Source organism: Anastrepha ludens, chromosome 2 (assembly GCF_028408465.1).
Source record: "Anastrepha ludens isolate Willacy chromosome 2, idAnaLude1.1, whole genome shotgun sequence".
Lineage (NCBI taxonomy): Eukaryota > Metazoa > Arthropoda > Insecta > Diptera > Tephritidae > Anastrepha > Anastrepha ludens.
The window spans coordinates 107,013,641-107,085,729 of NC_071498.1; positions in this window are offsets into that span (position 1 = coordinate 107,013,641).

The window sequence follows — 72,089 nt, forward strand, 5'->3', positions numbered from 1 at the left end:
CCACATGCCCCACCAAACCCACTCACCTAAGACCCTGTCCCTCTGGACCCAACCTTTCGAAACAGCAAGTTTCCTGAGCCTACCTTTAGATGAGTTAGATGAAGACGACCGGTGATTTACACTACACTGACGGAGTTTAGTATTGCTGCTACAACTACAACAACAGTGCTTTTGCTGCAGCGTGAATACCAAGTCGTCCGATACCAAGTAGGCAAACACCGCGGCGTTTAATCGTTCACCTTCAAGAGTATGGAATAAGAAGAAACGATGCCAGATATGACCTCCTCAGCCATTCTGCTGAGAATATCGCAGCTGTGACTGAAGACGTCGCAGAGGATCGCGAGGTGTCGACCAGGCAAAGTGCTACCTTTTTTTTGTTTTTTTTTATTCGTTGATAAATTATACATTTAGACGATATTCTCAATTGAAACTAAGACCTATTTAAGAAAGACATCAAAATACATATCATATCGCTCCTAGTCGGGACAAGTGCCACGGTAATGGGCATAAATCGGCGGTCCTTACAGACAATTTTGATGAAAGACTTGTGGATGTTTCTTTACAAAAACCAGACAGCGCAACCGCTCCTAGTTTTTGATCGCCGAACGAGGGAAACCTACGCTCAAGTCACAGTGAATCTTGACGACTTTTCAACGAAAATTATTATGAGCGACGGGACGCATTTCATCTCCGTGAATATGTGAATAAATAAAATTCTCGATTCTAGGGTAACGCAAATCCGCATATGATCAACGAAAAGCGATTGCACCCGCTCAAGACGAACGCTGAAGGTGTCACCGGGTGGCCTTGTAATTCACACTTATTTCAAGATCGGCCCACGCCTATTGGAAATCCCTTTGTATACGAGCGCATGCATATAATTTTTTAGTTGAAATATTTTTAATAAAGCTCTTTTCAACCAATTTAAGAAATCGTCTCAGTGCAATGAACTACACACGAATTGGTGTGAGAAATAGCAACAAAATCCATAATGGAATGATTGCGGAAACCTAACAAAAATGCCACACTTGTCGTTACTATGCATAAACTGCAGTGTCAAGAAGAATGCGAGATGTGTGTGCTAAGAAAAGCAAAATGGGAACAATGGAAAATGGCAAAAAAAAGGAAAAAAAACTCGAGTTCCAACAGATAACTGATGACGTCCCCCAAAGAAAAAGTGCCAAAAAGATTGCTGAAGCACACCTTAATGGCTATGTCGAATGTACTTACAGAGTATCTACTATCTATTAGTTGCGCTGTATCAGAAAAAAAGAACCGAATAACGTGCTGGAAAAAGTAGTCGATGCGAAATTACTATTCTCCAGGGTGTCTTACGTGCCACAGCTAACAATGCAAGAAATTTTGGAGGGATATATATGTCTATATATCTATTTATATAACGCGAAGAGAGGTGTAGATGAGTGAAGCAGCTGTGCAGCACAAGAGTGGGGTGGCAAAGCAAGGTGCAAAAGATAAAGTAAACGTAAGTAGCCAAAGTTGAGCAGAGAAGAAGGAAGAAGACATGAAAAATGACGATGCGGCGAAATATGGGAGTATACGCTAAGTTTGTGTATGTATGTGGGTACTTGTACATATTTGTGTGGAAAACACGTGAACAGCTTTAAGGGATGTTTTTGCTTAGCTAGCTTGAAACTGTTGCATTTTCACGGCGGCTGAAAAGAAGCGATTTAAATGTGTACGCCAGTATGTATGTGGCTGTACGAAGATGGTTGAAAAAAAAAAACGAACAGATGAGTGAATCATTTCAGCAACATTTTAATTTGAGTAGCTGAAATTTCATAGCATACGCGCCAAAGAAAGTTGTATGTATGTATGTGTGTGTGTATGAGCATACATATGCAAGGCAAAATAATATTGTAAATAGACGCCGGCGTATGAAAATGAAATGAAATTCTAAATTATCTGGACACTACCCAACATCGATGCTTGCCACGCCACTCCCCCTCCCCCCCGGGAATTTAGCACAGGCATTGCTTTGTTAGCGGCTTTGTTGCTCAAGTAGAAGCTACTTCAATTCACATGTATGTATGTATGTATGTGTGTTCGTATCTGGTAAAAATACAAAAGTAATCTAGCTACTGTTGCACTGTCTGCGAATTTTAGTAGTCTCAGCGGTAAAGCAACTGCGTGGGGACGTTTCATTCAAAGCCGAACAAATAAAGTGTGACAGCTAATTAGATTAAGTTAATGCCGCATTTATTGGCAATAATCAAATGCATAGGCATAGGAAAATACAGTGAAAGCATAACGGTGCGTCGAATTTCAGGAATTTTAGGAATTCCATAGCCACAACGAAATATAATATTAGGCGCACAAAAGCAAAGATAAATGCGTGCGTGTGCGGGGTAAGGTATTTATGAATGCCAACGATGATTTATTGTGCCAACCTGCGGCAAGCGGACAGTTGGATTTGTGTGAAATTGCGAAGTTGTTGCGGGATTTACTTTTGATGGTGGTGAACTAAAAGCAGCCGAGCGTCCTGACTACAAAGCAAACAAACTCAATGGCTGCGACGATGCGTTAATTAGGCAGCGCGCATACTCTAGTAATCTAGTAATATAGAAATACTACAACTGATTACGTGCATACAGCCATATATATGTATTAACATGGTGCGACATAGCTGAGGGCGTTTATGCGTTCTTCGTGTTTTTTCTCCCCGTATTTCACATCAAAAGTGAATTGTGCAACGCAGTTCTACTTTCTCATGCATTTACATGCATATGCACGCGCGTATTTATTATGGCCAAAAATGCATTCAAAGTATTTTTGGTAACTTTCTTGGTCACAAAGCATTAGCTTTATGCTGCACTCAACTACTAAATAGTTTTTGAAAAAAATAATAATAAAGTCCACTATGTTGAGACATAGAAATGTTGTAGAAATGCAATGCGTCACTTGCGTTGTTGACTTACTTCTGCACAAAAGTAAATGAGAGATAGTAAAAAAGTTTAAAAGTAGAAAAAAATATAATCCAACGTCGCAAAGTGCAACATTCTGGGCTTACCGACTATTTGTAGTTGTAAGTATGCGCATGTATGTGTGTGTGAATGACGATGGAAGACATACGAGTACTTAACTTAGTATTTGCGTAGTAGTTCGAAAGATAAAAGGCGCTTAGCATTTGTGTCAAATTGCACAAAATGCACACAATTACTCACACAAGTCTCTATATAACGGGTATTGTTTCTTTGGGAGACGGTTAAGTTTAGATTTAAAAGAAACACAGAACAGAAATATATTTGTAATACCCACTAAATGATGGGTGTCAATAAGACCCCCTGAACAAGAATTATCAAAGAATTACTATTGATAAAAACATATGTCAATAGCTGCTACAAAGAAGACGAGTGCAGATTTTATTTTTTTAAACCATTTCCCCTAAATGTTGAACGTTACATCGGTCTTGAAGCATCCGTACGCCGTGCCACTCGTTAGAGAAGTGATGTTAGGATGCCATCCACCAGCACCCTAATAAGACCAGTAGTAACAAATGGCTGCGAACTACTGACATCTAAGATAAAGAAAGACTATTTGAAGATATTTGGACAAGTAAGACAAACTGATGGATCTTATAGAATCAGATGTAATGAAAAGATCTAAAAGCTAACGAAAAAGACCTTCAGTTCCTTTATTATATATATATGTATATAATTGCCGCGTACACCCTTTTTTGGGTGTTTGGCCGAGCTTTTCCTCCTCTTTGCGGAGGGACTACAGTTTCAAGCCGACTATGAACGGCAGATATCTTTTTTATGAGGAGATCTTTCATGGCAGAAATACACTCGAAAGTTTTCCATTGCCTGCCGAGGGGCTACCGCTATTAGAAAAAAACATTTTCCATTATTCGCACCTGTGCACCTCCGAATGGCAGGCAGTCACGCAACAAGCAATTCGACTGCGGCGGTCGGAATTTTCATTCAAAAACGTTGGGACAAAATGAGACCATTCTAAAGGCATCTGATAAATGACACTGAGAGTGAAAGAAATATGGAATAATGTATAAAAACCAGATCGTGGATGAGTTCAGCTGAAGTTTTTTAAAAGCTTGATAATGCCCGACCTAGCGCCTTATTCTGATCTCTAGCAATTTAAGCAAGGTGAATTGTTAATTTTATTATATTTTATGAAACTATAAATTTAACTTGTACAAATTTTTTTACTCATCCCAGAAAACCTAAAAGTTCTACATTGTTAGAATATTTATTGGATATACCGAAAATGTGAAAAGATCATCGGTCAAAATGGCGCATATTTAATTTACTAAAGTTTATCAAATAATTTAGGCTACGTTTTGCATAACCCACGTGACGAAACAAGATCATGCGGCAGTACTCAAAAAATGAACACACGACTGCTAAAGAGAGTACTAACGTCGCACTGGACCGTTTGGTCATATGGCCTCCAGGCTTGCTATTATGAGAATATGGTATTGAAATTGAAATTGAAATTTGAAAAGGTCGAGCCAAGGAGCAACAGGAGATTTGCTGGCTCCTAAAACATTCAGGCTAAAAAGCCCATTGTATTTAAAGCTTTGAAAAGGGGGTAGATCGTCAAGGAGGGAAGGAGAAAAGTATGAGGAAAAGAGGAGATAGGAAAGAATAGAGACAGAGATAGAGATAGTTAGTCCTGTAAGAATTTTCCGATTCTTTGGCAAATCTGGAAATATCCTCCAGTTTTATATAACGAATATTACTCGTTCTCATGACATCGAAACCCAAAACTCGTAGCCGTGCTCTAGCAAAAGCAGGACACTCACAGAGAAAGAGCTCAGTGCTATTCGTCATGACAGGCACATTGGGTCCTCAATGATTCCAATGGTTGTCATATGCTGACCCAATGGGTGGTGTCCTGTAATGATACCAACCGAGTGTCTTTTCTACGAAGTTTTAGCAGAAAGTTTGACAGTTTTCCGTTCGAACTTGTCACAAAACACTTTGCAGTTCTGCAGCGTTCTAGACCGCACCATCGCTCTTTATGTAGATTGTCTACATAATTGCTAATCCAATTCATGACTGCTGCGGAACTGATTCCGATTATTTCTCTTCTGGCCCCTGCGGGGGCACCGCTGATCCACGGTTGGCCAATTCATCGGCAATTTCGATTCCTTGAACACCGGAGTGTCCTGGAACCCATATAAGTACAAGCCTGTTTTGTCTTGCGACAGAATTAAGCTTCTTCTTACATTCTTGAACAATCTTTGAGGTTTGCTTCGCGTTCTCCAGGGCCTTCAGTGCAGCCTGACTGTCACTGAAAACTCCAATCTGTTTCCCGCTCCATCTCCTCTCGATTATCCATGCGGCTACTTTCAAGATGGCAAAAACTTCTGTTTGGAAAACAGTTGCCATTTCCCACATACTGATACTAATTACTATCGTTTAAGTACCATCCGGCTCCAGACCCTATTTCATTCTTGGGCCCGTCGGTAAAGAAAATATCCGTCAAACCTCCCTGCATGCTTTCTGGACTGCTCCATTGCTCCCGCAATGGAAATCTGACATCAAATTTCCTTCCGAATGAAACTGTGGGTATCAGGTCGTCTTTAGGTGCCAAAAACAGTGGATACTGCTCAGATAGCAACTTAAAGATTTCTTTAAGTCCCGAAGTTCCGTCTTCTTGCCAGAAACTATATTTATGGAGTCTACACATTGCTTTTATTGCTTCCTGTTGTATCTTAAGATCCAGGGGGAGCAAATCAAGCATATCATTTAGGGCATCACCAGAGGTTATACTCATGGCACCCGTGATGCTTAAACATACACTTCTTTGTGGCCTGTATAGTTCCCGGATTGTGGACTTAACCATGCTCCGTCGCCACCAGACCACAAAAGCGTAACTGATGATTGGTCCACAGCAGGTTTCAGACCCCAAGTTTTGCCAAAGGCTCTACGGCATTGCTGAAAAATCTTCAATGCACGATTCACCTTCAGTGAAACGTGTGTCTCCCAGGTCAGCTTCTTATCCAAGATTACTCCTAGATATTTAACTTCGTCGGAAAGCCCAAGTGTCACACCTTTCAGTGTTGGAAGACTGAGTCCATCCAATTTCCGTTTTCTGTTTTTGTTTTGTTCGGATTAACGGAAAGACCTTGTCTCATGCACCAGTCATCGATTTTGTCAAGAATCCTCTGCTCTTTCGTGCAAAGCCTCCTTAAGGATTTATCCGATGTTAGCGCACAGACGAGAATATAGTGGGTCTTCCATGTATGTCTTGCTTTTTACTTCGAAGAGTATGCTTCGGATTTCTGTGATTTCGGTGACTTGTACAGCCTAGGCGCAGTCTTGATGAAGGGTTTAGATTGGATTCATCAAAACATGTGATTGCTTTGAATACATTGAGAATTGAGAGATGAAAGTAATTGAATTTATTTCTTCGATTCCAATGCGCTTCTTTCAACAACATCCCCGACTAACTAAAAACTAAAAATGTGCTTGCCATAAATGTTTCTTTAAAAAGGAAATTTCCATATATTCATGTATTTACCTCCCAACGATGGGATTTATTTAACTGCATTAAATGTTTGGCTTCTGCAATTATGTATGCACGTATGTACGTAAATAAATTTCACTCAACCTTAAATAGCGCTTTGTCTTACATTCATTAGCATAAAACGAAATTAAATTTCAACGAACACCCTTTTCCCACCACCCCGTCACACATTTAACACACTGGCATAATGAGTAATTACAACATTTATTTGCATACAAGTCTTTTCACTTTCACTTTGTACAGCCGCTTGTTGTGCCGCTGTCAGGCAAAATGACGAACCAACTGACACGCTACTGACTGCTGCAATTTACAACTTTCAGACTTCACTCGGCCACTCTTTTCGTAATTCAGTCAGCTATGCCGGGTTATCGGCCAGCAGCCATCAGATGGTAGTGAATGAAATAAATTTCTTTTTTTTTAAACTAAACTAAAAATACAAACTAATTAATTTATTTAAATTGCACTCATGAGTCTTACAACAAAAGTAAACTGCTGCATACACCGACATGCACACACACACACACACACGCACTCACACAAATTCACTCAAGATGAAATATTTTTGTTCGCCAAAGGGAACTCAAGCTTGCGCCCTTATATTTTGTTGTTGTTCTTATTGCTGTTATTGTTGGTTATAGCTGGTGGATGCCAGCATATACATATAATATTTCGACTTATGTACCCTTTTGTTGTTTTGTTTTTGTTGTTATTGCGCTTGTCTGCCAGTCTGTCTGCATTCACAAACTGCTAACTTTTTTATATACATTTATGTTCATGGATGTGTGCAAGTTGAAATTGGTTGTGTGTCAGTTGCCATGTCTGTCGGCAGACCGATTTCAGCAAAGTATTCAAATCATTGGAGCAAATCGTTTCACGGTAGCAGCGGTGTTGCAAGTTTAACACATTCATGCACCTTCACGCATTGGGAGGATGCAAATTCAATGACACGAGTGTGTGTGTATGTGTGTGTGTGTAATGCACTGAAAAAAATCCAAAACACGAACTCCGTGTAATTTTTTTTTAGTTTTTCTTAAAATTGATTTACTCGCGAATCGGAGATTTCCATCTTTTTTATCGCATTTATTGTATATAATTCCCGAAGGCATCACAAAGTGGTCTCAATATATTTTCCAAAGCCGTTTCTAATATACTTAAAAAACTTACTAATATTGAGAAAATAAGCTGAAGATGTGAGACTTTTTGTAAAACAAGCTTCAGACGTCAAAGCGCAGACTCTGCAAGGTCGAAATTTCAGTAAATATTGTGTTTACTCAAGCTTCTGTTCCGATTTATGATGCGGATCTTGATAGAAGGCTTATAAATGTATAGTTTTATAGCATTCCCGAACACCAAATAGTTGAGTTTTTTTGGGAAAAGTTTTTGCGAGGCACTAATACACATTAGGCGGTTTTGTCATTGCCTATTAAAAGGGTGACCGTTTCTAGAGAGATTTTTTTCCTCCTCTCATTTGAGATGCGAGTCTTGATGTTGTTCCACAAATGGAGGGACCTCCAGTTTTAAGCCGACTCCGAACGGCAGATATTTTTTATAAGGAGCTTTTTCATGGCAGAAACACACTCGAAGGTTTGCCATTGCCTGCCGAGGGGCGACCGCTATTAGAAAAATGTTTTTCTTAATTGGTGTTCCACTGAGATTCGAACCTATGTTCTCTCTGTGAATTCCGAATGGTAGTCACGCACCAACCCATTCGGCTACGGCGGCCGCTAGTCAACACATGTAGATTTTTGTATGTACTTATGTATGCATAGATACATACATATGAGTAGGGACTTAGCTCAAAGCTTGCCATGTGTGAATATGTATGTTGTCTTCCTCTCTCTAGTAAAAGCGAAGGTAGGAGATGCAAGTTCTTCTTGGCTTTTGGAACGCAAAATATGCCTTTTTGTTCCTATGCCACCACTGACAAGTAATCCTAGGAGGCATATTGCGATATCATTGATATTATCTTAGCATCGACACTTTTGCTTCTATATTGAGTATATCGGTATTCGATACTAATGTGGTAATACTATTGATACCCATATAGATATTTTCTTTCGATACTGCATAAAATTGTGCCATCGTTCCAGGTCGTGTTAATTTCTGTCTCAGCAGAAAGGTCGTTCTCTAATCCTGGAGCGATATTAAATAAAGACTTGATCCGTTTGTTAGGTCAAATGACGGGACAACTTTTTTCCTCAGTGACTCTGAATATAGCTGGGGCAAATATCTGATTCTGGATATAGGTATACATATATACGTAAAATATTGATACTTTGCTTTTGATATCAATACAGGGTCCGGCACTCGAAGTGTAACACACATCAGACCGCGCGGCTTATGCACGGCCATCAGCTGTCTGTTAGTCGGTTAAATGACAGTCCATAGAAGCAAATCAGTAATGGATTTCAAACGCAATAGTGTGATTGGTTTATATTTGGCCGGAAAATCACAATCAGCACTCGAGCTCGAGCTTCTTAAAGTAAATAAAGCTTTTGTTTGTTGCACCATTACTCGTTACAATGATACTGGTAACATCGCGAAACGTCATGGAAGTGATCATCAAAAGACTGCAATGTGTAGTGAAATGTTTCAAAAAGTGAAGAAGCGACTTGAGTGAAATCCCCGACGAAGTGCCCATAAATTGGTGAAAGAACTGAAAATATCTGACCGTAGCTTCCAACGCATACTGAAAAATTTTCTCAAAATCAAGCCTCACTAGATCTAAAAGGCGCATGATCTCACACCAAAGTAGTAACAATTCAGACTTCAGAGAGCGAAGGAATTGCTGCGCTTGCTCGAAAGCGGTCAATTTCTAAACATTGTGTTTTCTGACGAAAAAATTGTTCACATTGAGCAATTCGTAAACTCCCAAAATGATAGAGTTTGTTTGACCGACCGCTCATATGAGAATTTGAGTCATCGATTGTCTACCAGGAGGCAGTACCCGACACAGGTAATGGTTTGGGCCGCTGTAACCGCAGATGGGCGCTCTTCACTCGTTTCCATCGAGGCTGGCTTCATAGAAGAGACCAATTATATATATCCTAATACAACATCCCTAAACGCAACAAATATTCTCATGGCTAGAGCAGTATACGCTCGACTCGACTAAGCACTGCGGCGTAGTAAAAAAAAGCGCCTTTATGTAGAACAAAGTTATCGTTATGAATAAAAAGTATAATAAGTCGAATTCTGATATTTCTGTCAATTACCACTAAACTCTTACTTTGACAACTTTCATACCTTCAGGCGGCCGCACTGAAATTTCGCGATCAACATTTTCGTGAATACTTTAGTTCCCATATGTGCTTTTCAAAGATACCTTTTACACATTTCCTAAAATATGAATCAAGAATTAAAGAAATTAGAATCACTTTAGAAAATGTAGATTTGTTAGACTAGTCTAATTGGCCCGATTTTTTAAGAAATTTAAAGTTTTCTATCGCACTTTGCTTTATCCTACTCTTTTTACATTTTCTTTTTAATTCAACATATCGAAAGCAACAATTAGCAAATGGCACTTACTTTAAAACAGTCGCAATGTGTAGAAAACTCATGGAAAGGGACATCATGTAAAACTAAATGCTGCCTATGAGGTATTCGTAATAGTAGGCTATATTTTCGAACAGCTGTTCGTAGATTAAGACGCATCAGCTGACATTTTCAAATTGTTTAGTTGCAACCAAGGCGAATCTATGTATTAAAGGTATTATCGGTAAATCAGCTGATTTGGTTTTTTCCCTTCGCCGTGACCATGTGGCTGACAGCCCAGAATAAAACAAGGCGTACTTCTCGAAAGTACGAAATGTTTTAAAGCACTACGAATGTATTTAGTTTCTGAAGTTAAGTCTGCGCAAACTGAGCTCTTAAAGTATAAATGTCTATTTATTCCTGCCTTATGTGATAAAATAATGTATGAGCTATTCATGATTTAAATCTACAAATAGCAGCGAAAATTAATTGGATATATTCTTATTTTAAAAAGTACTTCAAAAACCTATTTGCATCATCTGATTTTTTTTTTCAATGTTCTAAGGTGAAAGTAAACATTATAAGCGTATTGCTTATGTTTTTAGAAAAAAAGTACTTACCTATGGGACGTAAGTAGTATTTGCGTTTTATGTAAAAATAATTGCATAAGCCAGTTAAGCATTGCAGATGTGTTTGCTCGTCGAGTGAAATATTACGAAAAGAACGAAACTCGAAAAAGTTGCTAAAACTTTTTTTGGCCATTACCATACGAAGGAATTGACTGATATCGAATAGCTATTTGGTTTTTTATTTACATGTATAAATAAAATATTTAGAAAGAGAATGAGTTGTCTAAAGTTTTTCAATCTTCCCACTCTTGATGGCCCTATAAAAATCCTAAGAGTATACTTGGTTCAACTGCGCATGGTGGCCATTTCTGTTGGTGAAAGTTAAACCTAGTGTTCCCTTTCGAGTACCAAAACTCTTTACTTTTTAAGCAATTAAAAGAACAATTACAAACTACGTAAATTGACCTTTTTATACTTTTGGCAAGATTTTTACTCACACGCCAGCACTTTTAGTATAGCAGACTTGCCTTTTAAGGCGTTTTTCAATAGGTGCGCTTCAACTTTTTTCCGATAGGGAGGGCGAACGACGCAATATTTTTTATTTTTCGCTTGTCATTTGTAAACTTCATTAGAATACATTTCATCATGGAACGCTACACACTTGAGCAACGCTTGCAAATCATTGAATTTTATTATAAAAATGCGTGTTCTGTTAAGAAAGTTTAAGGTCGAAAAATCATCTTCAGAGATGAAGCTCACTTTTGGCTCAATGGCTTTGTCAACAAACAAAATATGCGTTACTGGGCAGAAAGCAATCCACACGTGATTCATGAGGCACCGTTGCATCCCGAAAAAATCACTGTTTGGTGCGGTTTACATGCCGGCGGCGTAATTGGCCCATATTTTTTCGTTGACGAGAACGATCGAAATGTTACTGTGAATGAAAATCGATACCGCGACATGATAAACGATTATTTTTGGCCTCAATTGAATGGTATGGACTTAGACGACATGTGGTTTCAACAGGACGGGGCCACAAGCCACACAGCACACGCTACAATTGATTTGTTGAAGAGTAAGTTCGATGAGCGCATTATTTCCAGAAATGGACCGGTCGAATGGCCACCGCGCTCGTGTGATTTGACGCCTCTACACTATTATCTTTGGGGTTATGTGAAGTCGTTGGTCTACAGTAACAAGCCGATTTATACAAAAGAGTGGTCGACGAGTGGGTTCAACGATTGGACTTCGTAAAACGTGCACGCGGTGGTCACGCAAAAGAAATCGAATTTCATACTTAAATGTATATGTTCAAACTCGATAATAAAAAAAAAATTAGTTAAAAAAGTCAAACCGTTTGTGTTTTATTCAAAAAAAAAGTTGAAGCGCTCTTACTGAAAAACGCTTTACTGTCAAGAAAAAGATACTATCCTCTGTCAATAAATGATATGCTTTTTAATTTTTATACGGCTGATGGCTAAACAATTTCCGATCTCGACGCTTAAAAAACGTCTGCCTTTTTGGCCCACAGTCAAAACAAGAGTAATCCGTGTGTCATACGGACTCCATGCTGCTCGTTTTTAATACCAATTTAACTAAGAAACTATAAACTTTGAAAAAATATTTATACCAAAAAGATGCCAGGGCAATTTTTCGTGCACTTAACTCAACTTGGGCATAATTTCTGTACGCGTGGTCTTAATTAATAACCTTCATTGTGCGATTTGCCTCCGTGTAATTCTTCACGGCGTCACCTTCATCTGCATCTCCAGCTCCATCACCTCAATCAATCGCCGCCTTCGTATGGTATTATTTTGTAGTTGTTATTCTTATTGTTGTTGTTGTTAAGCATTTATCAACGCTTCGCTGGTGTCTCGTTGGGAATTTCGCATTTTGCCCTGAATTATTGCCTTCATTAAGATTGCGTTGTTGATTTGATCGCCAGAGAACATACAACCGCACGTGTACACGTGTAGGTATGTATGTGTCTACGAAGGCAGTGTTACAGTACCTATCAACTAATGCACACTTTGCCTCCACAACAATTCAACCTAACAGTCAGCCCTCATGCCCAGAAGTCACTCACTTAAACACTGCGAGTATGTAAACATGCCACCACTGCTGCAGACATTTTCCTCTTCTCTATTCATCGCAACGCGCCCATTGCCTGGCTGGTTGATTGACTGACATTTGTTGTGTTTTTTTCTCTATTATGTTATAAATGTGTGTTGGCACATGTACATACATATTCCTGCTGCTCTTGTGTGGGCTGGGAAAATTTCCTTCGTTTCTCTTCACTGCAACTCACTGCAGTTGTCCAAGACGTTGTGGTAAATGTGGTGTAGCTCCGTCGATGGTCTTTTTTGTCTGTCATCAGATGCACGCATATACTTACATAGTTACTTTCATACATAGGGTTGTACATAAATGTTATACTCGAGCGCGGCATATTTTTAGAAAAACCTCTAGTGGGAAATTGAGTAATTCATTTGTGCATTAGCTTAGCATAATTGCCATTCCACTTGATGTTTTTATAATTGCAATACAACTTCATTTTTATGTTACGTTGTATGTATGCACAAACATGTATGAATAAGTACATACGAGCAGATATCGGAGGCACTTATGCCTGTTTTTGTATAGAAGCACAAAAGTTTCTGAAGAAAATACATTTTCAGCATACTCTTGGCTTATATTAGCTACCCTATTTTTAAGTTTATTTAAAATATGGAATAAATTTCCTTGCAATTTTACCTTGCAAGCACACTCTTAACCCCACAGCACTAAGCCGATTCGACTAACATACATAGTTAATACTTCGTAGCATAGTTTTTCTCTCACCTTGCCGATCGCTTTAAAATTTCGTGTAATCTCAGCTGCCGAGGTTATCTTGTTGTATGCAGTAATAGCATTGCAAAATGTATTGTTGTTTTGTAGGTAGTTATGAAGCTCGTGTTGGTCGATTCGACTAATAATTAACATTTACGTAATTTTCAGCCATTTCGTTCTCGAGTTAGAGATAGAGAGGTTGTGTTTTGTGTGCTTTTGCTATTGCAGGATAGACGAGTGAAGTTCATAAAAACAAAGCGCAGAATACGAAGTGCAGTAAAAACATATGTGGAGTGCACAAAGTTGAAGAATGATACAAATGGGCAAAAAGAGGATAGACGTTTAATATTTTTTATATTTATTTGGTTTTGGTGTTAATGAAATTTTATAATTGCGGAATTATTTTATTTACACCTGATCTCAAAAAATGTTCCTTGCAAAAGTATCATAAAATTTAATTTTTGAAATTTAGGTAATTACAAAAGCGCTAAACGTTTATATTATTACACTTAGAACAAATAAAAATAAAAACATATTAAACTTTTGTTGATGATTGATCCCTAAGAACTGAAAAAATTAGTCAGTCGAATCAACTAAGAATTGCCATTTACGTATAAAAAAAGCATTAGTTCTCCAGGGTTAAGCATGTCTCTATATCTGTAAACATATGAGTTTGGTAGAGAAAACTCTCGTTACTACGGCATTGCTGCAAATAATCAATGTTTACCAAATGAATAAAAGATCTCGCTTTAAGTGGCGTTTTTAAAAACTGGGTCAGGTAGACTTAACTGCTCAAAAGTCCAAGTGTTTTATGTTTTTTTTTTTCTTCTATTAATCCTTTTCAAATTACAACTGTCTTGAGACAGTTAGCAATCATTGTTAAGGTATGTCAGTATGAGATAAATTTAGTACCATTGCCCTAAAAATTTTGGTTTAAGAAATTCGCAGAAATATAAATGTAATTAATATCCCTGGAAATTGCATCGCGAATAAGCTGGCTAGGACGGGAGCTGATCTCACATTAGTAATTTCTGTGCCGATATGGAGGCATCCCTTTATCCTTAACCAAGCTATGAATCAGGTCGGTCTACATCGCATAAAGTCAACAGTACATGGACCAAGAATCCCATTTGCGAGATCGTTAAACAAATTTGGCCTAGAATTGATGAGCAGCAAACTACGTCCTTCATCAATATAGACTCGCTTTCCATTAGTACGGTGGCTAGTAGCATCGCCGAGTAAGACCCAATGGGAATACAAAATAAATTCATGGGGTTACCCTCAAATGATTTCTGTCGTCTCTTCCTCTGCTACTGCCCTACTCGTACCAGAACTCAACATCGCTGTCTAAACACTTCTGTGGAAGTCTGGCAGACTTGTAATTCGCTGCCGTCCACAGTAAAAATTAGAATGGGAATTCGAGTCCAAACTAGTAGTATCACAATGGGCCTCTAAGCCTCAGTGGGCCTACTCTACACCCTTTATTATGCCTGTGTATTCGTCCATGCGCACGGTAACTCTAGCAAAATCTAATACAAATGTTTCAATGAAACTTAGCTTACGTATTACATTTTGTCCAAGGTATTGAAAATGACTGAAGGCGGTCAATAACCACGCCCACCTGCCATATAACGATAATTTCCAATAAAGTGAAAAATGTTATATCTCTGTTATAAATGAAGAAAATTACTCACATTTGGGACAAATGATGAACCCTAAAAAGAAATACGCGAAAAGGACGTTACCCCTCCCACTTTTGAGTAAATGTGTGTATCTCGATAACGACTCAAGAAAGCCCGCCCAGAATTGGTACACGTGTTGCTCTCCACCCTATGTAGATTCAGCGTAAATACTTTGGTCGTTAATACGAATAAAACCACGCTCACTTTTTTATATTTTACAACGCAACATTCGTCCGTCCCTCTGATGTGGCAATCTTTAACACTCTATGAGTTTATATGATTCCAAAAATTAATACTAGCACAAATTAAATTGTACTAAAATGAGCGAGGGGTATCTGAAGTGCGGTACGGATGGAATATAGCGATTCCTTATTTGTGCTTTATTGTATTTCATTGTAGTTGGGTAACGTGATGACAATTCCATCATTAACGATTGATGCATCGGGGTATTCTTCTTCTGTGTGGCTTACGCTACCATCACTATTCCACAAAGTAAGGCCTTCATAACCTAAGTGTGTACTGGATATCAGAAACCAGATAGCGGGGCTGCATCAATTCCTTATTCTTCGGCTGACCACTTCACACAAAGCAGCACTTTGAGTGCATAGAAGCCATAATTGAGAATTTACGAATTTGCTGCGCAAACTGATGACGACTCCGGAAAATTTTCATCAGAATATCATCAGTTGAACCACATTCAGTCGGGATAGAAGCATGATGGTGCAGCTCAAGTCTTTGGCACTACTATCAGTACTATTAAGCTGTTAACCCAACTGTATGTAGTCATTGTCCAAACTTCTCCACAACCCTCAAAATTAATACCCGTTCTTCTATACAATATTTCTTCTATTATTTTCTTAATGGTGTCAGAAAGATCGAAACTTGTGTTTGTCGCCTAAATGGGCCCTTGCATGGGCAACCATACTCCTAACGTATGCTGTCTAGTACTTTCTCTTGAAGATCTCATTTGTTCCGTTTGTGAATGCAGGCTGATGCTAAAGAGAATTTAACCTAGACTACTGCTCAAATGCAGTCGAATCTCTGTAGAAGAGTACCCAACATGTTGACCCATGCGAAGAAATTTGCCGTTCGGAGTCGGTTTAAAACTGCAGGCCCCTCTATTTGTTGAACAACCTCAAGACACACACCAGGAGGAGCAGCACGTCCAAACACCTAACAGAAGTATACGCGCCATTTTTTTTTATAGCTCATATTTTAATAAATACCATAAACTTCAAGTTTCAAACTCTACACAAAAATTGGAGTAATTCCTCAACTTTATGACGAAGGCACGACATTTCTTTTTATATGGAAAAGATCGTAGAGGAAACAAATTTTGATAAGTCAATGAGATTTTTTAGCAACTGAAAACTTAGTCTTTCTTACACTAAAATTAAATGCACTACAAAATACCTAAAATTTTTCTAAAAATTATAATTAAAACCCGTGGGATGTATAACTAAAGTTGGGATGAAAAGTATGTGAAAATTTTCTAGTTTTCGCAAAAAAAGTTTAAATTGAATTTATGAATTTATCCTAAGGGAGGTAACAAACCCCTTGATTCTCCAAAATCTTACAGACCAATCAGTCTATCGTTGCTTATGTTAAAACCAATGGAAAAACTACTTGAGAGAAGAAGTAATCTTCAAAAAACGCCTCCATAAGCTGTAATTTGCTTACCAAAAAGGTAAATCCACAGTCACAGCATTGCACACACTTGTTGTCAATATAGAAAAGGCTCTATATCAAAAAGAAATAGCCCTCTGTTCCTTTATGGACATAGAGGGAGCCTTCGACAACGCAAATTAGAAATCCATGGAAACAGCACTCGAGAAAAGAGGTGCAAACAAACACTATACTAATACATTTGATAAGCCAAAAGCTTAATCAGAGGATTATTAAAGCCTCGTTGGGCCAAGCTGAACTTAATGTAACAACAGTAAAGGGATGACCGCAAGGAGGAGTTCTTTTTCCACTGCTATGGTCCCTACTAGTTGATGACTTGGTGCAGCACCTAAACAATAAGGGATTTATAACCATTGGTTATGCAGATGACATATCTGTTATAATAAAAGGCAATCATGAAAGAACACTAACACACTTAATGCAAAATGCCTTGAACGCAACATGGGAATGGTGTAAAAAGGAGGGGCTGTCGATCAACCCTAACCAATTATCCCCTTCACAAGAAAAAGAAAGTTGGAATTTCCTGTATTGAAAATAAATGAAACAGTGATAGAACTAAAGGAAGAGGTTAAGTATCTAGGTTTAACCTTAGATAAAAAACTCACTTGGGAATCACATATAAATAATATAACAAAAAAAGCCACGAAATCTTTGTGGACAACCAAACAATTACTAGGGAGATTCTAGGGCCTCGGCCCTCTGGATATGCACCCAAATGGTTAGACCAATCGTACTGTATGGGGCACTAGTATGGTGGAGCAAATCTATTTAAAAAAAACAGCGGTAACCAAACTGGGAAAAGTACAAAGGCTTGCTTGTCTATGCCTCACAGGGGCTATGAGAACTACCCCAACAGCTGGCATGGAATCACTCCTTAATCTCCCACCACTTCATATAGCACTCCAAGAGGAAGCAGCTACGCAAGCACTCATGCTACATATGAAAGAAAATTTCAAATTGGGCAACCTCACCGGTCACCTAAATATCCTAAATAAAGTCAAAAACACCATAAGCATGGCTCAAGTTTCAGACCACATTGACCCAACCCTCTGTTTCACAAAAGGATACACAGTTACCTTTCCTGAGAGGAACGAGTGGAAAACAAACTCAAAATGGATGAATGATGATTCACAAAAATGGTACACTGATGGATCAAAAACACTTTGTGGTATAGGAGCAGGAGTGTGGGGCCCAGAATCCACAAATCATTCACTCTCACAAGGGACACCACCATCTTCCAAGCGGAATTATACGCAATAATAGAAGCAGCAAACATCATGCAACGTAGAAACCACAAGAGAATAAAGGTTAGAATGCTCTCGGACAGCCAATCAGTTCTAAAAGCTTTAGATAGCTATACCTACAATTCAAAAACTCTCTAGGAATGCCAGAAGGCACTCAATAACCTGGCATCCAAAAACAATGCCTCATTAATTTGGGTACCAGGACATGAGGGATATGACGGCAACGAAAAGGCAGACTTTCAAGCCAAAAAAGGGCAGATGTAAACTTCATTGGACCTAGTCCCATCTTTGGATTCAACAAAAACAGCCTGAAACAAAAAGTAAAATACTGGGCCAAAACTCTACTAAATCAGCATTGGAACAATGTAGAGGGTCTTAGACACTCCAAAAAGTTCTTAAGTTTCAATGCTAAAAGAGCTAACATGGCCCTCACGTTAAACAATAAGAGCATTCGCACTCTCACAGGCGCCCTCACCGGTCACTTCACCTGCAACAAACACCGACATAAATTAGGCATAACTAACACGAGCACCTGCAGATTTTGCTGCGAAGATGAGGTGTCTATATAACATCTCATAATCGAATGTCCGGGGTTGACGCATAAAAGGAAATAGTTTTTAAACAAGTTCATGCTTATAGATGAAGACCTACAGTCACTCCCTCAGAAGGAGCTGGTACAATTCATAAGCATACTTAACAGTCAAAAGACAGCATAGGGTGCACAATAGATCAATATGGTTACTACCATTAACCATTATGAATATATGCTAGGCAATAAGCTATATTTTTATGAAGAAAATTAACAATACAAAAAAAAATGGTAAAAATATTGATTTCCTATAGTTTTGTCGCGGCGTGCATTGGATTATATAATTTTCGAAAGGTTGAAAAGAAAATAAAATCATAGCAAATATTATTGTATATGAATATTGCTGGCCTTAAACTGAATTCCCTTTAAGTGAAAAATGCATGCAACTAATTTTTTTGGTTAATATAAATAACTGCCTCATATAATTTACTATAAAATGCAAATGAATGCTTATTACCCAGTAAATCCAAAGCGAATTTCAAATTCATTATTAAATTAATAATAAATCTCTTTGCCATATTTAACAGCAATTTAAATGCATCCAAATATATTTGCAATTCATTTGCATTCAATGCAGTTTTAATTAAGTTATCTGTTTCCTTGGAAATAAGTACGGATCAGTAAATATGGAGGATTTGTCCATTAAGTGTCATTTGCAACGTAAATTGATTGAATGTCTTTGTGAAGTCTTTCTTTTCATTTAACATTTTAGTATTTGATTTAAGTAAAATATCTATTAATTTTAATGAAGCAACAATGAAGTGATAAGAAGTCACAGCAGTGCCAAAGCAAGCAACCAGCTAAATTAGTCAACATCCGCACAAAGTAGTACGCCTACTTAAACATATCCATAAGTGGTATATAATCTTAGGCCATATTTACGGACATGCTGCATATGTATGTGTGTAGCTTGTGGCATGTATAGCGGCGAGTTTGTTAAACAACTGCCACAAACGCCACTGCATGACGACCATATTAAACAATGCCATTGTACACACATTGTCAAATAATAATGCCAATAACAATAACGGTAATAATAATAATAATCAAAATGCAAATCAGCATGCAACGTGCAACACATTTAGCAAGCACTAAGTCACACAAGCGCCACATCTCCCCCTTTAAATAGGAAATATTTGCGTTAATCCTCAGGCAGGCCATTTAGCTGCAAATGTTGCACGTTCCACGTTGCACGTTCTTCATGCATTGCGAATCGATTTAATTGTCTCACCCGAAAGAACACAAATTGCAATCACGCATACACACACACACACTCGTTGGCGTGCATATGCCCTGCAGGGAAAAATCCTAGTGGTGAACTACTCGTTGCATACGACCAGCCCACATTTCAGCTCAGTTCATGATCTATTTTTTGTTCTTTTCTAAAAAAAACTAGTCCAATATGTTTTTAAAATTATCATCTTTAAAAAAAAACTGATAAAATAAATTTCAGGTATTCATTTAGAAATATTAATTAAATTAATTCGGTCTCATAAAGGGTCTTTCGAAAGGCGCGCTTAGATGTTGAAGGCTTTTATATATATATAACAAGTTAATGATGTGGAAAAAATCGAAAAATTTCATTAAATTCAAAAAAATCTAATTAGTTTTACTCTCAAGTTGTGTTCAAATACCGTATGCACCCTAGGTTAGGTTCGGATGTAGTGCTGACCGAATCCACGCAGAGACCACTTTGGTCCATAGCGATTCCGGATCAGAGTCCTTTTTTAGCGAAGATATGCATCACTTAAGATGCGCGTACTGTTCACGTTTTTTGGAGTCGTTCAGGCTCCAGTGCACGGATACATTCTAGTCTTTCAAAACGGAGTACACCTAGGTAGCATAGTCTAGTTTTATGCAACCTATACACATTTTTATATATATTCAAAAAAAACTCACGTAAAATTCAGAAAAACGCATGAAATTTTTATTTAAATCGATAGTACAGCCCATATAATTTAATGTTTGAAGATTTTTTCATGCAAATGTTGACCGCGACTGCGCTTCAAATGGTCCATCCGCTTAGTCTAATTTTGGCATACTCTTTCCAATGTTTCGGCCGGTATCTCACATATAAATGCTTTAATGCTGTCTTCCAATGCTTTAATTGAAGCAGGTTTGTCTGAATAGACATGAGCTTTAACATAGCCCCACAAAAAATAATCTAAAGGCGTTATTTCGCACGATCTGGGTGGCCAATTGACAGACTAACAGGTCCCGAACGTGAAATAAAATGTTCACGGAACTCGCCTTTCAACGAGTCCATTGTTACGCGTTGAATATCACTTCACAGCATCTTTGAAGAAGTACGGTCCAATGATACCTCCAGCCCATAAACCGCACCAAACTGTGACCTTTTCTGGATACATTTGTGGCTCTTGCAATTCTTCTGCCTAATCTTCACTCCAAAATCGACAATTCTGCTTATTTACGTACCCATTGATCCAAAAATGAGTTTCGTCGCTGAACACAATCTTTCGACTTTAAACTTTCTTAACAGAACACGCATTTTTATAATAAAATTCAATGATTTGCAAGCGTTTTTCGTTTGTAAGACGATTCATGGTTAAATTATAGACCAAACTGAAGATGTTTGACAGTGAAACAAAACACGAAACGTGCGTCAGCTGTTTAAATCAACTGTTTAAAAAGATAATAGCTAAAAAATCACCCGTTATATACATTTTTTTTCAAACTTTGAAACCATATTTTTTCTCACATATTGAATTCATTGAAGGCCAACAAATTTTCGCTGAGAACCATAGCTCTTTTTAAAACCATTTTAAAAGATCTGAGGACAATCCATGGAGTTATGCCACACATGCGTATATCTATATCAAATATAATAATTAAACCGCGACTAGTTACAGGCTACTTACATGAGAATATATGCACCTTTTTGCCGATTGAAGAAATTAAACGATGTCGAGCTGCATAATAATTATATTAAATCAACAATTTGCACTATATTGAAATTTGCTTCACTTATGCGGAATATCCAGCTATGCCAATCATGTTGTAAGTAATGGAGTAATTCAATTAGTAATTAAAAACTCCTGAACATTTGAGCGAAAAAAACTATCTCTTTTGGGAAATGTAGCGCTATCATGCAGTATGTTTATTGTGTGTTACTATCAAATATAAGTTTTTATGCGACTAGTCACAAACTGGTCACTTGGTATTGTGTGCATTTTTTGGGAAATGTAGCGCTATCATGCAGTATGTTTATTGTGTGTTACTATCAAAAATAACAGTTTTTATGCGACTAGTTACAAACTAGTTACTTGGGAACGTGTGCATTTTTTAAAAAATTTAGCGCAATTTTGTGGAATGTTTATTGCGGGAAAATAATTTTCACTTCATTGAAATTTATTTCACGTATATGAATGTATGTACACACTTATTTAAAGGGTCTTTCAAAATACACGCCTAGATGTTGTTCTATTATAAAATAAAATATGCAAAAATTTAAATTCCTTCAGGTTTCATTATTTGTATTCAAAATACTAGCATGAGCGAGTCTACAGGTAAAATCTGCCAAACCGTCAATTTACAAGTGTCTAATTGTTGAGAACGTCGAGATACCGATGTGGAAGGTTGTTCAGCAACATTTTGCAGCAGCAGCAATAATCTCAACAGAGCGTCCAGATTTTGGTATGCCAGTCTTTTTTCTATCCTCGACAGCACCAGAACTGGTTTCTTGAAACTTTTTCACCAACCTTTGAATTGTCGACTCATTCGGACGATTTATTACACCAAAAAATTTATAAATTTTGCGATATGTTGTTCTTAAAGATAGACCATTTTCGTTTTAATTTTCAATAATTTTAACGCGTTGTTGTATAGTGTTGTTCAGCTGTCCACTTGAGAAATATCAAAGATGATATAAAAAAAAAGATACCGTCTAGGGATTCTTCAGTGCTGATATCTAGGCGTCACTTTTGAAAGACCGTTCATTTAGGTGCATAAGTTTGCTGTGAGAAGTTTTCTGGGATGGCTGATTTTTTGGAGAAACCGTTTTTTATTGAAGTGAAGTGTTTTTCTTAATTGCTTTTCTGGCTCATCGGCGTCTGGTGGTGGAGTACGAAGTGAATAAATTTCATGCAAATATTAATTAGTCGTTACCTTTCTTTGATAGACTTAAATACAGAGTACTGGCTAGTATCCAAATGTACTGACCAGTATCTGCTTATACCTAATCCCTTAATCAAGGCGATGCACAGGTGCGTCCATAGACAAGTCTTCAACTTTCTTATCTAACAAAACAAAATCAACTCATTTACATATCAATTTGTATACAATTTTATAACTAGTACTACATTAGTCAATGACGAACTGGTACAAGGTGGCGCAAAATTAATCACCCTATCGTAAGGTTTATAAGTTTTGCAAATGGCATCGAAGGGCACTAATATTTGACACTTTATTTATTCCATTAACTCTTCGTTGGGCACTTGGATCTGACCATACTGGCTTTTTTGATTTTGGAGGTGAATTTTACAGATTTCTATTATAGCTAACGACTTGAGCTTCCAGGTAACTTCCTAAAATATAATTTTCTATTGATTTATGGATATAACCCTTTAAAAAGGATTCTCGAACAAGTCGAAAAAAGGCCGAACTCAGGTGCCCAACCGGAGGTTTTAAAAAAGGTGTCCAACATCGTGTTAAATAACAGCATCGGAACTAGAAAGTTTCTATATTCGTTTTGCTTTTCCCTGCAAGGTGTGCACGCATTAAAGCAGATTTAATGCAATAATTGCTGCAACACCGCCTGCAGTCGAAGCCACCCATTTTGCTTCCTTTTCTTCAATGCTTTTCGCCTTATGCACACACTTTTTTCTGCACACTCCTTGCTGTTTGTTTTTTCTCCTCTTTTCTATTATCAACAAATGGTGCGCATTTATTTGTATATATTTCTATATTATAATACCAGTGACAATCTATATTGCACGAGAACTTGATATCGTGGTTACAATTAGAAATACAATTGCAACAACAATGGCATATTGGCATGGCAACACTTTGAGGAAGAAAAAACAAGCATGTGTTTGTAACTAAATATAGCTGTTGGAATGAACACATTATCAATTACTTCCCACCCCACCAACTGCTTGTTCCATGGTGGGATGTGCTTAAAGGGAGATGGTTGCGCTAATCTGAGTCGCATTAATGCATGCATTCCATTTAATGGCACACTGAGAGAAAAGCTGTTATCCTCAGCGAGATCCCAGATAGTTTTGTTCTTAAGCAAATAGTTGGCTACCGCTTTTAGATTAGATTTTTGGTATATGGAATATTGTATATCTATTCTAGTACAGTGCGTTGAAAAACTATAGCGCGCAGACTTATTGAAAAGTTTTGAGAATTTATTTATATGTTTAATCTAATTTTAATGATTAACACCTACAAACCTATAAACTAAACTTTCAGACCTTATAAAAAATTTAGAAAAGTTCAACAAATTTTCATGTAAATTTTAAACTTAAAAACATTTTTTTTTTTGCTTTTGGGTATGGAGTTAAGAATGATAGAAATAAGAGTGCGACTATCAAAGAGTGTGTGACATCATACTACTTTAATTGTTCAGTGTTACCAACCTTTTGCTCTTTTTCACGCAAAATGTGAAACTTTTTGAGTTTGATGTTTGTTTTTGTTTTTAATTTGAAACCCCCAAGTTTTAGGTTAAAAAAATGGTACAATTAAAAAAAAAAAGCTTATGCTCAGAAGATTTCAGTCACATTCAAAAATTGTTGATTCTTATTAAATTTGATATTTTGAAAGTGCAAATCTAATGTTTTGCTCTTTTTGAGATTATGCAAGAATATTGCATCTTCTTCTCTCATATCTTCTTAAGATTTTAAGCACTATATAAATTCAAAAAAAAACCTTTGAATTTAGTGAATGCTAATTAAAGCCATAGAGATGTATTCATAGTAAAAAAAAATTTATCAGATATTAATAAAGAAAACATAACGACCATTTTGTAAAAGGAGTACTTTATCATACATAGCCTCAAATATAGCAAAAGAGTGTTTTACGGTTTTTTTTTAATTCTCCTAACAGAATTTTGAGAAGCTTTTTCATGGCAGAAATACACTCGGAGGTTTGCCATTGCCTGCCGAGGGGCGACCGCTATTAGGAAAATGTTTTTCTTAATTTTGGTGTTTCACCGAGATTCGAACCTACGTTCTCTCTGAATTCCGAATGATAGTCACGCACCGAACCACTCGGCTACGGCGGTCGTTAGAGAACAAAAAAATGCTAAATCAAGTTACTAAAATGGCAATCTAATCACACTTTTCACTAATTGCACTAGTGTGACGTCACGAACATGAGCTTATATTATCAAATTCGCTGGGGACAAAGTAACGGCACCACGATAAACGCCACCTCGTTATCCTGCCCAATAATATGGCTCATAAAATTTTTGTAAAATAAGTGCAAGTTTTAAGCGGCTGAAAAATTGCGTTCATTCTTAATATTTTTGTTTTTTGCAGCTCGTTGCAACAATTGATCTCATTTTATTCCATCCAATTTAGCTTAATTCCATTAGATCTGCTTGCTTCGGATTTATTTCTGTGTATTTCAATGCATTCGTGTCTGCGGTCTTGTCCAAAATTGATTAAACCATAGCCTCTATTTAATTCTGTATCCTATAATCCTAATACTAATGGCCGACAAATCCTAAAATTACATAAATGTGTGTAAGCACACACATACACAAATACTTTTATATATGTATTTGTAGAGTAGTAGCCCACAAATTGGTACCCGTTTGCGGTACATTTAATATCTGTGTGACATACGTTGGCCGCACAACTTACAGTTATTTATGTGTGTGTACTGGAAGCAACCACTCGCACTTCACTTTTCTACAATACACAGACTTTCTAACATTTTGCATATGGGGTATGCATGTGAGGGGCTGGAATTTTCAAATTGCCGTCTATGTTAGCGCAGCTGTTACATATGATTTGATTTTTCATCGTAAATTGCCACGAATTTGACACTCTACTTATTTTCTATGACGCTGGCCATTTCATTGCTGCCGAAATATGTGGAATTTCGCTTGAAGTGGACGAAAGGTTCGAGGGAGAAGATATTCAGCGTTTGTATGTATGAAGATAAGAGAGTTGGGTATGAATGAGCAAATATGCTTGAAATTGAGGCTTTGGTGTATGCATTAGTGTTTGCAACGTTGAGCTATAGAAAGCATTATGCGTTTTTAAAATCAATCGTGGGATGGAAGGTTACGAAAATTGGTTTTTGTATAGATCACAGAATATGGCAGGTGCAGCTGCAAACATTGTATACCAGTCAGTAAGCCAGCAATTTTGCCCAATTCGTTCGAGAACATTCCAGCCGCTATTGTCGTAGTAACGCTGAAGACGTTGGCAAAGAAAACACTTCAGATCTACAAATTAAACACTCGTTATAGAAACTATATATGAAGACGTCTTATAAATAATGTTTTTGGTAAACTATACGCACTTTTGCGAAAAATTTTGGTAAAAAATCTCTGTGGAAAATAAAATTTCTAAATCTCTGGAGTGGTACTGTATTCGGCAAAGTTGATCCGGAGCACATCCTCTTTCACAGTTATCAGCGTTTCTTCATATTGAGTAACCAGTGTTAGACAGAGGTGTCAATCCGATATGTTACACCGTTTCTTGAAAAGTTATGAAGCTTGTTTAATGAACCTTAGAAGACAGAATATGAGAAAGACAATAGAGGGTAAGCAAATAGGCTGGAGGGTAAGCAAATAGGCTGGTGGTACCGCACAATGACTTTTGTCAGAGCTGTCAAGACATTGAAAACATTGAGGAGGTCTCAAAAATAGGGTTGCTGAAATGAACAAAATTCGTTGAATCCATAGGAATGTAAGGGCTGAGCTCCAGTGATGTCATAATGCGACTATTCAGGTCTAGGAGTGGGGGAAGTCAGCCTGTTTCAACCTAACCTAATTTGTGAAATTTCTTGAAATATTTAGTTTATGGTTTTCAGATTCTGTGTATCTATAGTTACTTATGTTTCATGTTCATTAGTTTTGATAAAAAAAATTACAAAGAAGTATGTTCTGAAAATAGCCCTATTGTGCCCTTTTATATATCGAAATGGGAGAATTAAAAGACTCTTAAAATTAGCATATAGTAAATAAATGAATAGATGAATTTTTTAAAAAATGTACCTACTTTTTTCCAAAAGCTCAGGAAATACATCAAAATCTACCCAATCAAAAGAGAATTTTGAAATTCTAAAAAATCCCTAAAATAAAATGTTCAAAACAAAAAACAAATATATATGTAAATTTATATATATATATTGGCCAAGTTTAACGAAACTCGCCGGTCCTGCTTTCTCGCGCTAACCGGCGCCAGTACCAAGCGAAGCCAAATCCTTCTCCACCTGATCATTCCAACGTAGAGGAAACCTGCTACCACCAACTAATACCGCATCGAGTACTTTCAGATCCGGAGCGTTTGTATCCATTTTTTTCCAAAAAAAATGTGATACTCTCAATAGACTTATGTTTAACTATTTTGACCATTAACAGAAAATAAAACGAGCGAATGTGAAACATGTCCAGTTTAATAAATATGCGACAAGTATTTTTCCTCTTCATCCATACCTTTGCTTTGCTGTAAATAATTAAAATGAATTATATATATATATACATATATAATTGGCGCGTACACCCTTTTTGAGTGTTTGGCCGAGCTCCTTCTCGTATTTGTGGTGTGCGTCTTTATGTTGTTCCACAAATGGAGGGACCTACCGTTTCAAGTCGACTCCGAACGGCAGATATTTTATATGAGGCAGAAGTGGCACTCGCCTGCCGAAACAAATGTCTGCTAATGCTAACCACTTCCCGCTTTCGTCTTAATTTGGGGCCATTTAAGAGATGCGTCGATTTCTGACAGTTCCACTTTTAAGACGACCTCTGCGGCGTGATATTTGAGGCTTGCAGTGAAGTGCTATTCCACCTCATCATGTCGGTCTCCTTGCGGTGGGGATGAGGCTTTAGTGGTGGCTTAACACTCATGTCATGGCTATTGGTTCTTGTCTGCTTGAGATCCAAATCGTGGACCACCAGATACGAAGAAAGGTTCTAAGGTATCGGTTGACAAATGTTTGTAACTTTCGAGTCGCAGATACAGGCACCAACCACGTTTCGCAGCCATTAAAAATTCGAAGTTTGATGCGCATCGTCAACTGCTGAAAAACCAAATTTGCTTAAGGGTTGCAAAGGCTGCTTTCAATATTTTGATTGTAGTATCATCTAATGTTGGGTATTATTTAGTACCCATTTTTATCTATCAGGTGAATTTTGGTGATGTGTATATGTTAATTGGGCTTTTAACTAAAAACACAAAAAATAGGGCACTTGAGCTAACAGGTCGAACAAGTGGACGTACAAAAAAAACAATAAAATAGTTCTTGAAATCGAATATCCCGAAATATTTTAACGTTTTGTAATATAATCAAATTAATCAGAAATCCCCTAAAGAATATTGTTCTTAAGTGTCTTGCACAACTTTCGTCAGGAATCCTGCATGGCAGGAATTCTAAAAATTAATTTAAAGTCTAAGTGCAGGTAGTGAAAATTGTCTAACTTGCAAAATTTAAATATATGGAACAGCAAAATTTCGGGCGTGTCATTCCAAAACAAAGTTAAAAACATTCTTGTGGCTTTGACAAATAATAATTTTCAATTTCATTTCACAATTTTTAAATAAAGCTAAAATAAATTAAAATGCATTGCAAGCAGTTTATTCTTTTAATATACAGAAATTGCTATAGTTTTTCAGAATTAGGTTGTATTTTAATTAGTCAATCAATTTTTTAAGGTATTTAAGTATTTTGTTTTTTTAATGAAACAAAAAAATTAATACCTCGCTTGACGTTAGGCGGCAACCCCATTTTAATTAACTTTCCGCATGTGCGCTGGCGTAATTAAGTATGGATATTAGTAGCATAATAAGCAATTTAGCAAACTTTTAATTTTTAATACCACTCGTGCATGTGTATGTGTGGGTGTTTGTGTGCATGTATTTATAATTGACACATACATTTCTGGGAAACCACTGTATTTGAGCGGATTATGGTAATTTATTTTAATGCCTCTTAGTCCCACTAAAAATTTCACACAGTACTAATGTAATTCACACATTCATGTTGCACGAAATATGAGTTCAACATTTGTCGCATGAATACCATTTCAAGTTGTGTTTATGTGGTGAAAATGATTGGTAAAGCAGCAAAGTGTTCAATATGTATATGTGTTTGTATATGCACACATATGTATACAAATATGCACACATATACAAATAAGGCTACTGTTATATATGCAGCTGAGGATCCTATTCATTGTGAAACTGCAGCGGGTAAGCGTCAACAACAAATTCTTTTGGGGAGCAAACTTGCCACTGAAGTGCATAAAAAATGTACACAAGTAATTATTGGTTATCAATAGACTGCTGCCTCTTGTCCATTAGAGCAGCTTCAGCGTCATTGTGTTTGTCAGGAAACCTTCAAATTGATTACTTTGAATGCCAATAAGCAGAACAACTGACTGACAGATTAACAAGTTGTGACATTTCCTTGACTACCTCCATTATTTGCTTAGCTCACCAGCCTCCGCACTTACACCCATTCCTGAGCGATTTGTTGTATTTCTCACTGCAGCTTTCACTCTTGAACTATGCATTGCCTACAAGTGCGCGGGCACAAAGCGGAGGGGCGTGCGAGTATAGTCAATTGGATATGCTGTAAACAAGTTGCATTGTTTAACACTCTAACTTTTTTTTCGTTTTGGTTATTTACACAGATCCTTTGGCTCTGCAGATGCAACTAACAGTGCAAAGATACATTCGTATGTGAGATTGCAATGCTTGTATAGAAGAGTAGAAAAAAATTTAAAAATTTGTGCTTCTGGGTATGATGTGTAGAGGTATTCAAAACAAAAGGTTACTTTTTTATGCTCACGCACAGTGGTTAAACTTATCCAATAATTCACAGCTGAGTATTAATCCTTTGTCATGCAAATAGGTGGTAGATGTCAAGCGGAGTTTACACCTACGCAAAGTCTTTCCAATTTGAATTTTTCTTAAGCTCAAATTAAAAATATATTATATTTTTTCAACAGGGGCTCGTTAACTTTTAACTATTTATTGAGATATTTAGTACGAGTGGTGCCTTGTATATGTCGGGATTTGGCAACCTTGGTGTTGCAATCTGGCAACTGACAGCTGTATCGCAAAGTTTGACATTTTTTGGCTTTTGCGTACTCAGAACGTTTTGAAATACCAGCGCTATTTGTGTTGTTTACAGTAACATAAAAGATTCATCTCGGTCCAAAAATGGAATTAAATCGTGAACATTTTCGTGCGATTATTTTTTACAACTTTCGACGTGGATTAACTCAGCAACATTGCAGGGATGAACTTAATTCATTTTTTGGCGATGAAGCTCCATCAAGGACCAGTGTTTACCGATGGTATGGTGAATTCAATCGCGCTCGTAGTTCACTCCAAGACGAATTTCGTGAAGGTCGTCCAAAATCAGTTGTTGTTCCGAAAACCATTGATGCTGTGCGCGAACTGATATTGCAAGATCGTCATGTGACCTATCGTGAGATTGAGACAATCTTAGGCATTATTGGGACCAGCATACATTCAATATTGCATAAACATTTGACTGTCAAAAAAATTTGTTCGCGTTGGATCCCACACAATTTGTCAATCGCTCAAAAAAGGCTCGTGTCGATTGGTCGAAGGAAATGCTCAACAAATACGATCGCGGGGCTTCGCAATACGTCTATGACACCGTGACAGGTGATGAATCATGGATTTACGCGTATGAGCCCGAGATTAAACAGCAGTCGACTGTATGGCTCAAAACTGCATCGGCTCACACAACTGCATTTTTGAGCACCCAAAACATCGAATTAACGGGTCATCCGCCGTATAGTCTTGACTTGGCACCGAATGACTTCTTTTTATTCCCGTACGTAAAAAACAAACTCAGAGGTCAACGTGATAAATAAAGTGATTTTCGATGATTAAAATTTGTTTTCGTTCTCTAATCCCGACATATAAAAGGCACCCCCCGTAGATGATATACAAATTATGAGAAATAAAGTATTTATTCCAAATGAGCCATTGGTGACATTTTCAAGAATATTTAGACTGAAGGGGTCCAGGTGGCCTAGAGCTCGAAAATTTGGGATATTTTCAGGAATTTTTTTAACCACAAAAAAAACGATATTTAAAATTTTTAGGCTTTTTATCTAACTTCTTTTACTTACAAAAATGAAAAAAAAAGTTTTTTTTTTTAATTTTAATGATTTAAAAAATGGCGCTGAAGTTGACCCTCCCAAAAAATTGGACCTGGACCGTGTTGTCCATTTCGGCTCTACTATTTATCTGAGACACAAAAGTGAAAAAAATAATTAATCAGTATGACTGTATCTATGTCTCGTACTAGAATAAAAAAAGTTGACAAAATGGCGCGGTTTTGAATTTGACACTCTAAAATTTGTGGTTTTTTCAATGCTTTAATAAAAAAAAATACGAAATAATTGAAATAGAAACTTATTACAATTTAAGGCGATTCGGTTGAATAGTTTTTTCTGTTTTTGGCAAGACCACACTGAAAAAAGTCGTTTCGAGATAAATGAGTTTAAAGTTTCAGGTACAGGAGCGCGCGGACCACTCTCTACCAAGTTAATGAGCTGTAGATGCTATAACATAGCAATTTTCCGCATGAAGTTTTTCACAGTACTATATATTTAAGATACTAAAGTTTCGAAATATCAAAAAACAAAGAATCGATAAACACCGGGTCCCCTTAACTGCAGAATATTATCTTTGAAAACTTCAATTGTTTTTGGTTTAATTCCACATACTCCAACAGCGAGATGCCATCACAGTAGATGTCGCCTTTCGATTTTTTTGTGGCGATATGTTGGTACTCATGTCTCGTATTCACGTCTCTCACTCATGCCGACGAGTTCGACCATTTTGAATGTTCAGTTATTTGTTGACAGCTGTTTTCCTTGCACGCGTTTCGGCTCATCTTCGATTTTTACCTATTCAAAAAGATGGATTAAAGAGTCTGTATTAAATTTTGTGTGAAAATCGAAATTAAGTGCGCGGATGCATTCCGAATGTTGACTGTTTAATACGGAGAAGCTTTGGATCAAAGCAACGAATATCGGTGGTACAAAATCTTCTCAGAAGGCGGAGAAGATGTGACCGACAAAAAACGTGCCGTACGCCCGAACACTTCACCAACAGACGAAACAATTGATGAATTGAAGAAAATGGTATTGGTCAATCGTCGAATCACCATTAGAGAAATAGCTGAGGATCTAGACTAATCGATTGACTCGTGCCATTCGATTTTTTTTCAATGATTTGGGCAAGAGACGGGCTGCTGCAAAATTCGTACCAAAACTGCTCAATTTCGACCAAAATCAGCATCGCATGAATACTACTAATGAGTTGTTGGACTCTGTCCTCGACGACCCGAATTTGCTCTAGAGTCTCATAACTGGTGACGAGTCGTAGGTTTATGGTTATGACGTAGAAACCAAAGCTCAATCATCTCAATGGAAGCTGCCGCACGAACCAAGACCGAAAAAAACGCGCCAAGTTCGGTCGAATATAAAAGTTTTGCCTACCGTTTTCTTCGATTGCAGGGGCGTTGTGCATTATGAGTTCTTGTCACAGGGTAAAACGGTCAATAAGGAATATTACTTGCTTGTTATGCACAATTTGCGCAAAGCAATCCGCCAGAAACGCCCGGATTTGTGAAAGAACAAAAATCGGCTCTTGCAGCACGATAACGCCCCTGCTCACACATCGCGACTTTTTGCCCGAAACAACACACTAATGATGCCACAACCACCGTATTCCCCAGATCTGGCCCCCTGTGGCTTTTTCTTGTTCCCGAAACTGAGGAGGCCCATGAAAGGACGACGCTGCGCTATGATTGACGAGATAAAGACGGCATCCAAGGAGGAGCTGAACAAGATAAAAAAAAATGATTTTTTGAAGTGCTTCGAAAATTGGACAAAAACGTTGGCACAAGTGCGTAATATCTCATGGGTAGTACTTTGAAGGGAACTAAATAGATATTAATGAATAAATAAATAATTTTTGAAAAAAAAAACACAAAATTCGCGATACTTTTTGAACACACCTCGCTGGCATGACAGAAATTCTAACAGGCCTTTGTAGGCTGAACTATTAATTGCCTAAACTAGTGTGAGATCTGCTGTCTTTATAGAATGGAAAGCGGAACGGCAAGACAGAATGCACAACTGGGTAGGCATCTGACAATGGAATGTGCTATGAATTTCTCAATATATCTTAAGTTTGCAGTGCTCTGCCCCCAACGCACTGAAGCGAATCCTTGCCAAGTGATCTAAATAGTTTCGATATTCTCGTACATTTTTGGAAAATTGTTTTATTTGCGAGTATAATAAGAAGTAATTTGGAAAAATGAATACTTTTGAGATTCATTGAATGTTGAAAATTTTCATGTAGTTGATTTTTAAGTGAAATATCTCCGATTGTGTAAGCGGTTCATATTGATTCTTATCACAATTTGTTTGGAATAAAACCAAATTAAAAAAAATTTAATAATTTTGAGATTTATTGAATTTTTGACATGAACTTCCTTTTAAAATTTTATAAAGTTTTTAGTGTTTGGGATAAAATATATTAAAAAAAAATGTTAAAACAAAATTTGGAAAGATAGAAGTTTAGGAAAAAGAAATTAGGGAAAAAAATTTGGGGAACTTTTATTTTGTTAAAAATCTATGCAAATTCGTTTTGTCATTATTGAAATATATTTATACTAAAATGTTTTTCTCGTTGTTTTTATTAACCGCAAGTGTCATAGCTTTTCGAGTTTTTTTTTTTTTGGACTGGTTAAGCGAAATATGTACTTTGTAGTGAGGTGTTAAAGCTTTATTTATTCCTCACAAGTTTTTCTCCTTACAAAGTCCCGATCCCTAGATTTGCATTGTGTTACTCACAAGATTTAAAATTATGTAAAATAACAACGATTTTCACTGTACGACAATGAACATTTGTTACACAAGCCAGCCACTGCCACATCTGTGTCGATAAGCCGGCAGAGAGCCTAATAAGCGGTAACAGTTTGACAAACAAGCAAATACTTCTCTATCCATAGCTAAACACAAATACTATCAGGTTAACACACACACACATACACACACACACATCTGAATATCCACTTGTGCCGAGCAATTGACAACGTGCCACACGAACGGAAACAAAGCATTTTGTAACATGCTGCTAACAAGAAGAAAAAAAAAAAAACTAAAAAGAAACAGACTAAAAAGTATGAAATTGAAAAGAGAAATAGAAGTGAAGAAGCGCAAATTTGTATTCGAAATAGAGCAACAGAAAAGAAGTCATATGGATATGTTTTGAGTCTGGCCAAAAGAGGCATAGTTGAGTGCGCTCGCATGCAGCTTCTAACGTTTATGCGCTGGACAACGTACATAGATTGCTAGCAAATTACCTGGGGCGGGCATGTGAAGAAGGACTGAGTGCAGCAACAAGCAGCAATTATTGTTTGTTTGTCCGGTTTGTTAGGCAGTTACACGGCCACTTGCCGGCCGCCACCTGCCACTAGGCAACTGGCACCTGGCATCTGATACGGCACGGCAACAATGCAATGTTTGTGTTGATGAACTGCAAATATTGCACTTGTCTGTCTAGCATGTGGCACGTTCGTTTGGCTACTGCTGCCACTGCCACTGCCGCTGCTGCTGCTGCTGCTGGGTATGTGCAATAGCGATTGAGTGGCCAGTTATAGAATGCATTTTTTTAAAGCACTGATATCATTTAGTATGAGTGTGTGTGTGTGTGCGTGTAAGTGTGTATACTCGGCAATTTCGCCATCGTCCATCAACACATTTACACTCAATTTCCATCGTAATTGTCTGTGACGCTGCGCTCTCGAAATGGAAGTGCCGACATTAGTCACTTGGTCGTGCATCAAAGAAGGGTCGTGTATAAAAAAAATCGGTTTATTTGAATTGACATATGTGCATTTGTATTTTTTGTTAAGCAATTAGCTACAATATTAAAAATAGAGTACGCCTAAATGCATGCTACACAGAATCAATAAAATGCTGCTCTTTTCCTTCACAAATATAAATAAATTATTTCTAATGTAATTTTTTCTTTTACTTTCTTTGCAGGTGAGTGACCTAATGCAGCCCCTTGGCTAAACATGCTAAACACACACACACACGTGTGTATATGGAACTTGAATTCAATTAAACGTTTGTATGTTGTACTCCTACTGTCTTTGTGGCGCTACAGGCAAAATCATTACAGTCACACAAAACAATTTAAAATAATTGCGTATTTTCGCTAAAATGCACATACCATATTTTACACGACACCGCGCAATAATTTGTACATAATTTATTAAATATAATAAATCATTGTTTTACAATTCATTGCACTGCCAGACAGACAGATAAATACTAGTTTCTATGCAAACATATCCATTTAGAAATAAATATATCGCATATTTATAGGCGACATAACTACGCCGTGACAAACTCGAAACCATAAATATGCTAGTAGCTAAAGACCACAATAAAATGGTTGTAATTAGAATACATTGGTTTTTTAAACGCCGCAAAACATGCAACACAATTGCTATTAAAAAGCGCGTCTCTCCACACCGACCGTATGCCAGGCCGGACGCCTCGCGTACCATTTGCTGCCGCTTGTTTTACAAGCGACTAGGCGGTTTAGTGTAATGACATGTAAACATATGCAAATGCACACACAAAGACATTTCAACATAAATATACACTAGAGATATTATTTTCTTTCGACTTTCACCATGCCGGGATTTTCGGGATCGCGGTTTTACCATCTTGGGATCCCGAAATTATTACCGGGATTTAAATTTTCATAATTTTGCAATATCTTAGCTCGAAAAAATTACATCAATATTGTTGCATAAGCTCTGCTATCATATCAGGTCAGTCCATAAGTTCGTGCGTTTTTTAAAGGTGGTTTTAAAATTAATAAAAAAGATGTTTAAAGTCTTCCCAATGTTTAGGCAAATTTTTAATTCCCTGCTCAAACAATTTTTTGTCCTTGGAGCCAAAATACCCTTCGATATCCCTTTTAATAGCTTCTTTTGAGGAGTAGTTCTTGTTACTCATATGGGATTGAAGTCCCCGGAAAAGGTGATAATCACAAAGTGCAATATCCGGAGAGTATTGTGGATGCGGCCGCCGTAGCCGAATGGGTTGGTGCGTGATTACCATTCGGAATTCACCGAGAGGTCGTTAGTTCGAATCTCGGTGAAGGCAAAATTAATAAAAACATTTTTCTAATAGCGGTCGCCCCTCGGCAGGCAATGGCAAACCTCCGAGTGTATTTCTGCCATGAAAAAGCTCCTCATAAAAATATCTGCCGTTCGGAGTCGGCTTGAAACTGTAGGTCCCTCCATTTGTGGAACAACATCAAGACGCACACCACAAATAGGAGGAGGAGCTCGGCCAAACACCTAACAGAAGTGTACGCGCCAATTATTTATTTTTATTTATTGTGGATGCGGCATTAGCTCCCATCCGAGCTCATTCAGCTTGCCCAATGTTTGCCTTGCGTTGTCGTGGGGAAACAAAACTTTGCGTCTATTCACTAAAGACGGTCGATTTTTGTTAAGTGCCTCATTAAGATTTGATAGCTGATGGGAATAATAATCAGCAGTTATCGTCTTGTTTGGTTTCAGAAGTTCATAATAAACAATGCCGGCCATATCCCACCAAATAGACAGGAGAATCTTCTTGGAGTGAAGGCCATCTCTAGGGCTCGGTTCTGGTATTTCATCTTTATCCAACCATTGGCGTTTGCGAAAAGGATTATTGCAAATGACCCATTTTTCATCGCAAGTAACGATACGGTTAAAAAAAACTTTCATTTTCAAGCCGTTGCAACAGCTGAGAACATACATTCACTCTCTGCTGAAGGTTGGCGACGGAAAGTCTATGCGGAACCCATTTTCCCAGCTTTGAAACCGTTCCCAACTGAACCAGGTGCCTGTGAACTGTTCCATGCGATGAATTTAACCTCTGAGCTATCATATCGACTTCGGAATTTTGAAAACCACTTTTGCGCAGTCCTTAAACTCACGGTATCCTCTACGTGAACAGTGTTTATTTCTGCAACAGCAGTTGTTGAACTTTTACCACTTTTATAAAAAAATACAATACAAAATATGACTCTTATAGCCGTTCGAAGATTCCATTTTATTTTTTAACACACGTTCTGCTATCCACGATTAGAATCACTTCTTGAAAGCACAATGGACCGAGGAAAATATAAATAGTCCCATTTTATTCCACGAATAATTTTTTGTATGTAAAAATCGTAGAAAAGTGAGATTATGGGTAAAATACTCACGAATGGCATAATATAATAAATTATAAATAAAGGGGTTTTAAATAAACGTTTTTACTTACCGTGAAAATTATATCATTTCTGATAAAGTAACTTTTTTTAAACATAAATTTCGACAAAAAAATTAAAAAAAAAAAAATGATTTTGTGGGTGAAAGACGTTTACATATTTTTAGTTTATTTATTAAAAAGAAAACTAAAGCACTGACTCCAAAGGCCTTCGGCTATCATATACTTATATTTATACTTATATTATATTTTTTAATCTTGGAATATATATATATATAATTGGCGCGTACACCCTGTTTTGGGTGTTTGGCCAAGCTCCTCCTCCTTATTTGTGGTGTGCGTCTTGATGTTGTTCCACAAATGGAGGGACCTTCAGTTTTAAGCCGACTCCGAACGGCAGATATTTTTATAAGGAGCTTTTTCATGGCTTTTTATCTTGCAATATTAAGCGGAATAAGTAGAATGTAGTAGGCCTTAATACGTTTATATACGAGTATAATTGGGCCTTACACCTTTACACCTTACACCCGTTTGGGTGTTTGGCCGCGCTCCTCTTCCTATTTGTGCCGTGCATCTTCATGTTGTGTCCCAAATGTTACGTATTGATTTATGGTAGTAGCCCGTTGTAACGACCGAAATTTCGACGTTTTTTCATGAATCTTTTTTAAAAAGCAAATAAAATGCCATCGTTTTAAAGTGTTTACATGTTTTTATTGGTGTTTTGAAGTATATACAAATTTTTTTTTAAAGTAAATTTTATATTAATTTGTTTAAAATCGTTGACATCAAAGTGGAGTCTTTAAAAAAAAGATGAGTTGCTTCGGGGAAACACACAGCTTTCCAAAGTCATCTGAAATAAAAAATTCAAAGAGAATATTATTCTGTAGACTTTATTTTAGGTCCCAAACCTAAAATATACATAAAAATAAAAAAACAAAAACAAAATGGCTGACTTGTGAAAAAAGTTCTCAAAATCTGATTTTTTTTTTTCTTCACAAATTGTTCAAATTAAATAGTTTATTATTAAAAAATTAAATGTTTTAAAGGTTCGGGATCTAGATATGTGTGTCGAGAATAACGGGCTAAATTTCTAGCCAAAACGGTTGAATAGTTTTGAGTCAGTGATTCCCCGAAATTTCGAAAACATGGTTTAAAATTTCGACAACAGCTGCTGCTGGCGTGTCACACGCTTTCATACCCACTACTTAGGTTAGGTTAGGTTAGGTTTGGCAGCCGCATCGCACATAGAGACAACGATGCCACTTAGACCACGAAATGGGTCCGTTGTGAAGCCGCGGGGGCTGAGCTACATTTCCCTCTCCATACTAAACCATCCTGAGCTTTTGACAAAGCGTCAAAGGTTGTTGATACCTAAAATGTATAGATTATCTATATTCGTTAAGAAGTAGGATTTTAAAAATCGGTTCCTGCTTCTGGCTAGAGCCGGGCATGTGCAAAAAAGGTGTTGAATTGTTTCCAACTCCTCCTCATTTCTGCAGCTACGACAGAAATCATGCGTGTATACGCCTAATCTCCTTGCATGATTTCCTATGAGACAATGTCCTGTGAGGGCCCCTACTAAGGTCCTGATTTGAAGTCTACTCAGTCTTATAATACTCTTGGACAGACGTAGATTAAGCCTTGGCCATGTTTGCCTAGCAATTTCGCAGGTGTTAGCGCTAATCCATCTCTGATTTGCAGAATTGATTAGTGCGTCCTTAATGAGAAGCTTACAAGTTGCGAGAGGTATCTCCATAAAATTACTTATGTCTGGCATACAGGTACCTTCTCTTGCAAGTTGGTCTGCCCTACAGTTCCCTGGTATATCTCTGTGGCCTGGGACTCAGCATAATATTATACGATATTGTTGGGCCATCTCATTTAGAGATTGGCGACAACGTAAGATACTCCTTGATGTTGTTTGGAATGCATCCAGGGCTCGTAGGGCAGCTTGGCTGTCTGATAGAATGCAGATATCCGTTGATGATATTCTGTTTATCTTTAACCATTTTAAGGCTTCATGAATAGCGTTTATTTCCGCTTGAAAAACGCTACAGTGATCCGGTAATTTAAAGGATTCACTAATAGAAAGCTCTTCGCAAAATAACCCTGATCCTACACCGGTGTCCATTTTGGATCCGTCCGTGTAGATCTTAACGGGTGTGTTGGGTGTTGGATCTTCTTCAAGCCATTCCAGTCTAGAAGGGATTTTCATTAGGAAATTCCTTTCGAAGCAAAGAATGGGAGGGTGATAATCACAGTCACCGGGTATATCCGTGTAGGAGTCTAAAATGGTTGAATGTCCATGTGTGACAGTTCTCCATTGTGAGCTCGCTTTGAGCCTTAAAGCGGCGCAGGCCGCTGAGTATTTGCAGAAGAGATCTAGGGGTGGCAGATGTAGCATGATGTCCAAAGCCATGGATGGCGTGGTTTTCATGGCGCCACATATTGCTAGTTCCGCTGATCTCTGCACCTTATTCAATAAATTAGAATAGGTTTTTTTCTGCATAGCACACCACCAGACAACATATCCATATAGAAGAATGGGTCTGACGACAGCAGTGTAGAGCCAATGAGACACCTTAGGTTTAATTCCCCAGGTCTTCCCTAAAGCTCTCTTACAGGCATAAAAAGCTAGGTTCGCTTTCCTGACCCTTTCAAAGGTGTTTGACTTCCAAGTCAGTTTCCTATCTATGTTTAGTCCCAAGTACTTGGTTTCTTCCGAAATCACAAGAGCTTCCCCTTTGAGCGTAATTGGACTTAGCTGAGGGATTCTGTGTTTCCTAGTGAACAATATGAGTTGTGCTTTGTCTGGGTTGACCCCTAGACCACACTTTCCTGCCCACCTATAAAGTATATCTAGAGCATTTTGTATTAGGTCTCTTAATGTAGCAATAACAACATCGTCGGCGTAAGCTATCACCTTACAGTCCACCGATTCCAGTATTAACAGGAGTTTATTTACAACTGCGTTCCATAAAAACGGTGAGAGGACTCCACCTTGTGGTGTGCCTCTACTTACCGATCTCCTGAGCACCGATTCTCCTAGTTCCGCTTCAATGATTCTGCTATTTAGCATTTTGCCAATGAAGCCTACCAAGCCCGATTCTACCCTAAGATCAGTGAGTGCTGCAGTAATTGCCCCCCCCTTCAACATTGTTAAAGGCCCCTTCAATATCAAGGAAAGCGGCTAAAGTAAATTCCTGTTTGTGCAGTGAACTCTCTGCCGTGTAAATAAGGTTATGTAGAGCTGTCTCTACCGATTTCCCTTTCGTGTAGGCATGTTGTGACGTAGAGATAAGATTTCTATCTATAGTTAGGCTTAAGTGAAATTCTATCAACCTCTCCAAAGTTTTCAATAGGAAGGAGGAGAGAGATATCGGTCTTAAGTCTTTTGGATGGGTATGTGAGTTTTTACCCGCTTTTGGGATGAAGACAATTTTGACTTGTCTCCACTTAAGAGGTATATAACCGTAGAGAAAGCAACCTTTGAAGATTGCTAGCAGCCAGTGTGCTAGATATCCGGCGGTCTTTTGCAGTTCCACTGGGTAAATTCCATCTGGACCCGGTGATTTAAAGGGTTTGAAACTTTCAATCGCCCATAAGAGCCGATCCTCAGAAATAGCATCTATTCTGACTTCACGACATTGTGCTGTATCTTCCATGTCATGCCCAGTAATGTCTGAGCAGCCTGGAAAATGAGTGTCGAGTAAAAGTTCTAGAGACTCTTTACTGGTTGTAGTGAACGTACCATCACTTTTCTGTAGCAGTTCCCAATTTTGAGGACTTCCCGCTAAGATCTTACGAAGTCTGGAGGTCTCAGTTGCCCCCTCAACCTCTTCACAAAAGGATTTCCAAGATTGCCTTTGGGCCTTCCTGATTTCCTTCTTGTAGATTTTCAGAGCATCTTTATAATCTTTCCAATCTTCTGCGAGACGTGTTTTCTTTGCCTTATTAAAAGCACTTCTGCTTGTTTTTTGAAGCTTGCTTACTACACTACTTAAATACAATTAAAGTTTCTGTCTGAAATAATTAAAATTTCTGTCTGAAATTTTTGTAGTATATTTTTAAGATGTTTTTCTTCGAAAAAATGTAAAAAAAAATCGATTTTTTGAACCCGTCACACCGGGCTACTACCTTATGTTCAAATAAAAAACTCAAGTACGCCAGTGTAGATTTTAACAACGGAGGCAATGTAGCAAATAGGCGTGTAGCGCTTTCTATGGTAGGAAGGTAGGTAAAGTGGTTGGAGTGCTAGTCTAGCACTCCCCAAGTAAACGAACAGTAAAAGCATCCCACTAGAATATGGAATATTGAAAAGTTTTCTTGAGAATTCAAGTATTTAATACCAGAACAGCGTGGCAAAACTTTGAAAACGATAAAGCATTTACTGAGAGTCGTCATGAATTTGCAAAACAAGGTTAACTTTTATTGCTGATCCTGAAGAAACGGTGAACCATCACTTTGCTGCCTTGATCACTAAAAATGGGGTATTGCACGAAGTGGATGGCCGCAAGGAATTTCCAATCACACATGCTCTCACTACAGACGAAACATCTAAACAAGACACAGCTAAGTTTTATAAGGAGTTCATGTCCCGTAACCTTGATCGACTGAGCTTTACTGTGATGGCGCTGTCTTTGGCACAATTTTGTGCCCATGAATATTGTAGTCAGTCTGCATAATTTTCAGTTTTTATGCATCTAAAATATCGAAAAATTATATATAGAAAAGCTTTAAATTTAATGCGGAGTTTTCGCATATTGCTAATATAATATATCTTTAGACTTGCAATATGAATCTCATTTTAATATGATTTAATACAAAAAAATTACATAAGTATCACCAAAAGACCGTTTTGATACCATTTTGAGACTTCCAATGGGAAAATATCTATAGCCAGACAGAGCTGTTGATCTAATGAAGAAGATTGATGCAATTTAGGTTGGCGCACTGCCTCAGGCTGACGAAGAAAAGAGCACTCTTAGTCCTCTAGCTGCCAACCCCGGATATTTACTGAGAAAATGCTCAACAGTCTCCTTCTCTGAAATGCCCCCACACCTCCTGCAATGGGGGTTACTTGGTACCCCTAGCTTTTCCGCATGTGTTCCGATCCTCAAATGAAACACAGCTGGTAAACACAGCTAGAAGTTTGAAAATTGAATGCCATGGAGTCCCCAGAACTTTCTGCGTCTTGCGTCTATTTTACGGGAGCCAAAGGTTTTCGAAATAGCACACGAAGAAATTGAGCTCCATCTGATGTGCGCTTTTCTGAGAAATAAGTTGTGCAATTCCTCTTTCACAACGATCAGGTTAATGCCGATGACCGGGTAGGAGAGACTGAAATCAATTCAGTCAACCTCTTCCTGGCAAGCTATCAGGAATTTCATTTCCTCCTAGGTTCCTATGTCCTGGAACCCAGATCCGAGTAATTTTACTTGCACACTCAAGATATTTGATTTTCTCCTTACACGAGTTGACCAATTTGGATCTGCGCCATGGCGTCGTTAGTGCCTTTATCACTGCTTGACTATCGGAGAAAATGTTAATATTTCCCTCACTCCCGCGTTGCTTAAGCATTCGGCATGCCTGCAATATCGCAAAGACTTCTGCCTGAAAAATACTAGCATTAATCTGCAGTTTTAAGGAATTAGATAAATGGACTTGACCGTCAGTGAAAACAGAGGTATTAACGTCGGTACAGATTTTCTCCTCATTGCAATCCTGCCTGCTTGGAAAGATTGCTCTGGCACGACCCTTAAACTTCAATTTGCGGGTTGAGAGATCTGTATGAAGTTCCCAGAAAGGCTGTGTTAACTGCTTAGAAATACTGTCATATCCCTTGAGAGATTGCCTCCAGAGGTCAACCTCCTTTAACCTGATTGCACTTTGAGCAGCGATAGAAATAATGCAAAAGTAACAAGTTTTACATTATCCGGTGATGCCAATGCAATCAGTCCTTTGCACCCTCTCCAGCTTAGTGATATTAGAGCTCTTCCAAAGAGCTTCCCACCAGACCAAAGTTTATTCTATTAAAAAGAAAACAATAACAAAAACGCTCAAACATGTTCATATTTATCAAAATGGTAAAGACAATGCTGTTGTTTTTGCTATGAAGAGGGATTCTTTCGCCTCCATTTCAATCGCGTCGTAGGAAATTACAAATCCCGAAAAGATTGGTATGGTATGCAAATACTCCCGAGATTTTCGGGACTTAAAAAAGTACTGAAATGCCGGAACTGGTATCCTTAAAACACACTAACACAAAATGTGCTAAAAAATTAATGGTTCTACATTTGTATGCCTGTGCGTTGTTGTAGTAGTATTTACATAGCATACATTTCTAATTGTTAAAAGGGTTGTATATTTACATTCGCCATATCTTATGACATTGCCGCCATTCAATAAATGAAAAATTATTGTTTAATATTCTCTAATTGCGATTGTAATTGTATGCAAAGTGTCGTGTTTGCGGTTTCATGCCGGCTGGGTTTCGTGCAGTTTTTGCTGTAATTTTAAGCAAATTTTAAATTTAATATTGTAGTACATATGTCACTGAAAGAGTGTATTTCACAGTAGCTTACCTGAAGCTCTTCGCGGCTTGGTTAATATCATAGTTTCGCTTTGGTTAATAATAAAATAATAATAACTGAAATATTGATATGATAATATCGCCTATATCGCGGCCGCCGTAGCCGAATGGGTTGGTGCGTGATTACCATTCGGAATTCACCGAGAGGTCGTTAGTTCGAATCTCGGTGAAGGCAAAAATTAATAAAAACATTTTTCTAATAGCGGTCGCCCCTCGGCAGGCAATGGCAAACCTCCGAGTGTATTTCTGCCATGAAAAAGCTCCTCATAAAAATATCTGCCGTTCGGAGTCGGCTTGAAACTGTAGGTCCCTCCATTTGTGGAACAACATCAAGACGCACACCACAAATAGGAGGAGGAGCTCGGCCAAACACCTAACAGAAGTGTACGCGCCAATTATTTATTTATTTTATTAATATCGCCTATGTCTAACGATTACAATTAGCTTAAAATTTTCAGCGAGACAATGTTGAAGCGATTTCGTACGGTAGACACAATTTCTTGGTGTGATGAAGCGCATTTTCATTTGGATGGGAGTGCAAATACGCAAAATTTTCTGCATAGATCACCTGAATAGCAAATCCCTTTATTAAAACAGCAACATCCACATCACAGATAGAGAAAAACCCGATATTTGTGCGATGTGGTAGTTAATCTACGTTTTGAGTTTTTCACCATTACGCCACTAACTTCTGGAAAGACCACAAAGTTTCAGTTTAAATACTAAAGAAATTATATTACGTAGACAATTAGGTATCAAATGAGAGAAGAATCTGAAGAGAATTAAAATATGTGGTTTTTTTTTTGTTTTGTTTTGTGGTTTGATAGTTTTGCTCTTCAATGTCCTTGAAGATTTTCATGGGATTTATTCCAAAAAAAAAAAAAAAACAGTTACGTAGACCATAAATGTTCCATTCCACCGTCATAAATGAACTAATAGAGTAATTTTAAACAACCAGTGCTCACTTTTGTTAAACAAAAAAAAAATTTTGTCTATTACCAAATTTAAACAAAAGGTTTTTTGCAAAGCATTGCAATGAAGAAAAAAAAACAGTCTTACTTTAATTTTTTAGACATTATTTTTTCATTTAATACCTATATGTCTATGTAAAACAATTTTATAGATTTAAACTAATTTTTTTAATTTAGCTCTAAGGTTGTAACTGTGATGATGAAAAATTAAAAACTCAAATTTATTACCCAAGGATGATAAATTTACAAGGTTTGCTCTTATGCCTTGACTATGGTAAAAAAGAAAATTGTGAGGGAAGCTTCGGCTGCCACGTCACTTGGGAGACTAGTGAGTCGAATTTACAAGTATTCACACACTTATCCAACCAGTCGTTGTTGAAATAGCTGAACTGTCAACTTTTGACGTGATAACGTCTTATAATTTGATTTAGCCGGCTGCACGCACGAAAAAATGTGTCGTTACCTTGCTCATTTGTCGTTACCTTGCTCATTGCCGTTACCTTGAATGAACTGCAAGCGAAAGCGCGGAATGAACAAGAAAGAGCACAATCGGCCCCGCGTTCGGCAACGTTCGACATCTGCCTCTCTCCTACTTGAGTGACCACATATATGTATGCACATTTGTATATAAACTCACATATTTGTATTTGCATATGCCTTCTTCCTGTGTGCATGGTAATGAACCATTTCTCTGTTGAGAATAGGACGATGATAGAAAAAGTAGGAAATGAAAGGGAGTGTTTCGAGTGTAAAGTGTCTTGAAAAAGGCAAATCGATGATGGTGCCTCTTAGTGTTGTTGACTTATTAACGTCTGATGCACAATCGAAATTGAACATATCTTTCATGAATTTGACAAATGTTTCGTCATTTTTCACGTTTGTGTAAATGTAACTTGACCTATTCCATTGCAATTCCATTTACCTCCTCCTCTATATCCATACAAAATATCTATCAAACAAATAAAATTAAAATTTTGTTTTGAAAATTGCAGCCATTCCATCAATATTTTCTTATGACGTTGTCACGTTAAACTATCGTCAGTAAACCGACTTTACAGACAACCTCTTTTTTTCATATTTTATATTGTAGGTATTTTTCATATACTAAGTTCTCGCTGTTTTTTTGATGAAAATACAACTTTATTCTTAAAAAATGATTACAAGTGAGTTATTGAAAGTATTGCCCATCGTTGGCTACTACTTTTTTCCGTCTTTCTGGTAGATCTCGTATACCGTCGCGTCTTTTGAGGCTATCCACGGATCAAGCCATTTTTGATATCTTCATATGAATGGAACTGCTGCTCAGTTAGACCAGTGCCATCGATCGGAACAAGTGATAATCGGACGACGCAATATCTGAAGAATATGGCGGTAGGGTTAGGATTTCCCGTTTCAGTGCTACCAGGTAGGTTTTAAAGGGTTTGTCAACGTGAGGCCGAGCGTTGTTACGCTTTAGAATCACTTTTTCAGGACTCTCCGCGTATTGCGGCCGCTTCTCGCGCAGTGCTCGGCTCAATCGCGTCAATTGAAGTCGATACCAATCCCCAGCAATGGCTTCGCTTGGTTTTCACAGTTCATAATAAATAACACTAACTTGGTTCCCCCAAATGCATAGCATAACCTTCGCAGCGTGAATATTCGACCGAGGCGATGACGTAGAAGCATGGCCGGGCAGTCCTCATGACTTTCTTTTCTTTGGATTGCTGTAATGAATCCATTTTTCATCATCCGTCACGATGCGATGAAGAAAATTCTTCCTTTTTTGCTGCTGGAGCAGTTGTTCACAGGCGAAAAAACGACGTTCAACATCCCTTGGTTTTAACTCATAAGGAACCCAAGTTCCCTGTTTCTGAATCATTCCCAAAGCATGCAAACGCTTGGAAATGGATTGGCGGGTAACTCCAAATACTGAATCAAGCTCTTCTTGCGGTTGACACGGATCCTCATTGAGCAATGCCTCCAATTCAGCGTCTTCGAAGGTTTTTGGCCTTCGTTCACGCGAACGGTCGTCAACATTAAAATCACCGTCTTTTTAGCGACGGAACCAATCTCGGCACGTTGTTTCACTTAAAGCAGCATCTCCATAAACTTTTTGTAGCTCTCGATGCGCTTCAGCCGCCGTTTTTTTTTCGTATGAAAGAGGAAAATCAACACTTCCCGCAAATGATGATTATTCGCCACAAAATCAGATATTTTCACAAAACCAAAAGTATATGATACCAAAACAAAATCACTAATGTGTCGAAGCAGTTGGTTTACCATAAGTCTAAGCTTGGCTTATGACGTTTGGGTTATGTTAGAAACGACTAACCCACACACTTCTGGCGGCATCTATTGACAAACAGCGGGAAGTTAGTTGCGCACCTAATAATTTTTTTTTTCTGTGTAAATTTTTTTCGTATATCACTAACACAATCTTATCGCGAGGCTAAATTTGCGTAATCATTTCTCAACCTGTCAAGTGACGTCAGTCTATCAGCTAATTGTGTCAAATTCGCTCAGAGCCGAATAACGGTCTGTTATAGAGAACACCTCTCAAAATCTCTGCACCATGTTTCTTATTATTGAGTTATACGAGTCGTATCACCACCATATCGACTTTCTCAAGTGTTAGAAAAAAACAAGTTTAAATTTTTCGCACTGTCTTATAAATCGAAAAATAGTAATAAGTGTGATGTAGTTTAAGTTTAACACTCCATTAGATACCGTTTTTAAAACCTTCGGCTGGGTATCCGGGCCTAGCCTTTCTCGTCCTGTTCGCGGATCCTTTTCAAAGGGTAATGCCCATAAATCGATAGAAAATTAAAGTTTAGGAAGCTGCCTGGAAGCTTAAGTGGTTAGCTTTAATAGAAATAAGTTAAATTCTCGCCCAAAGTCGAAAAAGCTAGTCTGGCCAGACTCGGGTGCCCAACGGAGGTTTAAGGCTTAATAGTACAAGTTTCTTGTATTTCGCTACACAAATCTGTCAAGTTTTACTCTCTTTACCTTTCGTTTGCGCTTTTTTTAATGAAAAACGTCTATTAAACGCCATCTACAGCAACGCAGTGCACATTTGATTTAAAGCAAGTAAGAAGAGTGGGTAGAAAACAATTGAATGTCATAGGCTAAGTTAGGTTTTACTGGTTCACTTGCAGTCACGTATAGACCAGTTCGGTCCATAGCGATACCAGATGGAGTTCATTAGTAATACTATAAGGGTTGTGTTTTGAAGTAGTCCACTCGCCTGGTGTCATTGAATGTCATGTTCAGTAAACAAAAATTTGAGTGCTCAAGAAAAGAAAAACCTGAATTAATAATTCCCTAGAAAATTATTGTATGCTATAACTCTTAGAAGCACCAAAAATTAGTGATCGAAAAATTCTTTTCAGAAAAATGGGTCGGAAATTTTCAGTCTCGTGACACTGTGTGCTGGTCTTCTTTTGCGATCAACTTTCCTTTTTTATTTCAGCTTAAATTGCGTCATATGTATTTATTACACATTTCTAGCATACATATGCACATATATGGAAATATAAAATTTTCTATTTGTACTTCATATCCAACCATTGCTCGACCGCATTCATGTTTTTTCAGGTAAAACGAAGCAATATTAAAAGGAAACCTCCACAAAGTCACCGCAACAGCATTTGCTGAATTTCACTTCTACACACGTAGACTTTCACATAAACGCAGATATCTGTAGTATAGTATAAATGTAGATACCCTCCAGGGAAAAGTATTAGTTGTGAACTACTCGTAGAATACCAGCAGTTCATTTTACAGCTCAACCAGTCCATGTTCTGTCTTTTTTCCATTTTGTCAAACGGTATACTAAACACCGCGGTGTTCTACGATATGACATTTGTTCAGCTATGCATCAGTAAAATATCAATTAAAATGCGGTAATAAAAACGGTATTAGTAACTATAGGTCTATTTGAAAGCTTTGCGCCATTGCAAAGCCTTTGGAATGCATCATCGAGGACAAATTGTTTTTTGCTGCCAAGAACATGGTGCGGCCGGCGTAGCATGACTTCTTTCAGGGCCGCTCAACAATGTATAATCTGGCTGTCTTTTCGGATGATGGTATCGCTGCCATCCAAGCATAGTTGACACCATTTATACCGACTACTCTAGGCCGTTTGATAGAGTCTCCCATACAATATTAATTTAAAAATTATTCTGCATTGGCTTCCTCTGAACCTTCTTGAGTTGGATCTCATCTTACTTGCTCAATCGTCATTGCTTGGTTGTCGTCGACAATGTTAGCTCCCTTCCTTTCCTTGCGTGCTCTGGCATTCCACAAGGCAGCATTCTGTGCCCGCTGTTTCTTGTTCTGTTTACCAATGATATTTGCTCTTGCTTCGTGTCAGCAAGGTTCCTGCTTTATGCAAACGACGTTAAAATTTATTCGGCGACCACTAGCTCTTTCTATTCTGAAGTGTTGCAAATTGATTTAGATCATTTGAGTAACTGGTTTATCAATAATCGTCTACCGCTGAACATAAATAATTCTTTCCAAATTACCTTTTCTAAGCGTGCCACTGTTATTGACACCTCTTATCACAGATCTAGCACGTCCCTGTAACGGATAAGTGAAATTCAAGACTTGGATGTAATACTTGATTCGAAACTTACTTTTGCTAGTCATATAAATTTTATTATTACCAAATCTTATGCCATGCTTGCTTTTGTTAGGCGTCATAACTCCAATTTCTCCGATCCTTGTATGCTGAAGCTTTTGTACGTTCCAAACTTGAGTATGCATCCCGTATTATGCGTGCCATGCTGCTATAATTGAACGAATCCAGAGAGTATTTTTGCAATTCGCGTTGCGTAATTTATGTTTTTTAAATCCTGTGGAACCTATGAAGCGCGATTGATTAACTTAAAATCATTGCACAAAAGGGAAATAATCGTATCTTTGTTCTTAATTTTTGATGTGATCTGTAGTGGTCTTGACTATCAGTTACTTCTTGAGAGTATTTTCTTTAATATTTCGTTCCAAGGTCTTCGTAGTTCGGAGTTATTCTATGTTGGCCTCTCAAAATCTCTCTATGCTCCAAGGGCTGCTATTACTAGAACTTTGAGGTGCCTCGGTATAGAGCTGAGGATTTTTTTTTACAATAAAAAATTAAAAGCAATATGTAAATTTTTTAGGCCTTTTATCTAACTTCGTTTGCATACAAAAATACAATACAAGTTTTTTTTTAATTTTAATAATTTTGAAAATGGCGCAGAAATTGGCCCTCCAGAAAAATTGGACCTGGACAGTGTTGTCCATTTTGGCTATTGTATTTATCTGAAACACAAACCCAAAAAAAATTATTAAATAGTATGATTGTAGCTATGTCCCGTTACTAAAATAAAAAAATACAAAATTTGACAAAATGGTGCGGTTTCGAATTTTACACTCTAAAAATCGGGGTTTTCAGTCTCATGAAATAATTGAAATAATAATATTATTCTAGTACGGGCGATAGCCATTGATGTTGTGAAATTAAAATAAATAAATATATAAAAATTTAAATTTCACACGATTCGGTTGAACAGTTTTTTTCCTGACACCACCAGGCCGAAAAAAGTAGTTTTGAGATAAATAAGTTTAGTTAATGGACAGTAGAAGCTATAGTATTGGGAATTTCTGCTTGAAAATTTCACAGTACATTCTGAAGATACTATACTTCCGAAAAAGCGAAGAAACAAAAAAACGATTTTTTGAAATTTCTAGACCACCAGGTCCCCTTAATTGAGCTGAATAAAATCTCTAAATTTGTTGAGCTAGATTTTTCATTCAAAAGATCGCCTACTGACATTTTTGAATATTTATTATAAATAATTTATTGGTACTTTTCCTTTTTGTTTTTTTAATGCCTATTAACCTTAAAATATGTCCACTTGGCCTATAAGAAGCTATTATATTTATTGGCTTAATAAACAAATAAATAAATCCCAGTTCATATTGGGCAATAAAACTCGGGAGTAGAAGCCTTCAAAAATAAAATAAATAAATAAATAAAATAAAAATACCCATTTCAAATTCTTTAAAAAAATAATTAAGAAATAAAATTTAAGATATTTGCTTTAGAAATGTAAATAATATCCTTGCTAGTTAAATTTCATTCATTTCATTTTATATCTATTGAGCCCGATTTCGTCGAGGATTCTTCTGCGTTACGCCTTTTTTGGGAAAACTTTGTTTTAACCAAAGGCAATGTTTTTCTTAATTACATTTCTGGCTGATCAGTATGTAGAGAATAAAATATAAATGGTTAGAAATATTACTATTATGATTATTTATTAGGAAAAATATATAGATATTAAACATAATTGCATATAAGAGTGCTAGCCACAATGGCCATCGACTCCGAATATATAAGTAAGTTCTTGTATTAAAATTGTATTCAATTATAAGTTACATTCTACTAAAAAGTTTAAAACTCTCAAAATATTTACATAGGATGGTGTTCTTAGTAATTTTTGATACTAATGAGTAATTGAAGTACACGTGTGAAAATGGTTGCTTGTAGACGAGTGGTATCACTGGGGTAGAAAAGTTTATCGCGAGTCGGGTTAAGGCTGGGGTATCGATGCTGGTAATTTTTCCATTCTGTGAGTCGCTTTTGGTGGGAGTGTTGACGTAATATTTTCTTCAGGTCATTATAATCGTTTATCTCATATTGAAAGGTAGGTGATAATCCAAAGTATTTCGCTGCACTATCAGCTTGTTCTTTCCCAGGAATGCCGACATGGCCTGGTACACAGAGCAAAGCAATTTTTTTCCTATATTTAATGCAAGCGTCGCGGATCTTGACTATTATTGTTGAGCTGTTGCGTACGTTTTGAACTGCGTTTAAGCAGGAAAAACTATCGGAACATATAACGAATTTGACCTTTTGATGAATGCCATATTCTAAAGCTTTGTGGAGAGCAAAAGCCTCTGCAGTAAATACAGATGTATGAGGAAGGAGTGTACCACCTCTGATGGTACAGCCGTTCGATGAGGTAACTGCAAAGGCGGTGTTTGTTGCTTTATAGCCGTCACTAAAAATAGTTACAAAATTTTCTTGTTTGTAGTTATTGACGATTTCCAAAAAAACGTGTAGAAACTTTCATTACTGGTGTTGGATTTATTTAAAGCATGGAGAGATGTATCAATTTTGAATTCACTTATCAGCCACTCGGGCTGCATATTGATTTTATGACATTTAGGCGGCATATTTATATCAAAAAACTTGCAGTAGCGTACACAGCGTCGAAGTGTAGACTTAAGTTTATAGTTTCTTCTATGTTTAGAAGCACTAATTACGATTTTATGGAGACTAGAGTTCGGAGAATTTAGTAGTTTGGGTATCAGTTGGATCGTTGTGTCGTATATCCTTTCTCTTAATGAAGGTAAACCAGTTTCGCCCAAAATACATTTCACGGGTGATGTTGGGAATGTGTTTATGCTGCGTCGAATCGCAGCATGATATATAGATTCTAGTTGCTTAATATTTGTGTTTGCATACCAACCAAAAATGGGAAGACCATAGTCGATCTTGGAGAGTATAATAACTTTTGGGATGTTTGTGAGAGTATTGGGCTATATAAAAGATCTTTTACAACATAAATACTTAATAATACTTAATCTCTTGCAGAGGCTTTTTCTAAGGCTAGTACATATATTGGTACTTAAAACTAAGCTTATTGTCTAACCATATACCTAAAATCTTTAAGTTACTGACAGATTCAATTATGGTATTATCAAAAACTACTTGAGGATATATAAATATTTTCTTTTTTGCAAACATGTAATAGAGAGAGAGAAAGAAAGAAAAAGAGAAAGAAAAAGAGAAAGAGAGAGAGAGAGAAAGAAAGAAAGAGAGAGAGAGAGAGAAAGATAGAGAGAGAAAGAGAGAGAGAGAAAGAAAGAGAGAGAAAGAAAGAGGGAGGGAGACAGAAAGAGAAAGAGAGAGAGAGAGAAAGATAGGGAGAGAAAGAGAGAGAGAATGAGAGAGAATTTCATGCCTTTATTTGATAGCCTTGGATGAAGAATTTTTCAAAATATATTCACCAATATCTACTTATACCTAATCCTTTAGTCAGCACGTTGGAGTGGTGTGTCCATAAACTATTGTAAGATTTGTTTCGAATGTGAATAAAATTTTACACATAATTTTTTATTATAGTTGGCTTTTTCCTGCGTGGTATGTCGATACATCCAAGAGTAAATTCAAAAAATCCCACACAACCAAGTCTGCTAACTTTACTAGTTGACTTTGAATTACATGCATCTTAGCACTTTGAAATCGGAAATGATCGAGTGTATGTGGATGTGCGTATATACACATGGACATATGTGCCTCTGTTCACGTATCCAATGTAGTTTATACGCCTTTTAACCATCAATTTACCGTGCATTGCCTTTCGTGGTTGTTGCGGTTTGTTCTATGCGCTTCATTTGACAACCCAAATACCAAATACCAAATACCAAATACCGCATGCCACATGCCGCGTACTACCGGTGGCGTTATCACGCACACTTGCACCAACACAACAACGAGATAGAAGCCGCTCCACTGCACGGGACGTTTCGTTGACTTTTGCTGCTGTCATCTCAGTTGGTGACCTTGTTTTCTCTTGGCAATCGCAACTTTATTCCCAGACACATTTCTGCACACACTTACAAGATGCATATGAAGGTGTAGTAGCTGGAGTTGTGCTTGCGCTTGTGCGCTCGGGCATGTGTGTAGCCGATTTGTGGTTTTTAGCTGAAACTGCAACCAAGATAGATTAAGTGTTGCTAACCCAAAATGTCTGTTCTTTGGCTGAAGGTAATGGAGAAAGTTGGAATAAACTTAGTTTATAGCTGCATAGCATTTCAGGAATTCCATCAAATTGCTATATTTTGCAGTGTTAAGTGAAAGTTAATGGAAATTTTCAACATCAAATAACAGCATTTCAACATTAAATAAATTTCCATTGAACAATAAAAGTCCCAATTTTATTTAATCCATTTCTTAAATTAATGGGTTTGCCGATAAAACTATCAATATTGTTATGTATTCTTTTGCACATTTACCCTTAAAATCCTTTTGCGGCAATTTTTTCAATTCACGTTGCTCTCAAAGTGTTGTTCATTGTTATGCTTTAAATTTCAATTTAAAACTGTCTGGCGTCGGAGATTATTTGTACAATAAATTTTAATTACAATTACTTACTCGCTCATATGAACATGAAAGCGGCACTCAGCTCTGTTGCACTTGTAGCACTGTTACGGCTATATTGCAGACTGGCTGGCGCATAAAAATGCCTTGCATATATTCAGGCGCTTAGTAGTGGCACATGGTCAAGACCATGTGTTGGACACACAAATTTATTTTGGAACTTTATGATTTTCAATTTAATTTTTATGAATATGGCATTGAATGGCGCAACGTAGAAGTGACACATTTTGTTGCACACAAAGCGCAACTACAAAGTTTTAATAATGCGCATTTTCACAAATCATACATACCTATATACTTCACCGATTGATGATGGTGTGGATGTTGGTGAAATGTGTTCTCAACAAGATGGTGCAACAAGCAAGAAAGCCAACTAAAATTTAATACAAACGAAATTCTTGGAACAAATAATTTTAGGCTATTTTGCAGAACTCTCTTTTGTGGACTATATTCTGTGAATCTGCATAAAAAATAGGCCTTATGTGAATAAACCAAAAACAATTGAAGCTTCAGAACTTTTTAATTATGCGGCATATGCAAATTTCTTAAGCGGTTCAGGGTATTCAGTTCTTCTTTGCGCATTGGCGCATTATGCGTGACAGAAGATAATGTTCAAGAAGCGATCTCTACTCTGAAACCTTCATCTATAACCGATTTTGATGGTCTTCCACCTGTTCTCCTCAAAAACTGCTTTTCGTTTACAGACCCAGTAAGGCAATTTTGATAGCTGTAAGGCTGGCTAGCAAGTACACTGACCTTTCGAAGGCTTTTAATAGGATTTCTAAGGGTACCCGTTCGCTAATTTCCTATGTGAGGAAAACACTTCGTTTCTCTAATGAACAATGAAATATTGCCGTTGGCTGCTGATGCCGGACAGCCAATAAAGTAAGAGTTTAAACAACGAAGTCACATTCTGTCAAGAGCGGGATCGTGGCAGAGAAAATGTTCATCACTCTCCGCTTTCTTTTTATTTCTACGAGTATAGCTGCGACAGCAGTCATTAGAAGGAAACGCCACGCACTCCCAATGTACTCTATTAGGCAGTGCCCGGTGAACATACCGATCACTGAGCTAATAGCAGGTGGGTCTAGACCTGTCTATTTACCTCACTTGTGGGCTCTGCGAGCTGTCTACTCTTGGTCTGCGTGATGCAAACCGACCTGATCCAGAGCTTACTTGAGTTAAAGGATGCCCGCATACTGTGCAAAGGCGACTAATTTCAGATCAGTTTCTTTACTTGCGAGCTCATCTGTGACGCTATTTCCAGGGACATAGACAACGTTCGTGGTTCCCCGATGAGGCAGTTTATTTAGAATTGCTCCACATTCGATTGCCACTTTGGCACTGAAAAGATTTTATGGTAACTTGACTGTCAGCGTGAAACGAGGTCGATTGTGTGACAACAGACGACTGCTGACTCACAAAGCAACCTATTTTATATCTATTAACTCAGCTTGAAAAACACTGCAGATATGAGGTGGCGGTAGGCTTAGATTCAGCTGCAGCACTTCTGAGTGGGAGCCATTTCCAACCCTATTATTTATTCTTGAGCCATCAAAAGCTTCGATGGATGAAGTGGATGAATGGGGAATTCTTTTTTATCCACATACTCCAGATCTGGACGAAAAGGTTATCCTTTTTTTAAGTATTTGAATAATTTTTTATGATAGCACAAAACCCATCATAAAAGAGACCTATCAAAATGAGCTGGTGTAGTTTTTAACATTGGAAGCAAGAACTTCTTCAATCGCGTACTTATTCAAATATTTTCAATTTGGGCTAAAGTTATTGTACAAATCAGTGCATATTTCATTTCAATCTGATACTCTGAACTGTGTTTATTCCGTCAATGAGATAAAGTAACTTTTTACTTGAGCAGCGGCCGTAGCTGAATGGGTAGGCAAGTGACTACCATTCGTTATTATCATAAAAGATATTTTTCGTCATTCTTGTGTACATGCGGTTCAAATATTTTAATCTCAGTTTCACAACTACCAACCGCATGCGAATCGACGAATACATAACAAAGTTATATTTTTATTGAGCCAACTGTTTGTTCCCGGGCTTGTGTGTGTATTGATGCGTTTATGTAAGCGCTTGAGTGCCAGTATATTTAGGGTGTAAAATTCACGCTTTCACAGGCACTGCCACTGCCACTACGCTGGTTCGACGCTTGGCTAGCTAAAATATCATCTACCGATCATGTCATATCACCATCATCTCAATGGAATATTAAAAACCAACGTCGTGTGCCCCATATCAGAATGGATATTTGTTGTTGCGCGTTTGTCGCTTGATTTTTTACGGCTCTTTAATGACGCTTTTGGTTATTGAGAGTGTTGGAGCATCAAATGATTGACAGCATGCAAGTTTAATCCGTTCATATCGAACACGCAACAAAGTACTGTTAAACCGCAACATACGAAAGTGTGCATAAAAAAGAAAAACAAAACTGCAAATGGAGTGCAAACAAAGAGCAGTGGAGAGTTGTGTGGGCGGGTGACAGTGTTAAAAAGCGTTTAAAACCATTGTTGGCAAGTGTAGAAACAAAAAAGAAAAACAAAAAAATTCCAATAAAAATAAAAACATCGTTATATAGTATCACAAACAAAGGAGGTGTTGAGCTTTAAAAACTCGCCACTCCAACGCAGCAAAAATGTTATGCTGAATATAGAGCGCGCCAAGCAATTGAGTAGGAAGTAGAAAAGTGGAGTATCTGATGGTGCGGCATGCCGCAATCGCTTGCATACATACATTTACTACAATCAAATCACTTTCATGCTTGTTTATGCCACCGAGTGCACTTAAAAAATTGTAACACACTGCGTCAAAGAAGTTGCTGAAGCAAGCGTTCAAAATTATTTTTCCAAGATGAAAAAACCCTCCAATAAAAAAAATAAAAAAATGAGCGTAAGAAAAAATGTAAACAAATTAAAATCTGAGTACACTTTTCTTTCTTTTTGTATATTTTTTATAATTTAGTTTTTTTGTTTTTTGCAAATAATCAGTATTTCTTGGCTTTCCTTGCCATTTCGCCAACACTCGGGACACCGCCAAGCGCTGATGATGACATCTCTTTTTCCGCAGCTTTGCTGCTGTTCTTCCTCTGCGGTTAGTTTGAAAACAAAAACAACAACAATTTTTTTTTCCTTAACGGCATTTGCATGTCTCGTTTTAACGACCATAACCACGTCTGACCGGCTCTACTCTGCTATCACTATTTCTCACTTTTGTAGATACCGCAGCTAAATTTCCGCGTTGCGTCCATTTGACGCTACCATTGCTACGCGGCAGCTAGCAACACCTGCACCTCTGCTCCGCCTCTGATGGCTCTGCAACGTGCGAATACTCATAAGCGATTTGTTGGCGTCATTGCGGCAAAGCACTTGAAACCATTTCGTGCCTATTCAACGCGAGATTCTTTAAGTTCTTCATTGTGGAGTAGTTTACAGTTACAGTTACTTCACCCACTCGTACCTGCATGCGAAGACTTTGCTACTTCTTTTTTGATAATACAGAGCATAGCGCAATGGCGCATTGTTGCAAGCAAGAACAAATTGTGGAAGAATGTGGTGGCGAAGATTTGGTTTTGAGAGAAAATGTAGGCAGACGGAATTTCTTCAAATGAAAATCCAGTAGGAATTTCTTTCAATTTCGCATGAGAGCTAAATAAAATGTGGCGCAAGTGAATGTATGCGAAATATAGAAACACTTGAGCTTTGTTTAGGTTAGAAATACATTTTAAGCTTTCACTTCGAATGCCTCTTGAAAACTACGTGGCAGGAAATAAGTACAAGGTGGTCCATCGAAGTAGAGCTTGGAAAGTTATTTGATTCGCCTAAAATAAAACATTAAAATACGCATGCACATTTTGCACATATTTTTATTTATTTTTCTAAAAAAAAAAAAAAATTTTGCGACATGGAACCGAATTTCATAAAAATTACTCCCACTTAAAATAACTTCTGTCTCCAGTTTTATCAAACCCAGTTTTTAGTATAATACATTTTCGCGAATATCGGCATTTATCTCACCGATGACTATTCCAATTTCTTTTTTCAACACTGGAATGGTCTCTGGATGATTAACGAAAAGTGTATCCTTAACGACGCCCACCAAAATTGTGCAATGGCAAATCGCTTGTCAAATCATTGTCTCGCTGATAGTTCCAATTTTTTAAAATTTTCGAATATTTTCAAATCTTTTTAATAATTATCTACTTTTTTCAAGTGGGGTCGTTTTCACTTCGGTAATTTGTTCACCATAAATACAGGTAACAGCAGTAGAGTAAAAATAACAAAAGCGATTTATTTTGTTTTCACTTTTGGTTAATGGAATATTAAAATGCATAAATAAAGATAAACAGTTTAGAGAAATTGAAACAAGATTGTAAAATTTAGATATCAAATAAATAGACCAAATTCATTGATGAAATTTTTGGTTTTGCGGCTTAGAGTGTGATATCTTCGGTTCTTTTTAAAACTTATGTAATTAATTTTTTTTTAGTTTTTTGTGATAGAAAATAGTTTTTAAAAATTCTAATTTACTTTAAAGAAACTTTCGGAAAAATTTTTATTTTTTTTTTTTGATTTTTGTTTTGGTATTTTTGTCACTAACAGCTGAGACTATCACTCCACTCCAATTTTGTTTATTATTTTATTATTTTTGCCATTAACAGCTGAGACTATGCTTAATAAACCCCGAAAGTTTCATAGTGGGACTTCATTACTTTTTGAGTTATAATAAGTGGGGGATTATTTTGAAGGGGATGAAATTGATTTACAAGAGTAAATAAAGATTTTTCATTTACAACTAAATTTACCTTACTTTTTGCCTACAGAGTATGTCCAGTGAAAAATCAGTGCAAAATAATATATTTTCAATAAGGCAAAAAAACTGTTCTCAAAAATATGAAACAAAAAATATAGCTACTTTCCAAAATATTTTGCAAAAAGTTTCTTTTGTGAAAAAAAAAACTAAAAAAACTGTAAAAATGTAAAAATCCGAAAATATTTCACTTTTAAAAACTTTATATCAAAGTTCTGAGCATTGCACAGAACTCAAATTAACAAGTTTGTTTTAAAAATTTTTTCAATACTCTTCGAATATACTTAATCCAAAAATAAATAAATTTTCAGAAAAATTCACTAGAATATCCAAAATATATTTAACTCATTTGACTTGGAATCGTTCAAAAAACTTTATTTATCTGGTTGTAATCGTAATTTTATAGTTCGCAATCTCATCTCAAATTCGTATTGAGTGTACGAGTAATGAGTTGCATTCAGATCCAACTTATTTTTAAAACTTTATTCCCCATTTAGAAATCCTACTTCTGATTTTTATCTGATTTAAAACTATTGATCGCAATTACATGAAAATTTGGTCGTACTTTATCATGATTTTATAAGAGTTATATCGACATTATTGTTGAATAATTTTTTACCTCTTTATCTGCTTTTTATTGCGTCACTAATAAACATTTTGAAAAAGCCACATTGTATTCAAAAATATTTGGCTGAACGAACAGCTTTTTCATTTGCGCTGAATTTTGAACTGCTGCAGGAGACCCGGTAAAACTTATGATCTTGGACCTGCCGAAAGCCGGTTTTTAGTTGATATTTTCTGTCCCCCGAGTGCTTCGTCATAGGAACTATTCGTGTGGTACAAACTAGGCTACATAGGCCGAATGAGTTACGGCGATAAAGTGAAATTCAGAACTCAACTGCATTCAATTAAAACCCTCTATCAACAGTTTATCCGCTGACTTAGTACTTATGTTATTTTTTCCAAGCCGTGTAATTGACACTGGGGCAAAGCTGATAGGCTTAATGTGCATCGCTCCCTAAAAACTGACCCCAAATATTGGTTGGGGAAAAAATAATGTCATGCTTTGTCAATTGAGCGCGACATTTAAACATATCTTGCGTTGTACTTACTGCATCGGGTCACACTAAACGGCGATTTGAAGACGATAATCTGTACTACAAGTGTCTCTTTGACAGTGTTGTGATCGTACGTTTCAGTCTTAAGCTATAGCGCGTCAAAGATGGAGTCCACCAAGCAAGAAATTCGTCACATTTTATGTTTTTGCTACCTTAGAGGTAAAAATGCAACGAAGGCGGCGGCAAAAATTTGTGAAGTTTATAGGCCTGATACTGTAACGATTCGCACAGCACAGCGTTGGTTCGATCGATGTCGTTCTGGTGTAGTAGATGTCGAAGATGCACCCCGTACTGGTAGGCCAATCGTCGTAGAGACTGATAAAATCGTTGAAATTATCCAAAGATACCGGCATGTGAGCATTCGCTCGATTAGTCAGGAACTAGGTGTAGACCAAAAAAGCGTTTGGAGCCATTTACAGATGATTGGATTCCAAAAAAATCTGGATGTTTGGGTGTCACTCGTGTCGACGCAAAAAAATCTCTTGGACCGAATCAACGCTAGCAATTCTCTGCTAAAACGGAACGAACTTGACCCATTTTTGAAGCGGATGGTGACTGGCGATGAAAAGTGGATCACGTACGACAACGCCAAGCAAAAAAGATCGTGGTCGAGAAGCGGCGAGCCGGCCCAAACCATCGCCAAGCCCGGATTGACCGCCAGGAAGGTTTTGCTGTGTGTTGGGTGGGATTGGAAGGGAATTATCCACTATGAGCTGCTCAAATATGGCCAGACCCTTAATTCGGTCCTCTACTATGAGCAACTTGACCCTTTGAAGCAGGCGATTGACCAGAAGCGGCCAGAATTGGTCAATAGGAATGGTGTTGCGTTCCACCAGGACAACGCTTGTCCTCACACATCTTTGATGACCCGCCAGAAGCTACGGGAGCTCGGATGGGATGTCCTATCGCACCCACCATATAGTCCGGACCTGGCACCAAGTGACTATCATCTCTTCCGGTCCATGCAAAACGCCCTTGGTGATACCAGGGTGGTCTCGAAAGAGGATTGCGAAAACTGGTTGTCTGAGTTTTTTGCAAATAAGGAGGGGGGTTTTATAAAGTGGGGATAATGAAGCTGCCTTCTAAATGGCAACAAGTTTGCGAACAAAACTGGGCATATTTGACTTGAATCGGATAATTCTAAGTACGTTAAATATTTCTTTTTCCCCAATCAATATAAGTATGCATAGTTTTATCCATGCCGCAATTCGCTAGAATCTCTTTGGTAGTGCAGCGTCAATCTTTGCTGGCTTGCAGGAAATGGAAAAAGAGACAAGTGATTGGAGAATGAATGTGAGGCGGACTTGGGAGGTTTTAGCATACAACCTATTCTGATTTTCCTGCCATCACAAGTTATGGAGAAAGCTAAAGCAGCTACTTACAGGAAGTGGGCTTATACATACAGATTATTGTGCTTACTTTGGCCTAGGCATCTCGGCGAACGAAGAGCAGAGAATTCACTGAGATGCTCGGAAACAAATAATCGGCTTTTTAAAGAATTACTAAAAGACACTGTTTATTTTTCATTTGGAAGACAGATTCGTAGGTTCACTTAAAAATTTATGTTGGAGCTATAGAGATGAGGGAGAGTTTATTCAGCATTTCCTATGAGAATGCTTCGCACCTCGAAAAATGAACCTCTAATTTCTAAAGAATACGGACCGTTTAGCCATAGTTTTGGTGAAGGAGCTAATTGAATTTGACAGAAGTTCAGGCTGTCTTAAGGGACAGAACGGAGGAAACATTTCCTCTGCTCAAAAATACGCTTCGGTAGCTACGATTGACCTCTTTTGAAAAGCGCACAGTTTAATAAATTACACCTATTATAGATAGTATTTAAGATGCCTGAACAGCCAGTGTGTAATTATCTGAAAAATTTACCATGAAAGCTCTTGTGATGCCTGCTAACTAATCAAATTGTTCATCATCTGGCACTTCCGCACACGCCACATTTGTCCGCCATCACAATAGTAGTGAGATCGACTTTTCGGTTGATTTTACGGCTATTCAAAATATGCCCACCACAGTCTGCAGAACTGCGTTAAACTGCCTACGACGGACTACTGTAATAGTTATAGTGTAAATATTGTTTCTGTTTGTACTTTTTTATATTATATTAAAGCTCTCCTTGAGTTGCTTAACCATCTAACCCAGACGCTTGCTGTTATGTGTGTTTGGGGTAGTTAAGAATTAGGTTTGAATCAGTAATATGAGCCTGCAACGAGGGTCATACAGGTAGAGACAATGAACGAGAGATGCTCAAAAGACGTAATAACAACAATGACTGTAAGTAATGCTGGCAGACCGCATTTTGAGTCAGAGATTTGTTTTAGATATTTATTAGATTCACTAGTTCAAGAAATTCGCCGCTAAAAATCATCAGCAAAGCTCTCAAACCTCATCATTTGTCACCCTTAGCAGCCATTCTTATCTACGTGTATATACAACAACGACTAACTCGCTATTTTTCCCTACCGGGCTTTCGCTTTCACCTATTCAAAGGTACTAGAAGAATTAAAGACACAGTGCAGTGAAAAAGTCTATAGGTAGGCGAGCAACATTTAGCAGACCAAAATGGAAGTATTGGTGAGAGTATTATATTATACAAAACAAAGAAAACGATAGTACCGCAAATGCAGCAAAAATACAAAAACAAAAAGCGTAAATAGAAGAAATTTCTATGGGAATATATAAATGTTTCTACTTCATCCACTTATACGCCTGAAATGTGACAAATTGCACTTTATTGGTACGTGTGGGCTCGTATTCTGGATAAAAGAAGGAATAAAGTTTTCTTTGAGAAAAATACACTGCAAATAAAATGTAAAAAATATCTACAAAGTGGCCAAGTTCTCCGGCGTAGTGCGACGAAGTGAGTGAATGCGCGTTGCATTTTTATCTCTGCCGCAGTAGTCACATAACTGAGTTGTGCCCTAGTCGCGGAACGTGCAACACATTCTAAGTATTCGAATGTGAGGAATTCCGAAATAGAAAGATAAAGAAAACATAGTTTTAGATTTTAAGAATATAGAAAAATGATTTACTCTACCTTAGATGAGTGTAAAAGTTGAGAAAGATTTGAAATTTCAATTTGCTGCTGAAATTTAGCTGCGAGTTAAATAATAAACATAAAATTTCCTTAAAGTTGTTCTTATAGAGAATCAGAAAGGGCTTGGGAAGAAAGATGGAGATTGGAAAAATAATAGTAGTTTTAGTAAGTCATATATATACGAATTGCTTTAGAGGCTACTGAGGCTTGAGGAAATACTGAGTTCAAGCACTTAACAGTAATAATTTACTGAACAAGCAAAAAGTATTTAAATGAAAAAAAAAAGAATTAGCGCCTTTTTTTATTCTAATATTTCAGAGGGATTCACAGAATTTCATCACCGACTTATAAGAAGTTCAGCGTTTCAAGCTCTATGCGGAACACTATAGGGCCTGGCTTTTGGTAACTCGAGGTAAGAGTCATGATTAATTTGCAACAGAGTGTTTCTATGAGAATCAACTTTGGAGGTTGCACGAGGTCATCCAAATAAGAAGGCAGAGACAATTGCCTTGTTTTTTCAAGAAAATGACTCACATACAGAAAGCTGAACTTTCTATGGCTACCATCCAAGAAATTTGCTTCAAATTGGTCTTGGTCTTTTGGGATTTATTTTTTTGTCATTTTTGTATTAGACAAATATTTAGTAATCTCTTTCACAAGAACTGTTGGTACAAAAATGCATACTAGTACTCAGAGAGCTGCCACTAGTCGCCACTAACAGTGGCAAAACGGATTAGATCGACCGCAATTAAAAATTCTGTATATCCGAGTCTGATAGTTCCTCAAACTTGCCTAAAAGCGAGAGTCAAGATGTCGGAATTTTAGTCACATGAATGTAAGGCACATTGAAAACTCGAAGCTTGGTTCCAATCCATTATTCTCCGTGCTGTTGCTACTCAAAGCACTTGGACGTTTTCCGAGTAGAAACTTTGTTAGCTCGGGAGGATACCTCACTTACCATCGATTCTCTCGTGACGAAAAGAACTTTGCAGAACTACAAATAAATTGTCTAGCGCTCACTAAACTGGCCTGATATCCACCTGCCCATGTTAAGACTGCAGGTAGCCGAGAACCGCCATACATCTAGTATCAAGTATCAATCAAAAAGTTCTCTAAGATGAATAATGAGAATGTAAATGTTCTTCCTTTTAAAGTGTATTGCACCACTCAGCAGGCAATCGATTGTTTCTTTGATAGCGGCTAATTCGCTTGGAGAATGTTGCGGTCAAGGGACAACCACTCTTCAGGCCATTTTGAATGTTCAGTTATTTGCTGACAGCTGTTTTCCTTGCACGCGTTTCGGCTCATCATCGATTTTTACCTATTCAAAAAGATGGGTCAAAGAGCCTGTATCAAATTTTGTGTGAAAAACGAAATTAAGTGCGCGGATGCATTCCGAATGTTGACTGTGTCAAACGGAGAAGCTACTTTAGACCAGAGCAACGTTTATCGGTGGTACAAAATGTTCTCAGAAGGCGGAGAAGATGTGAACGACAAAAAGCGTGCCGTACGCCCGAACACTTCACCAACAGACGAAACAATTGATGAAGTGAAGAAAATGGTATTGGCCAATCGTCGAATCACCATTAGAGAAATAGGTAAAGACCTAGACTAATCGATTGACTCGTGCCATTCGAGTTTTTTTCAATGATTTGGGCAAGAGACGGGTCGCCGCAAAATACGTACCACAGCTGCTCAATTTCGACCAAAAGCAGCATCGCATGAACATTGGCAGTGAGATGTTGGACTCTGTCGGCGATGACACAAATTTGCTCCAGAGGGTCATAACTGGTGACGAATCGTGGGTTTATGGTTATGACGTGGAAGCCAAAGCTCAATCATCTCAATGGAAGCTGCCGCACGAACCAAGACCGAAAAAAGCGCGCCAAGTTCGGTCGAATGTAAAAGTTTTGCTTACCGTTTTCTTCGATTGCAGGGGTGTTGTGCATCATGAGTTCTTGCCACAGGATAAAACGGTCAATAAGGAATATTACCTGCAAGTTATGTGGAGTTTGCGCAAAGCAATCCGCCAGAAACCCCCGGATTAGTGGAAGAACAAAAATTGGCTCTTGCAGCACGATAACGCCCCTGCTCACACATCGCGACTTTTTGCCCAAAACAACACACTAATGATGCCACAGCCACCGTATTCCCCAGATCTGGCCCCCCGTGACTTTTCTTGTTCCCGAAAATGAAGAGGCTCATGAAAGAACGACGCTACGCTACGACTGACGAGATAAAGACGGCATCGAATGAGGAGCTGAACAAGATAATAAAAAAATGATTTTTTGAAGTGCTTCGAAGATTGGAAAAAACGTTAGCTCAAGTGCATAATATCTCACGGGGATTACTTTGAAGGGGAGAAACCAGATTTTAATGAATAAATAAATAATTTTTGAAAAAAAAAACAGAAAATTGGCGATACTTTTTGAACACACCTCGTATATATAAGGTGTTTTTTTAGCTGCATCAGAACTATCGATATCGCTAACTATGGCTTGACAGCTAAGAAAAGCAAACTGTGTTGACATTTCTATTCAGTAACGTTTGACAAGTCATCATCAGTCGTTTGGCGTCAGAGCAATGCTTCCGTATTGTGGAAATTTACTTTGAACAAAAAAAGTTAATCTGTTCCCGAAGTTCATCAGGCACTGCGGCATCATCGGCGCTTCTTTCCTACGAAATAACGAGGGACCTCATTTTTCGTTTTGAGTTATTTCTGGCATGTAAGTTAAATTCGGAGACTTCGTTATTTAGAAGCTTGTAGTATATTAGAATTTTATGGTAAATATTTGTGGCACGTTTTGACCCCTTATATCCCGTTCTTATAAGTCATTTTTGCGAGTTTCTGAAAAAGAGACAAAAAAGGCCCATTTGTTGAAGAGTTAGAGGGTTAATATCTTCCACAAAAGTGTTGCTCATTATTTTTTACATGGTACTGTCAAACACTTCAAATACCTAAAATGTAAGGATCACATAGTTTCTTGTGCCTATCTACTATATCAAAGAATATGAAAGCATTAAACCCCCCTAAAACCTAGTTAAGACGTAAACTTTCAAATTTCTTTTTAGTTCTCGCTAGCAAAATCCATGCTCAGAAAAGTGAGAGTTGTTTTTATTTTTCAAAGAGCGTACTCTTCTCGTATTTATACGTTGACATTTTGCTTTTCGAAATAAGAAATCTGAATAAATTTCCCTGGTGCCGAAAGCAACCTAATTCCCTTTTAATATATACAATGTAAATAAAACAAAGTGCGCTGAGTCACTTAGGAATTAATCAAGTTTGGAAAAATAAAAATTCAAACTCACCAACGGGCAGGCTCACTTCATAAAAGAAGAGAAACGACTGACCACAAAATATTTAACATAGAAACAAAAACGAAACCCCAACTTAACAACATCGCTTACAAAATAAATAAAATTAAAGTGACACAAAAATGCGACTTCAAACTTTTGCTTAGTTGAAAATTTCTAAAGTATTATTTTTATAAATACCTACACTCATGCACGTATGCGTACATACACACCCACACGCGCCACTAACTCCTTAAAGGGCATCTGTGGCAGGCAGGCAACTAAAGGGAAATTTGCATTTCCAATTTTGCATAAAACCCGTCATCAGCTGTTGTCAGCTGCAAACTCACAGCGAAAAGAGCGCATAGCAACAACAATAGCAGTAGAAAGTAAGAAAAAAACAAGCAACCACAGCTGCCCTCTTTATTTCCTAGATTCCTGTGTGGAATTTAGCTACCGCCGCCTGCCGTCACCATCAAAGCTGCTGCCTGTAGAAAACTTCTAAACTAAATAACGTCTCGTTATCTTCGGCATTTGTGGTCGCCACTGTGTTGCCTTCAGAACTCTGGTGAGCAAGTAACAATTACAACAGCAATAAAATAGCACGACAGTGTGCTGTAAAGAAGTTGTTGCTGCCCAACAGTTGCTTACACTTTCGCATTTGTTTAATGACGCTAAACAGCATGTAGCGGGTGTTTTTTCGAGGCATACGCAACTTTCTGTTTGATATAAAACACGAAGCGATCAATGAATTTAGCCATATTTGGCTTGATTCGCTTGTAACAAAGTGGGATTGTAGATCGTCAGACATTTTCTCAATATTCAAGCAATATGGCCCGTTGTACTTTAAGCGATAGGAAGATACAGGTGAGATGGGAGTTCAATGCGCCTCTGCAAATTTCTCATATTCTTTAAGAACCTTAGCAGTTTTTCGATGGAAATAATTGTTACTCGTCCATTCTCAATACATTTGACCCGAAAATGTATCATCTAAGTGGGGTGAAATCCAGGCAGCGTCAGAGAAAATAAACTATACTTTCCTCTTCATCCAAATGGATGGATCGACAATGATGCCTATGGTGACCATATGTCGTCCTCATGGATTATGCTGCGCAATTAGTCCTATCAGGGCTTTTGTCTGATAAGGTATTTCGCTACCACCCTGCCGAAGGAACCATACCTCTAAAACGAATTCTGATGTCCCCCAATTTGGATCGAACGAAAAATCCCACTTTGACCCAATTAGAGTGCTCCAATCGAGTCCAAATGTATGACCGACCGCCACTAACTTTACACGGCCGATCCACCCATGCCAGTGGCACACCCCCTGGAACTCCCCTGGGGGGTTCCCCATACAATCATTTCAAAATATCACCATTTTTGGCCTTTACATGAGAAAAGAAACTAAAAAGTTCGGCCCAAATTGGGGGACATCAGAATTCGTTAGGTATGGTAGAGGTATGGTTCCTTCGGCAAAGTTTCTTATTTTGATCCCAACAATATGATTTTCACAGAGCAATGGGCGATTTTTTTGCCTCCCCACGAAAGACACTAAAAGTTCGACCCAAATTGGGGGACATCAGAATTCGTTTTAGAGGTATGCTTCCTTCGGGAAAGTTTCTTATTTTGATCCCTAGAATATGATTTTCACAGAGCAATGGGCGATTTTTTTGCCTCCCCACGAAAGACACTAAAAGTTCGACCCAAATTGGGGGACATCAGAATTCGTTTTAGAGGCATGGTTCCTTCGGCAAAGTTTCTTATTTTGATCCCAACAATATGATTTTCACAGAGCAATGGGCGAATTTTTTTGCCTCCCCACAAATCGACCCGGCCTAAAATATATATATATATATATATATATATATATATATATATATATGTATTCCAGTGGTTCTTAGGTGCGATATAGGGTATCCTTTATTTGTTTCGGTTTCAGTAATCAATAAGTTTAAGATGAGTAGAGGATTAGCCTTCTGCATCCGAGCCTTTCGCGACCAGGCAGACAAGGTTGTATGTCACTGATGGAGAGTTTATACCGTCCTCACTAATGGTAGCTTCCAGATAATCAATGGCATTTGGTATTTCAGGGTGGACCAGCGACTCAAGATGGCGCAACAAAAGTATTTCAAAGAATCAAATCCCATGATGTAGGTAGTCAATTGACCGTCTTTGTGAGATGATTCCGTTACCAAAAGTTCGTAACGATATTACTGGCACCATTTACAGATTACGGGACTTTTACTGGGAAGCTAAAAATGGCGAATAGTTAGCCTCTAGCGCTCAACATTGACAGTAACGCTGACTTCATCTTTAGTAATGAAAAATCCTATCCCCATAATGCTTTCAAACAGTGCATCTCGTTGAGATTTTTCTCACTTTTATTTAAAGAATTCTTCTTCCTTTGCTTAACAAACAAAATTTAATTGGTGGAAACAAATTTCCATGATTTACAAATGCTGTTACAGTGTAAATTTTTGCTCCGTAATTTTCACCAATTACTTCCCAGTACATGTGAAGCCTGAAAAAACAGCCGCTACATGCGCAAAAGTAAAAGGCTTAAGTAATGAAGAAAATGGAAAATGTATGTAGAGGCGATGCAGACAAACTTAAAGTAAAATTAATATTCCGCAAACATTTTATTGCATACCTTAAGGCAAATTAGAATAAACAAACAACCGAATGCGAATGCGTCAAGTTTCTGGTGAGTGCACGCACACACGGCCAACAAATGTTGCCACACATCCTTGCATACAGTTACACATTTACCTTTCTACAGGATTCTAACAATAACGGCCTCTTTACAGTATTTTCTTGCTGCTCTGCGCTGGTGACTGGTGTTCGAGCAGCAAATTCTTGATAAATAAAACACACAGTATTTTCTATTTGATTACAGAGTTATAAGGTGGGTAAACCGAGTTAAGTTTTTTGGTGAGCTGTAGTAGTGTTGCCAAGATGCAGTAGAGAAAAAAGTAAATAATCAGTTTATTTCGTTTTATGTTCCACAAAAAGACAAAAAATTCCTATTTGTGAGGCTGGAAGTGGGCTAAATTTCTTAAGATATATAGAGAAGAGTGTTAAGATATTGTGAAGGAAACAGTATTGCTGTATTTTTCAAACACATCTTATAAATATCTTAGATAGGAAAGCCTCAAAATTTCGGGTGCATTTACGTCCCATGAAGAGGTAAATTTTGACTCAGCCAGCTGCCAAATACCTGTTAATATTCAATTGGAAGCCGTTTTTTTTAAGGAGGTTAAAATCAAAATGTCAAAAACATCATCAAAGGTGCCGTCGCACCAGCTCTATGCAGGCATGCTCCCACTAACACTATAACAATCCTCCTGCTCGGCTCAATTCCAACTTGGGAGCGTGTTAACATTCTTCCATCAAGGTGAAGTCGCATTTATGTCTATTGACACAACAGCCACCTGCGTCCAGATTACTCTCGCATGAACGTATGGAGGTTATATGTCATCTAATGTTTTCATAAGTGGTTCTACAGCAAATGGAACATCGGAAATAATTTCGCAGGTATTGCCGACATGTCAAGGTCTGATACCATCGTGAGTATTTGGCTCAGGCGGCTGTGATTTGTCGTCAGTTCATCGGCAGCCTACCTCCAGTCGAAAGCTGCTGTTGATTTCTTCGATGCATATTGCGTTGCCACTCTGTGTGTTGAAGTTATATCACTATCATTATTGCAAATTTTCTAACTGCATTCCCACAAGTAAATATTTGCTGCGATCATTTTGGTGAATAGATTATGCGGGCACAGCTGACCACCTAGTAGTGCTTCAAGCATTGGGCGCTCCTCTGCAGAAAAAAAAAGTGTTCCGCACTTTCAATCGCGTTGTTGCAGTTTGGGCAGAACGAGGTGTCCTCGAGATTAAACCGATGCAGGTACTGCAAAAAACAACCCTGAGTACTCAGTATATGAGAGAGATGGTAGTCAACATGTCGGTGTTTCCTGGTCACTCATAGCCTAGGGGTCCAGTATCCGTTTATTGACGATCCCATCTGCTTGGCCATTCCTCTATTGAATGCAGTAGCTCTGCAGATTTTTCTTGTAATGTTGCTGAGCTTCTCTCATGCCATAGAGACGGCTCAATTAATTTGCCTGAATGCCAGCTGGTAGTTTACCCGCGAAAACGCGTATTGTGTTTCTTGAAACCGCTGTGTATCCACGTACCACCCTTATTGCACGTCGGCGAAGTACCTGTGCTGCGTGTTGTATGCTAAAATTTTTGGCTCCGGTCCATCTAGGGGCAACATAAAAGATTATGGAGTCTATAGCCGTCGAAGTCATCAGCAATTGCGCTTGCTGCAGATATGTGTTGCTTGTAGTTAGCTAAGTCGCCTGTCCATTATCACGTCTATCTATTAGCGACTCCTGAGAGAGCATTTCCTGGGCGCCGATAAGTAGTTTTATTTTTCCTTTTTTCACCGTGCACTGATAAATACCGTGCTACCAATACCAATTGGGATCTGCCATAAAAAAGGCTTGAAACTGTAGGTCCCTCCATTTGTGGAACAACATCAAGACGCACACCACAAATAGGAGGAGGAGCTCGGCCAAACATCCGAAAAGGGTGTACGCGCCAATTATATATGTATATAATACCAATTGGGAGTATGAGAGCGCCTTAGATATTAGTGGTACAATACGTGATATCGAGATGTAGGTGATCTTCTAGTGCGTATTATCCCTTCGTTTCTTTGACTCCCAAACTCTACCTTCTTTTCCTTTAACTTTTATTACTTTATATTTATTTATCTTATCCAATCTTATTTTGTCTTACGTTAATTTATATTATACTATCTTAACTTATCTTATTTTAATTTATATCCATTATCTTGTCTTAATTTGTGTTTCGTATTTCGTATTTGGTCTTATATTAACTTATCTTATCTTATTTGGTCTTTCCTATTTTATCTTAGCTTATTTTCTATTTTACTTTATCATATCTTTTGTTATCTTATTTTAATTTATTATCTTAAATTGTATTTCTTATTTTATCTTATATTACCTTATCTTAGCGTATTTTATCTTCTCTTAAGTTGTCTTCATTATGCTACCTTGTCTTATATAATATTTTGTTACTTTGCCTTATCTTATCTCATCGTATCTTTCGTAACTTATCTTAAATTATATTATCTTCAGTGCTTGAAAATTGTTTGTGTCTTCTACGATCACTGCTATATTTTGCGCTATTCGTTCCTCAAAAGATATTGCGGCTTATGGCATTAGTTGGCTTAGTAAAAGGCTCTAATTCAGCTGAGACAAGATTATTATAAAAGAAAATTATCAAAATCCTTTGTGATAATCCATTAGCAAAGATTTGGTGCCGAAGGGCTAGAATCTACAGTATATCCTACTATACTGGATAGGAATGCCAGAGAGACCTTTTTTCTTCTTTTTACTCCTATTTACTTTAACTACTTATGCTTGCTTTTGATTAACTGCGAGTGCTTTTGAGCACCTTTACGCACCCTTGCTTTCGACAACTGCATTAATTCCCCCAAAAAGCTGACACTAGCAACATTGGCAACACTGCTGGAAGCGAAGAAGCCAGCTATTGCGGCAAAGTTTGTAAGCTTTACTACCACACACTCGCACACATATACACCCACATTTAGTGAAGTGAAGCAATACATACATAAATATTCATTCACAGACTCATCTGGATGTAGCGGTGCACAAAGCAAAAAGGATATCCCAGCAAAAACTGGTTGACAGTGCGTATGGAAGGCGACAAAAGAAAAAGCCAATTTAAATTAAGCGCCACAACTGTCAAAGAAGTGAGATAAAACTCATTAAAGACGAAAGCTGTTGGTGTCTACAACGCAAATGTAAATATTGTAGAACTCCAGAACTCCAGTGCAATGCCTGTTAAAATTTAGCATAAAGTGCAGGATGTGCGGGCAAATGTCGTCAAAGTTTACGTATTTAATATGCTGGCTGGCAGGCTGGTTGACTGGCTAAC